The sequence below is a fragment of the Passer domesticus genome, chromosome 4, assembly GCF_036417665.1.
Source record: "Passer domesticus isolate bPasDom1 chromosome 4, bPasDom1.hap1, whole genome shotgun sequence".
NCBI classification, from domain to species: domain Eukaryota; kingdom Metazoa; phylum Chordata; class Aves; order Passeriformes; family Passeridae; genus Passer; species Passer domesticus.
The window spans coordinates 69404275-69476363 of record NC_087477.1 but is presented as its reverse complement, the minus strand read 5'-3'; the positions used below and the strand labels follow the sequence as shown (position 1 = coordinate 69476363).

At 41.2% G+C, this 72089-nt stretch overlaps 3 long non-coding RNA genes across 5 annotated transcripts; 1 reads left to right on the top strand and 2 right to left on the bottom strand.

Annotated features, from left to right (window-relative positions):
- Positions 1-14650: 14650 nt before the first annotated feature.
- On the bottom strand, positions 14651-36586 carry LOC135299489 (uncharacterized). Its single transcript, XR_010361463.1, has 3 exons — positions 36498-36586; positions 21542-21583; positions 14651-14741 (listed from the first exon to the last, which is right to left on the bottom strand). It is a non-coding gene; the product is annotated as an uncharacterized LOC135299489 (long non-coding RNA).
- A 1482-nt stretch (positions 36587-38068) lies between these two features.
- LOC135299487 (uncharacterized) lies at positions 38069-59696 on the bottom strand. 2 transcript variants are annotated; one of them, XR_010361459.1, is made up of 3 exons: positions 58605-59696; positions 39788-39868; positions 38069-38787 (listed from the first exon to the last, which is right to left on the bottom strand). It is a non-coding gene; the product is annotated as an uncharacterized LOC135299487 (long non-coding RNA). The 2 variants fall into 2 exon arrangements; XR_010361460.1 differs by lacking the exons at positions 38069-38787; positions 39788-39868 and adding an exon at positions 54682-57430.
- LOC135299488 (uncharacterized) lies at positions 53552-55136 on the top strand. 2 transcript variants are annotated; one of them, XR_010361462.1, is made up of 3 exons: positions 53552-53625; positions 54051-54199; positions 54953-55136. It is a non-coding gene; the product is annotated as an uncharacterized LOC135299488 (long non-coding RNA). The 2 variants fall into 2 exon arrangements; XR_010361461.1 differs by having other exon boundaries at positions 53601-53918.
- Positions 59697-72089: the final 12393 nt, after the last annotated feature.

The window sequence follows — 72089 nt, the reverse complement described above, 5'->3', positions numbered from 1 at the left end:
TGGAATTGTTATCTGATATGACATAGGCAAAAACCATCTTTCCTTTCCCCTTATAGATCCATAAGTGCCAGTTCAATCACCTCCCTCCTGGAGGCTGCAGCCTTCATCAGAGGGCTGGCAGAGCAGGCTGTCAGAGCACTCTAATTTATTTCAGGAAAAATCAATTAAGATAGCTTAAGTGACTTTAACAGGGAAATTGCTGGTGACAGTAATCACCACTGCAGACAGTGATGAGTACGCCAGAATGGCAACTTCTTCCATCAACATATTTGTACCAAAGTGGGCATCTCTCCATTGGTTCAACATCTGAGTCAAAGCCCTCTCAAGTCAACAAAATTTCTGGAATTAAAAAAAAAGTAGAATTAATGCATATTCAATATTTAGCTAGGAAACAATACTTAAAGTATTCCTTTGCCATGTTTGTATACATATACACACACACACTCATATATATACACATACACACATATATAGTTGCCCAGGCACTCTTGTGAATGAGTAAACTCTATTGAAAGAGAATGTCTCAATAAAGTCAACATTGCGTGTCTGAATCAGTACTATAGAAAACAACAAATGTCACTCTGCTGCTTCTGCCACTTCAGCACCACTTCAAAGGTCACTAATTCCTTGAGAAGCTGCCATAAATAGCCTGCATCTTATACAGAAATGTTCTGCCAAAATATTAACTCAGAGTTGCCTTATATTTTCACCTTCAGTCATCAATACTTTTGACAATCCTTTGCTAGAACATGCTTTCCATCTTAACACCTTATTAATTCTACGGCTACATCTTTCCCCATACTCCCACAGTAATTGCAGGACTCCCACTCAAGTTTCACTGACACCAAGAAGTGGAAAACATTCTTCCCAGATGGGAAACTCTCTATGTAGTGATGTAGCTCCTATGGATAGAGCTGTGCTTCTGCCTATTCCTCCCCAAAAATTAAGCTACACCAGCAAAGCCTTTTTTTTTTTTTTAATGTTAGTTTAAAATGAGTCCACACTAGTGCTATCAACAGTATTAAAATGGTGGAGGGGAAAAAAATTTACAACCAAACCCAGTAGATCAATAGGAAAAGAGGTTTCTCCTGTGAGACACGGCCTTGGTTAAGCAGCAGCTTTGACTGCGCAGATGAGAGACACAAAAAGTGTCTCCTGTGAGCATTACTACAAACAGGGCACCTTGTAGCATATTTGCTACATGAAACAGGCTATGCACATGAGAAATGAAATCTCAGGAGAGACAAGACTGGTGCTTTGGCACATATAGCAGCTGAACTGTGTCTCAACAGGGAGTGCACATACATGTGTACATGCAAGAAGCAGAGGGAGAAAGCAGGGGGGAGAGGATATCATCTCCTCAAGCCTTACTGCAGCCAGTCAGTGAATACTGTTGTGTTGTACTAAATAGTTTATTTAGTTGTTGTTTTGCACCGGGTGATTGGACCATCTCCTCAAGCCTTCCTGCAGTCAGGCAGTGAATACTGCAGATGTTGCAGCACTGGAATCCAGCTGAACTTCCCCCAGCTGCAGAAACCTCCCCCATCTGCTGCCTGGTGGAGCTGCTACACAAACAGAAGGGCTGTCTTCTGCACATCACTGCTTTCTGCTCTCCATGGGTAAAGATGACCTTACTACAACCAGCACAAGCTTCCAAAGATTATGGAGGATGTTTTAAAAAACCAAAATCCTTACAAACACTGGAAAGCGTTACTGGGTGGCACAGCAAACACTGAGCTGGAATAAGTGAAGGGCTTTGCTTCAGGAAAAACATTGTGAGTAAAAGAAAAGTCACAAGAAAGCAGCCATTCAGAAACTGCATTATTAGGTGTAGATATATCTTTAGAATATAATGAAACAAGTACAAGGATATGGGTTCCATACCCTGCCCCTCAGTAGAGCAAATGTGAACCTTGTTGGTTCAGAAATATCAAGCTTAGAAAAAAAATTAGAACTTACTGGATGAACAAGGTATATAACACCAAATAACTGTACTCAAAAAAAGCATTGAAGATGCTTCTTTGAAACATTCCATCCAGTCTTTTCATGCTCACAAAAATTCCTAACACTAGAAATAATCTAGGGGATAAAACTCAAGACATAAAACCCTAAAAAGTATACTACCCAAGGGATGAATACTGTAATTATCTAAAAACCTGTTATGGTACCTAATAATGTGTGGCCTACCTGGAATCAATAGGACTAACTCAGCAGGCAGACAGCAAAATCTGTACCTTAATTTCTTTTCTTAGTTAAATTAAAAGGCTCACTTTCGGTAGGATTTTCAAAGTCCTTGTAATCTTCAGACTTACCCTTGAATTTCTCATTTTCTTCTGCTACTGAACAAAGTCTTGTTTTCAAATTGGCAGTTTTGTACTGCTGCCTCAATGAATGATTGCAGCAACTTAAAGCCTGCAATAAAAACTGCAGCAGTTTAGGCTCAAAGCAAAATATGAGGAACAAGTAAATGTATCATGTAATTTTCACTGTCATACAGCCCCTCCCCTACTAAAGGTCCTTTTCCACATCCTTTGTCCCACAGTTAATGACATATTTTCTTCTTGTTCCCCCTTCTTCCAGGAGTGGAAGAAGGTTCAAGGTACAGCAATATCACAGTGGAAATATTTGCACTCATTTCTCAAAATGATCAAGCTCATATTAAAAATATCTTCACATGCATTTATTCAGCATATGTTTCTATTGTTTTCTGTTCTATTTCCACTGTTGAAGCTGGTTAAGCTACTGGAAAAATTAGCTGAGCAAGTGGAAAATGTTGAAAGCATTTCTTTAGAGCTCATCCCTATATTCAGCTTTGGCATCTGAGTTTTGCTGACTCAGTTTTGCTGAATGAGTGGCTAACTTGAAACTTTTTAGCCAGTGATTAGTCACAGGTAAGACTTTTATATATTGAGTCAGCTCTCACTCACCAAAAGTTTCAGAAAGTTCTGAACATTGACATCTTCTGTTCAGATTAGTCTCAATATCCCTGAGCTAGGCAGCTAAGCCTCTGTGCAACATGGTAAGCATTTTGCACCAGCATCTACAGCTCTACTGCAGATGTCAGCCAGAAGAAAAAAAAAAGTCTTAAATCTCACCTCAAGGTGTTTCTGAGAACACACAGACTTTTTACTAATTTAGAGATTTTTGTGTTTCCTTGTGATAGTCAAGGGTGGGAACACTGTGCCCCCAGACACACCAGAAGAAAACTGGCCACAACCGATGACCTTAGCTAGGTGGGGAAGGGAGAGTGAAGAACTGTGTTCCAGTTTCCTTTTCTATGTTGCATAAAGAAGCCTTGGAGAAGGAAGCAAACCCATGTCTCCCTTTACCCAAGCAAATGCAAGTCTTGTTTGGCAGGAGAATCGCATTGAGGCTTGCTTTCTTTCTGGTTCAATAACTGTTGAATTACTCCTTGAGCTGAGGGGATGGTGCTGGTGCTGCAGAGTTGCTCATAGATCTAATCCTCTTGGGGTGGTAGGAGCTGGAGTCTGAGGAGGAGACCATCAAGACCCTGCAGATATTGCTGATGTTTCCCCAGCTCACATAAGTGCTTCTGAGAACTCTGCACAAGGCCCTGAAAATTGACTCAGAGATCATTAGGGAGCCAGCAAAGTGCCTGGTACATGGATTGATGTTTTCTGAGAACTGCTGCAAAGGAAGCAGGTGGTTGCATCTGCCAGCTGCAGTTTTTCCAGATTCTGCTTTGAAGCCAGGATGAATGTTGTTCCAATAATCGAGTAGGCAGGCTGCAGATATATATGACTGGGATGTGTCCTAACTGGAAATGATGGGCTGCATTGCTTTTGCAGCTTTTGGGTCCAATGTCAGTTGGGCTTATAGACAATTTCATCTCTTGCAGGCTTCTCTGAAGTGCAGTGCAGTTAATATTGCAAATAAACTGGGATTCTGGTTGCACAGCAAGAGGAATGTGTCCAACTGGCAGAGAGAATAAATACTTCTCCAAACAGGCAGTAATCAGTTAACATTACTCTAAAACAAACATTGAGAAAGCACAGCACTTTAGCAATTAAAGGTCCAAATTTGCAAAATTAATTAGTGTTTCCCACAGCATAGCACTCTACTTATGAACAGCCCTATTGTAAATGTATGATGCTCTAATATGAAAAGAGAGCATTCTTATGTTAATTATCTAATTAACTAATCTGGGCACAATTAGCAGCTGAAACAGCACAGCATTACACTCTCTTCCTTCTCTTCCGGATTCAAGATTGCCTTTAATACGTACTTTGGAGAGGCAGGGGACCCTGGTGACAGGGCTTGCTACCACATTAAGCAGCCCTCGGTGCCAGCAGAGGTTCCAGTGAGCAGGCACTGACACAGGAGAGGCAGTAATCTCTGGCACATAATTTAGGAGGGGTAAAGTCATCTATTTAATCTCACCCCTATAGCTAGCCAGCCCTCCAGGGAAGCCATCCTTGTCACTTTGTGGAAAGTCAGCATGAAATGCTCAAGAATACAGTTGTCTGTTTCTCTGTCTGTTTGGAAACCCAACACCACTTCACCAGGCCCCCCTGAGAGCGGTATTTTCCAAAGGGTGGATCAGTGGCTATTTTAGAGCTCTGAAAATAGTCTCTTTCATTTCTACTTTGCTGCCAGAGTAGCTATTGACTTCAATGAAGTTTACTGTGGCATGAAGAGAATTAGCAAACTGTGTGCAGATCTCTGACAAAAACTTAGCAGAGAGAAGAACGTTTGCTGAAAGAGTCTAAATCAGCCTCAGAGGATGGCTTAGACAATGTCTCAAAGTCCTAAATCAGATTACAGCACAATGGCCCTAAACCAGGGGCAGAAATGAAAGAAAATACTAACTTTAATATTTTCACTTTTCTACATTTCTATACCTGCATCACATAGCCTTTTTTATGCAAGAATTTGGCTTTCTTTTCCATAATTAAAAAGGGCAGAAAAAGGAAACATAAACTGAGACTAACAAGTTCTGTGCAGAATTGTACAAAATGTTGATCAATTTAAAACACTTTATCTTTCTTTTGGGATCTTTTTCTCTTTTTCTTTTAGAGTTTCATTTTTCTGCTAGTTTAGGATTTTCCATTAAGAAATTTTGGGTAGATGTACTGCAATGTTCTGCCTGTCCCACTCATTCAATGCTTCTGACAAGGAAAGGAGTGGTAATCACCTTTGCCTATGCAGAGCAGGGCTGGTTTTGAGACAGTGCTGATCTATTATGTATGACAGAAATACCAAAAAAAAAAGTAGAAAGAACTGGAGTAGTTACTCTAATCCAATACCTGCAAGATCTGCTGCACTAAAGCTGCTTACTCTGGACTTGTCTTCTTGAGTTCCGAGCATCTCCAAGGGTGGAGACTCCAGCACTTCTCCAGCCAATCTGCTTCACATTTTCTTGCTATTCCAGTGAAAAAAAATTCTTAATAGCTAACTGGAATTTCCTGTCTTCCAAGCCCTGCTTGTTGCCTTTTGCCCTTTCACTGTGAATCTCTCATAAGATTCTGGACTCATCTTCCCTACAGCTTCCCAATAGGTAGCTGCAGGCAGCCAGGAGACCTCTCTTCAGCTGTTCCTTCTCCAGGCTAAAATAAACCAGCTGCCTCAGCTTCTCCTTCTGCATCACTCACTTCATATCCCCACCACCCTGGTGATCCCTCCCTGGGACTCACTCTGCATGGTTGATCCCTTTCTTGTGCTGAGAAAGACAGAACTGGACTCAGTGGTTCCCAGAGACTTCTGCCCAGTGCCATGTCATGGGGAATGATCATTCCTGCTGGCTGCTGGCTGCACTTCTGTCCAGGCAGCTTCATACAGATGCTCTGGGTTTGGAAGTTTGCAGCACTTTGCTGGAGAGGTTCTGAGAAACCTGAGCTAATACTGAGGTTGGCCTGGCCTTCACAAAGCAGAGGTGTAGTAGGCCAATGCCAGATGTCCCTCCTGCATATGTTTTTATGCAGGTTTGTGCAGCTCCCCAGTGAGCTGCAGTCACAGACACTCTCCTCCAGCACAGGACCCAGTCCCTGTACACAAGAGCCCAAAAAGTAGATCTACATGGACCAACAAAGACTTTGCTCAACGTCTGAGAATTCCAGACTGGTCTCTTCTTCACCCCAGCATAGTTTACAGCATATCCCAAGTGAATAAATCTCACAGGGAGAAAGAATGAATCATCTCAGCAGTAGTTTCACTGATTAAACTCCTGACACCAGCAGCCAAAAGCTGCCTTGCCCACCCTCAGGTCCAAGAAGAGGCACTTGCATTTGTCCATACCCTGAGTAGATATGACCACAGCCTGAGACTATGAACAGCCCATGTGCAATGCAGGGGGAGGGGAAAAGGCTAAACGAGAAAAGAAAATGAAAGAGAGAGGAGATGGTTCCCAGACACCATCACTAGGTCATGTATCCTCCGGCATGTGTTGTGTAAGTCAACTCTTATTTAAAACTCTTTTATTCTTATATATAAGAATTTATAAGTTCTTATGTTAACTTGTTCATAGAGGGTAATCCTGTGAATGATGTGCTTCTGGCATAACAACTAAGCTAGTAAAAGGCTTAAAACATTAAATTTCCTTGTGAAAGGAAAGGGGACTGATTATTCCAAGACCTTAAAATATAGTGCTGAGCACCTATTAATAGCTTTTGTCAAAGTGAATCATCATCCTCTTCTCTTAAACAATGACTCATGAATTAGCCACACAAATAATTGCATCTACTGACCTCTACCAGCAGAAATTAAAAAACAAACACCAAACAAGCAAAAAAAAAACCTGAAAAAAACCCAAAAAAACAAACAAACAAAAAAAAAAAACCACCAAAAACCCCAAATACATGAGACATAAAAAGCCATATAAAGTTCTATCATATCAGTAATTAACCATAATTGACTAATAGGATGACAAAAAAACTGCCTGCCTTTGCTGTGGGATAAATCAGCATCCTTAATATATGTCACCAAATGCCACCACATTTCCATGTGTTTTATTTGAGCCTTGAGTGACTTGTAAAAATCCGTCAGAGCTCTTCTGAAACTCTTCAGCTGCCTCAGAAGGTACCATGAGATGCTCTGGATACCTTTACTACACCGTTTCTAGAGCATGGCTTTGGGGCAGTAGAACCTTTTCTTACAAGCTTCAATGAGGCTTGACACCAACAGTTCTCCAGTCAAATCAAAGTCAAAACCTCAAATCCCAACTCTTTCACAACACACTGGGCTCCAATGTTCATGGTGGCCTCCAAACACCATGAGAGTAATTATCCTACCTACTCATGAGAAATTACTGTACCAAGAATCTTAGGGAATGCTTTATAACATGTCTTCATTTCAGGAAAATTCTCTTCTCTTTTGAGAAACAGACAGTCACAAGTGGTTTAGAGGCACAGCCCCCAAATTCAGTCATATCTACAATACTTTGCCAAACCAAGTTTTCAAGCTAGAGGCACTAGAATGCAGCTGCATGACCTAGCATGGATTTTACCACTGTACAGAGCCTTTGGAGCTCCAATAAGGACACCACAGAGTCCAGTAAGGCATCTGTCTACTGACAGGAAGCCTGTTTTTTGTCTCGAAACAGACATTTCAGAATTTCTTCTTTATCCATGCAATTATGGAAAACATGTAGAAAAAAGCACCCTGTGACTTACATTACAAATTGCTATTAAGCAACAATCTTTGAATTTTGCCATGTGAGTGCAAACTTTTATCATCAATCCAGAGGAAAATATTTGTCATATATACATAAGAGACACTCATGACCTTCTTATGGATATCCCACTATCTGGAAAAAAAAAGACACTATGCAGCGTTAATCAAACATGCAATTTTCTGGTTTATTTATTGGGTACAAGTCTTGATGATATTTTTTTTGGGAAAGATCTTCATGACATAAGTTGTGAGAGTACTGAATTTCATCGTCTTTTGGGACCTCTAAGCAAGTGTTTCCAAATTCCATACGTTAACACATCCATAGAATTTGTTACAAACATTACTAGTTTTGTGCCAGAAAGTTTATAACAAGATGCTGGCTGGCTACCAAACCACTGACTCTCTAGGACTGGCTTAGGGACAATTCAGTGTGCTATTTAATGAGAGAGAGTGTATGGCCTATGAAAGCCAGTAAAAGTCACTTCCCAACGTGGTTTACTCTCTCAGGGATCGTGCCTGGCAGCTCCCTGCTAGCAGGAACCCCACCCAGGGCAGCTATGCTGAGCCCAGACTGTCATCTGAGCCTTTGACTCTCCTTTTTGCCTCAGATGGTCTCAAATTGCATTCAGACTCTCCATTTAGAAATAATGGGTAAATGGTGTTCACACACATCACCCTTTCTATAGGATGGAGTGCTGATGCCCTGCTCTCATTCAGCAAGCAATTATAAAGGCTGCATTTAGTGGTAATGCTCACTGATACTTCATTTTAGGTTTGGGTTTTTCTCCTTTTTCTGAGAGGACTTTCCCCTTCCACAGTGTCTTTCATCTGAAAATACTTTCCAGTTTAAACATATGTTTACAGATTTTATATTCAATATGTTCCTGAGCCATGGGAATAACAGAAGCACTGTGGTGCAATGTGCAAAGCACCACTGCTTTTAAATTGAGGTGGGGAAGCAGTGAATATTGCCTTAACCTGGAACTGCAAGGGTAATTAATGTAACTGGAACATCAGGTTAATTAAAAATACTCTATGAGCTAGGAAGATTGTTACTGAGTCCAAGTGATCACATCCATCTTTTAAGGTTGCTCCTTTAAGGTTGTTGTGGTTTTTTGGTTTGTTTTTTTTTTTTTGGGGGGGGGGGGTGTGGTTTTTGTGTTTTTTGGGGGGGTTTTTTTGGGTTTTTTGGTTTTTTTGGGGTTTTTTTTGGGTTTTTTTTTGTGTAAAATATTAGTGATACTTTTCACATTAAAAAAAAAAAAAAAAAAAAAATTAGCAGATCCAAACAAGGTGCTTCTGGACTCAAAGGAGATATCTGTGCATGCTGATTCTTCATATAAGTTGAGGATTTTTTTTTTTTGGTAGAACTCTTTTTCATTGAACTATTAGTCCTCCTACCCATCCCCCAAGTGTTCTTCTTTGATTTAAGATTACAGCTGAGTTAGTTTCAGGATTATCTTACAACACAGGGCAAAAACTGTGTCAAGGACCAAAGAATGCATAGGAGGCTGTTATTGATGAGTTATCATGTAACCACCATAAAGAGGCTGTGCATTTTGCCTTTTCCTCCTACCTTTGAGTATTGTCTTATCTGGCTTTCCAGAGATTTCATGGAACATTTAAAACTATTCTCTTAATTTTTATTTGACATCTGACACACTGCTTATGCCAAGGACTCTACTGAACTGAAACACCTTTATGTCTAATGAAGATTTTCTACAAATCTTAAGATTTGAGACATAAGTCAGGGATGTCATGTACTGAAATGAGCAAAATAAATACCAAGACCTCAAAATTCCTATCATTCAGCCTGGTAACCTTCAGCAGTCAGAGGGGAGAAAATACAGCAATCCACATTCAGAGTAGTCACCTGCCTCTTTTGTCTCCCCTATTGAGTCAAATTTACTGTTATTCTTGCACTTTAGATACCACTGGAATAACAGTGACTTTAAAGTACACATGTTCTCCAGAGACATCAATCACTAAATCTTTTTTGTTTCTATTTCACTAACATTTGTACAACAGATGAAGTCATCCATGGATTTGTGTTCTGCTTTACTGGTGTTTAAGCCATATGTTGATGTTGATATTGATAGGTTGGAACGTAAATGAGGCAATAATCAAGACAGAATTTATTGTAGCTCATCTTAGAGTAGCAATTCTCAATCCCTAATGATGCAGGGTAATACCTCTTAGAGAAGGAGAGAAACCTTGTAAGTGCTGCTCCCACCTTTATCCCCATCAGTGAATGCTTCCTCCATTCTGACAGTCCTGGGAGGAGACGGGTGTCTATTTTATGGCAGTAGGAATATGGGGATTAGATAGTGCCTTTAAACCATATGGGAAATGGTTTAAAGGCAATATCTACTTGCATGGTGGTGATTATCTGTTTGGATTTATTTGGTTCATTCTCCTCCTTATTCCTGGGAAATGGAGAGCTGAAGCATTGCAACCAGCTGAATTTGTGCAATCATGCCAGAACTGCAGAAAAGTTTGCTCTTTCTCTTTGTGGAGTTGTCCAGGCCCACCAGCTCAGGCAAGGTCACTTTTAGAACTAAATGTGAGAAACTGGGTTGTGAGAGAGAGAAGATTTCTGCAGTTAGAAGTAGCAAGAGATCAGGGTATTCATGCCTGGAGATCAGGGTATTCATGACTGGGAGAGACACGGGTCCTAAATAGAGATATCATAAGCAAGCTTGGCTCAAGGGGTGCTGTAAACTCCCAATAAAAGGTATTTGCAGGATTTAGTATTAAATATGGCCAGCAGTGATGGGGCTTGTTGCCAGGATAACTGGAGAGACAGCAAAGCATACTGTGTTGGGCTCTGTGGGAGCCAAGGAGCTGCAGACAGGGCCAGAGCAAGAGCACCAGCACGGGTGAAGAAAAACAGCAGTACAAAATATTACACCAAAAAAGAATGGGCTGGTGGACATCATGTAAAAGTAGGAAAATCCTAACTTTGAAAGTCACAGTGCATGTCTGGCAGTGGCAGGCACCAGGTTTCAGGGATGTTTTTTAAACCATTTGTACTATGCATTGGATATTCATACCCTATTCAAATTTTCCTTCCTCATTGCCTTCTTAAAATCCATTGTTTTCCCTAATAGACAGGAAGAGTTTGAAAATACCTTCTGGTGTGTATCCAGAAGTCTTGTGCTTTCTCCAGCTATTTCAATAATGAGGAGACAGCAGTAAGGGCAGGCCTGTGACAGCTACTGCCTCAAGTGACATGGGGCACTTGAGGATTGTACAAGATTATAAAAGGCTGTGCCAAGGACATTTTTCTTCCCACTTTTTCTGTTCTGATATCTGGTAAATCTGCATCTGAGATAAATAGCAAAAGCATTTCTATAAAAACAATTCTCTGTAGCAGAGTGATACAGAAATCAGTGGAATATCTATTTTTCTTCATAATTGTTTTTGTCTTTATTTTCAATCCAAAATAAATAAAATTTTAAATATACTCTTGAAATTAATGAAGTCTTTCTTATTCAATTCAGCCTCAAAATAGTTAAATAGATATTTTTGCAATTCATCATGGCTCTGCAGCCTGCCATCACCCAAAGAAAACTTTCCCTTATAGGAGAGGGGAAGTTTATGTAGCTGCAGTCTTGGATTACATTGATTCAGTCCTGAGGCAATACAGATGCCAATTATATGATACACATACCATACATCTTTAAATTCTCTGTAAAACAATCCCCGAGAAATAATTGTTATTATCATTCTAGTCAGGCACTGAAAATACAGCCAGCACTGTTCCTTACCTGTTGATACAAAATTAAACTTTTGATATGTCTGGTAACAGCTTCATTCTTTCTATGTATTAGTTATGATACAGCTGTCATGGATTGGTCTGTAAAAGGACTTTAATTTCCTTACTAAGAATCTGCTAGCCTGAATGCTTCCATATCATATCACTTGAAGTGTTAAAGAAACTTCTTATCTTCCTGTTCTCTTTCTCTTTACATTACAACTTTGTTTGACCCTCAGGGTTTTCACTAATTTTTTGTGATTAGTAAGTGCCAGTTACTCTTATGCAAAGAACTAAACAAATAAAAAAATAATTTAATTTCATTGTAAAGGAAGAGGAGCTTTTAAAAAGTCAAAATAATTCCTTTAAAGGCATAAAAATCTGTGGTCTTCAGACTGTAGAGTCTGATCAGTAGAAAACTTATCAAGACGATTTCAGTTGGTTGAGGCTTCTTTTTATAACATGAGTGAAGAGGTTTTTCAAACCCTGCTACCCAACTCAAATTGACTTACCCAGTTTTAAAAAGCACCATTTTGCCTCACCTACTAATTATGTGACATCTCCACTAACTCACCTTCACATTAATGTCATCCTTGCCACTGTGTTTGCCACCAGTCTGTGCCACTGTACCCGTTCCCAAGGTAGCTTTATAACCTCTCCTACTACGCCCAGAGACTAACCAGTATTTCAGCTTTTCCACCTGATTTAGGTCACAAGAAATTTTAATTAAATAACATTTTCACAGACCTGTCTCTAAACCTTTAAATCTTTATATAACAATCATGATTGATAGTCTACAAACAACCTCCTGTTAGAAAAAGAAAATGTTGATAGAACACTAAACCTATGTGAATGAAATTAACAGACATATAAGGGAAAAAAAATGTGTATAGCCATATTCTCAATGCTCTCCAATCTCACAGGTCCACTTTGAACCTTGCCAAAACATTACTCTGAAGATCTTACTTATCCTCCTAACCTATGACTTATACCAATAACTAGATGTAAGACAATGTTATGCAAGTGAGAATTTCTCAAACTTCCCTTCCTTGCAGCATATCAACATTGTTAAAGTAATCTCAGAGATAAACCTCGAAAAACCAGTAACTTGAGCATGCCTGAGGAATAAATGCAGGACCTGGCAGCATTTCCACACACAGCAGCACGTCTCCACTATCACCAGCATGGGTGCCATGGACACACAGCCTGGGAGGTGCATGACCATGGAACCTTCTTTCCTCATTGAAACCACCCCTGTGAAACCAAGTCATCACTGTTTCCCTGAGCAAACTCAAAAGTAAACAGTACAGGACAGTAATATTCAGGCACCAGTAGGAGAGCACTTTTCACTCCCCAAAATATGACACCATTGGTGTCTCAATCCTGTTACCCAAGAGAGACATCAAACTTCAGCATGAGCCTGGAAATAAAAATCACTAGTTCTACTGGCTATTTGAAAACCATGGATTCACTAGAGCTAGAAGGTTGTACCATATTATTATTTTCCCCACTGCCTAGCACACACTTTATATTGCTTTTTACTATGGACAATGATGACTTTCTATTCCAGCCCTCAACATTTCTTTATTCCAGCACTCAACATTTATTTTTAGTGATTGCTGAAACAATTTCAGCCTCACCTGGAAATTACTGACTACAAGAAGATGGACTGAGATGTTATTTCAGCATACTTTTATGCACATGACTACCTACAAGAGGGGCAAAGGAGACTTTCACATTAAGAAAGCTTCCTCTGCTATGGCTCTGAATAAAAGAATGGGCATCTTATAATGAAAAAAATTGAGAACTTTAAACAAAGAAATTATTTCATTCAAGCCTCATGATATTAATATTTTAGGGATTTTTACTGTATTTAAGGTAACAGAACTAGTATAGTCATTAAAGAGAGGTTTTCTTTCAAAGGAACACCTGACTCTATAATGTCCTTTACCAGCAGAAGATATATTGCCAAGTGTTTATGCAAAAAAGGAAGGTAACAGGAATAAAGTTACACAAAAGGGGTCATCAGCATTAGCAGGCTTTCTAAAAAAGTCTTTCCTAGGGTTACACACAAGATATCTGATCTGAGAACTACTGTAGGATAAAAATTCTAAGGTTAGCCCATGTTAGACAACAGAAGAAATCATACAGAGTGACAAACACCAACATAAAAGGATGCTTTTTGGACCCTATTCCAAAGCACTCTGTTAGAAACTACATAAGCTAATTCACACTTTGAAATCTAATAATTTGGTTCATTCCCTCTGTTCTGTTTCAGGCAGGATATCTGTAAGATGTCTACCCACTGTTAAATTGGTAACCTTCTTGAGCAAAATTGATCATTGTCATGACTACTACTTTTCCTTTATCATCCAGGGAACAAGTAATTCTGAACTGTATTATGGTAGGCTTTCTGATTTGAATTTTTTTTTGTGGTTGTCTTTGCTTTTTATCTGCTGTCATGTCTTTTCCTGGGGATATATTTTGCCACTTGGGAAATTCTGAGAAGATAAAACACTGTGAGATTCAAAATTCTTAACAGTCCAGAGCATGTGTGTTTGCATTTGTGGAGGTTCTGTATTTATTCTCTGTCTCCCTGGAAAACCTCCTAGCTTTTTATTTCTAGCTCATCTGTGGCACTTCATTTGTTACATGCTACAGGCTTCCAAAGACAGACACAACACAAAAAGGGAGAGGGAAAATGCTGAGTTCATCACCATAAATTACTGATGTTTCTTCTACTTAACTTACTCATCAGGATTCATTTTTAATGAGGTGTGGATTTTAGTTTTAAATTTGCCATGAAACCAGATGATTTTTAAGGTTGCTTGCAACCCAAACCATTCTGTGATTCTGTGTAGCACTGCAGGCATTCAATTTGAAGCACTGCATTAAAGAGGATTTCTCCCAGTGTGTGTCTCTGGTTCCATTTTCTGCAGTAGGTCTCTGCAACTGTGACTTGGCAGGCACTGGTGGTATTTATCCAAAGCACAGAATGCAATGGAAAACAGAAAGACAAGAGGAAGTTTTTTATTATGTAACTGATAAAATGCAGAAACAGATGCTGTGTGATTGCTCTGGAATTAGTTGATTTATTTAAAGGGTTAATTGACTCGTTGTATTCCTATGGGGTAAACTGGAATTCAGATGAATTGCAGTGATCCAGTGTCTGGGAACACCAGGAAATCTGCCAACATATACTACTGTTTCCATCTTCCAGTTTGTAACTAATTTAAATGAGGGTCAGCCACTGCTGCTTTTGTTGTTCCTGATGCCAGACTTGCAGTGCCTTTAGCAGAAACAGAAGCTGGCTTGTGGGCTGGGGTCAGCACTGGGATATTCTCAGTTAAACAGCCTGAATGAAAAATGGGAGTGAGCTGGTTTGAGTTTACCCCACAGGAAGTTTCCACCAGAGCATGATAAAAAATAAAATGGAATAAAAATTGATTCGCTTTAGGGTTTTTCCAGAGGGCTTCCAAAGTGAAACCATCTGAACTGAAGCCAGTGGGAGCTTTATCCACACTGTGGGAGGATCAGGCACAAACCAGTGCATCAGCTTTTTGAAAACTCCATTTGGCCCATTGTGTGGGGCTCCACTGGACTGAATGCCATTTTCCATGTGTCACCTACATAACTCCTGATATAGATATCAGTGCTGGACTACTGGGCAGGAAAAACAGTCCAAAAAAGGAGAGGTTGAAGTTCAAAATCCTTGTCCATCACTCACTACCCCGGGACCTTGGGAAACCTGCATTTTCTGACTGTGTCACAGTTCCTTATCTTTGAGTTAATACTTGCAGGTTACTGCCTTAAAGATCTATTGCAGAAAGAAATACATGATAGGTTATACAATGGGTACAAGACCAAATGAGTAGCTAAGACAGACAGCCATGAACATTCTAGGAATTTTTTTCATCCTAACTCAGGCAAACTAGCAATTAAAGTGGTTGGCTCTGATACACAGTAAAAAGGAGTAAGGAAAAAAAGGAAAAAAAAAACCACTTAGAGAACTGTTCCTAAAAATATAAAATGTATTTTAATTATGAAGGAGAATTAATTTTAGATTGACTGAGGAAAATCTCATGGGGCATTCAGCCAACTCATCCATCTCCTATCACCAGAGAATTTCAGCTTTCCAAACAGCCCTGTAACATACCACTTCTTGGGATCTTCTCTGAATACCGAGCTTATTATCTTTTGACTCCTTCATTATCTGTCACTGACATAAAATGCGGCATGTACTCCTAAGGAAATTAAATGCTGAAATAAAAAAATGTATTAAGCTATCTAATCACCCTTCCCCTCCCCTTTCCAGGGTTTCTCCCTACTGTATCATCTTTGCCCTTCAGCCACACACAAAACCTTGTCAGCTTTGCCACTGCTCTTTCCCTTTCTGCTCCTCCATTTCCTGCCACTTTGTTCCTTAAATTAAAAATATGTGGCAATATCTGAATTCAGCTGTCTGGGACAGTGTCAGGTGAGTGAGGACATGTTGCTATTCAGACAATGTATGGTCACTATTAGCCAAAAGGGCTGAGTGCTGTTCATCTTGGTCTCCAGAAGTGTGATTAAAATCATAGTCCAAGCTAACACATGACTCCCCAGTGCCCTGTCCCAATGCTGATGCCAGTGCTCAGGCTCAAGCTCTGTGTCTACAGCAATGGAGAGTTTTTGGGGAGTGAGATGTACCCCGGGTTTTGCCACTGGCCTGAAAGATGCTTTTGAACAACTCTGTCTACCTCAGCACCTTGTTCTGTGTAAGGAGATTCCCTTTGTCAGCATCCACGGCATGAAGTGCTACATGCTGGTAGCAAAACACTTTCTAGTCTAGCCCCAGTAACTTCCTATCTGTTAAATGCTCTTATTCACCTCAGTTTCCTCTTATTTTCTGCAGTACCTATATTTGCATTGCTCATTTCAGTTCAGCCATCTCCCTGTACTGTAAACCATCTCAAACTTGACTACTACCTTCACCTGCACACCCACCTCCCGCTGCTTCTCCAGCTGCTCCATGAGTAGCATGCTCCAACAGCCAGATTAATGGGCAGAAAGTTTGCTTGCTTTTGCTTTTGTATTACACCTGAAAGTTCATCTCTTCCAGTGGCACAGTCCCACAACACTCTGGTGTGTGTGCGCCCCTCTTCACCATATTACACTGTCCCCAGGGAATTCCCCACACTGCTTGAATATTGCAGAGTGCCCTGTGCTGAATGTCACAGTGCTCTCTAATGGAAATTGAACTGTAAACTGTAAACTGTGAGATTTCCTGAACAGCAGTCTGGGAGACTTCCAACTATTTTTAATTCAAATTATTTTTTTAAAACAAGTATGTTAAAAAATTCAGCAGCTGTGATATCAATAGTAATAAGAAAAAGGAAATAAATCAAAAACGTTAGCATAGTTTATAACTGAAAGCAAAGTGTCATTTTAAAATAGTGCTGCAGAGAGAATAAGTATTTTAATTTACTGGTAAAGCAGATTGGATTTTAGAACAGAAAGAACATTTGAAAAAGACAAATAAAATCTAACAAATAAAAATGAAATAATTGGGGGAAAATGCACTAAGAAATAGAACTTTAAATACCTTCCAAAAATTGTGCTATTGAGCTTCCAAAAGTTAAGATAAACTAGATCCACTCCAGCTGTGGGGCAGCTACTGACTCCTGCCAGCTGAGGATCAGGAGCAAAATATCTCAGCTTTCTGATGAAATTATAATCAGAGTAGAAAAAGACAGATTATTCAGTCCTCCTCAATAGCACAAGAAATCTTTCACATGGGTCATAAGAAACTATGTCCAAAAATGTGAAAAGGTGCAAAACAGTGGGTGGGAACCTGTGCTTTTCTGCTTTTCCAACACAAGGGTTCTGAGGTGCCTCACAGCCCATAAAACAAAGCCCCACATTTTCTCACCCCCTGTATAGCAAACTCTCTGCCAGTGTCTGGCTCAAGGCAGGACAAGATCCATTAGCAGAGCCACTGAAAATAAGCCTTGGGCTCTCACATCATACTGATGTGAGTAAGTCAAAAACCATGAGGGATGTTTGGGGATAGTTTTTATAGATATCCCCATCTTGATTAAATGCATTTTTTGTTAATATATTAATTAGTTATATCAAATATTTAAGAACTGCAGATTTAGGGCAGAGTCATGCAGTGATTGATTAGGTTAAAAATAATTGCTGTGGTTGGGATGGCCTTAAGCTCTGTTTGCAGGGATTCTATTCCAAGTAGAGTTACAACTTTGATCATGCATGGCCAACCCTAAATTCCTCTACTTTTAAGTACTTTTTAATTATTTTGTGTTTCTGCTCCATAGTTGTTGCCCAGTCTGCTAAGATCTGTTGATAGTCTTTTGAGAGTATTTTAATTTATGCAAAGATATCTTGTAAATTCACACTTAGTGATTATTAATTTCCCTTCTGCTCTAGACACTTCTGTGTAAGGTGTCTCATTTGAAGATTTTTTAAATCTCTGTTCACCTCATGCTATTAAACTGTTCTCTTCACCATGCAGGCAAATCTTGCTATAAGATTCTTGCTATAAGAGTGCCCAGAGGTTATGCTTGAAGCGGTATTCATGGAACTGACAAGCTTAAACAAAGTTCCCTGGATAGAGAGTACACACCACAAAAAGTACATTGAGCTGTAGGACATTGGCTGATTATCCAAAATGTATAAATATTGACGTAGCATGTTGGGCAATGTGAAGGGAAACTGTGATCAGAAGTTGCAGAAAGCTGCTTTAGAGCCAAAATTCTACTTAGGTAATGAATATTCTGCCATCATACCCTCCTGATCTCACTCCCATTCAGTTGTCCCTGGCTGTCAAACAAAATAAATGGCACATCTCTTGTGAAATCACATCTACATTATCTTTAATATTTTTTCACTATTTTTAAATTGTCTTACACATATTATAGCTCTTTAATTAGACATGCAAACAACATGGCAGGAAATCAAACTGCAGGATGATTTCTGAGATTCCAGAAATCTCAGAAATCATTTTCATTTCAACCTCCTTTTTGCAATTTAATTTTTGAACTAACTTTCTGAGGCTCCCTGCATTCATCCTTAACACAACTCCCCAAGTGAAACAAACCTAAGGTGATATTCCAACCTCTACGCCCTGCTTGCAACCTTGCAATTACAGCTGCTCCCAAAATGTAAAGTATGCTTAAAAATTTTTAGAAGACAGAAAAAGTTCTGTAAAAACATCTTCCATATTAAATTTTTTTATCAGATATATGCATAAAGAGCCACCTAAGTTCTCAAATTCACAAATTATCATTAAAAAATATATTGTCTCCACATTGCCCCAGGAGACGGGTGAGAAGAAGGAAAGTAAGAAATTAAAAATTAAAAATCACTAGCCACTAACACTTCTGTTTTAAACAACAAAGTATTTTTTAAAATATTTCTCAAAAAGATAGCTTCCAAGGAAATAATTTCAAAACACAAATCCAGTCATACCCCATTCTCCTCAAGCCAGCTTTTCCCCTTGGTCACTCTCATCTTTTACTGTTCTGCGTGCACCTTAAATCACAACCTGCCAACAGTAGAAATTCACTTTATCCTGATTGTTCTACAGACACAATGCTGAATATAAAAATGCACAGCAATAACTACTTGCTGGTCACATGTGTTCTGAAATGTCATCTCTTTGACTGAAACAGAGGGACCAGAATTATAAGATTATCATGGAAAGTAAAGCCCTGAGTAGGAAAACAGAAGGGCCAGTGTAGCTTAAAGTCATCAAACAATATGCTATGGGTAGGGTTTGAGCTTTTCAGACTTGTTTGCAAGCCAGAGATAACGACACAGTTTTGCATCACTAAATCAGACCTTTCAAAGCCAAAATAACTCGCAAAGTACTTAAAGGCCACACATTTGTTTGATGAATTCTCATGAAGGAGAACAAAGGTTAAATCCATACAGTTTGCTCTGTTGTTTTTTTTTGCTTTTTTGATGACAGAACTGAAGAGTCCTGTTGAATTTAATGATTGAATGAATACATAAGTCAATGTAATATTACATTCCAATGAAATACTATATGGAGATGAAAACAAAGTAAGTGCCAATGTCAAGTTCATCTCTAGCCTGCCTCCCCTCTGCTTCCTAAGTCATTATCAAGTATTTATTTACAAGGCTGGAGAAAAAAATAACTTGGAAAAATAAAGGCTTTATGCTCAGATTTCAGGCATGAAACGGTGTCCCACTGTGTCATTTTGGACTTGCCATTTAAAAGCTTACAGTGTGTTTGCTTGAACAGTCCTGTTTTTCAGGAAGAGGAATTTACTTCTTTGGAATCTGACAGTCTCAGAAGAGCTGCTCAGATGTTTTTATTAATTAGTTAATATTTGTGCAATGCTTAAAGTATCAGGCGCTGTATAAATGTTAAGCTATGGAATTTGGTCCTACAATTAAATGGCAATTATAAACAACAAAAAATACATATTTATATTTTTGCTAGGAATTTCAATGAATATGATATATTTGATAGCTTAGTAAAAAGCTCCTAATCTATCCAAAGCCATATAAACTTTAGGGATGTGGCTAACAGCCTGTTTAAATAACAGAGCAAAAGTCTTATTTTCCCTAGTGTTTCCATGTTAGCCTTTAAGGCTTCAATTAAAAGCAACAGAACTTTCACATCTGATTTTCACATGCAGTTGCCGTCTACCACTTACACTAGAAAAATAAGAATTTGCCCCTGAAATCACATTAGGTGGGCAAATTAAGAAAAAATAGACTGCACACACTGAAGTTTGGCTTAAAACCTGCAGCCTTGAAAGCTTCCAGCTCATCTGTTGAAATAACAAAAGATACAAGTACCAAAGAAGCAGAAGAAAATGCTGAGTGTCTTGTTACTTTTCCTGGCTTTTTCTTCTACATATGCATGTCAGACTGTTAATGAAAAGACTCTTAATGAATCAACACTCGCACAACAGTGTCACTAATGAACTACTGGTAACTGGAAAAGGAGACTAAAAATACTACATCTCCCTTTTAGTGCAGAGTTATCTTATCAATATGCTGTAGCCAGAACTGTTAGGCTGAAAAAATGCATTTACTTAAGAAAATAACATCATGAAGCAGACCCAGGGTAATGACAATATTTCTGTTGCCAGAACACATTTGTAGTTGGTGGGTGGCTTGTATAACTTGAGTGCTTAATTAAGTGTATTTTTCCAATAAATACATTGGACATTAATTTTTACTGATGGCTAAATATCTTCTAAGTAGCTACCCTGTCTCTTAGGCAACCAGGCTAGATTTTAATAACTTGCAGGACAAAAGAGCAACAGGCCAATAGGGTCTGGTGAGGATGTCAGCATTTCCATTATGAACCCCATTTCAGCACTGGGGAGGGTATTCTAATTTGAACATTAAAACATGCTGGGGATAGCTTTTGTCCTGGAGTGATTTTCTGGTTTCTGTTTTTTCAATAAGAGCCATTTGCATCCATTTAGAAGAATCTGAAATGTATGGAGCTTGCAGGGGGGAGGAAAAAAGTTTAAACAGAGAGTAATAACTAAAAAAAAAAGTGCTAAAACAGAGTGGACTTCAGGGTTAAAATGTAGCATTGAGCCCCCATGTTTGACTCAGAGGGGCTGATGCCAGCAACAGTGAAACTGAACAAGGATGGGCCCAAGGTCAGGTGGGACCTTCAGGACACAGGGCTGTGGTATAAAACCTGGAGGTGCTGATTTACAGTGGTGCCATTGTTGGACTGGGAAACTCGAGGCACAACATGCTGCTTGTGATGGTGGGCTAAGGTGGCCCTTTGGAAGCAGAGAATTAAATCAAATCCCTGGTCAGTCTGTAAATCCTAAAGATACAGGACTCTCTCTTTGGTGGAGTTTGTCTATTAAGGCACTGTTGTAGGCACTTTCTAATTCCAGCTCAACATAAATTTAAAATAGCCTTGACTTCCTTTGCTAAATATATTTTCAGAAGTTTTATATGTGTTCTGGATCTGCTATGAATCACCCATTCCATATAAGAGCATTTCAGGTATAGATGAAAATTGTTCTCATATATTCAGTAGTTTGATATATATTTAAAGCTTGTAAAGTTGTTTGCAACAAAAGCTGTTTTATAACTAAACTACATCATTACTATGAACTCAGCCAATAATATGTGTTTTAAAGCTACCTGGGTACAAGTTTACAGCAGTAGTTCAGCCACCATCCACATCTGTAAAAAATAAAACAATAAAAAATAAATAATGTATGTAGGAGAGGCTGTCAAAATTCATTCAAGCAGTTCCATTTTATACAGATTTCATTTCCTAGATTTTAAATACTGAAATATTGATTTATATTGTCAAGGCATCTTAAATGTACATAGAAAATAGGCTTCAGAGACCTTACAGACTTTCAAATACCCTCAAATAGTACAGATAATGTGGCTTCTATATTGACACTCTTATTTTCAGGTTTTTTCCTTTTTTTTTTAATCTGTACTAAGATTTTCTACACAGCTTTTTTCATGCTGTCTCAAGCACCCTGTACTCTTTCAGGGTCACATCCAAAATTAGAAGACAAGGCAGTTACTTGTCACCCAATATCCCAAGAGGGCATGGAAAAGAACTAGGCACAAAAACCCCCCCACGTAAGTACTTTCTTGCAAGAGACTGTGCTTACAGACCTTGCAGTGGAAAATCAGTCCACTGACACATATAAAAGGTTCAGTCTTTTGTCCATGACTGGAAGAAGCCAGCCCCAACATAAGAGGAACTGAAAAGCAGAATTTTCTAAGTTATTCACATTTTCCTACTATTTCTCAAAAAAGGCAGGAAAATGACTGCACATATATGGAGGGGTAAGTTCATGCAGTCCCCAGCAAGTCCATCCGTTGCCTTCTCCACAAGTTTGCTGCTTCCAAGGGCACTGCCTGCCTTCAGCAGTGCTTCTAGATATGGTGTGCCTCAGCTGCAGAAGGCATGTGGTACTTCAGAAGGCTTTATTTTGTCTTTATTGTCATATGTTGCTGGAAAACAGTCCTGTTACTCTCATTGCAGAGGAGAGGAGGGGAGGCACTGGGATTGAGGACTGGATTCAGACACTGGTGGCAGCAGCCAGGAGGCTGGCAAGTACTCAGCAGGACTGTACCTTGGGAGAGCCCTCCTCTGCCCTCAGCCAGACCTGCCTTGCAGACTAAAAAGCAGAGAAAGCCACTGGGGCTTGACATTCACCTGGTTACAACTTTAATTTTGCCAGCTCCATCTAGAGTCCCAAAGCTCCCTGAAGCTCTGGCACCAAGCAGAGGTTGTGGTGAAGCCTTCACAGCCATCCAAACCTTGCCACGCAGCTGTGAATGGCACTGCTTTCCCCCAGAGCAGGCCTTGACTGTGTGTGCCAGCTGGAGGAACAGTTAGACACTTCCCTGGCTATCTGCTTAGTGATGAGAACTCTCATATTGTTTGGCCACAATTTTTGCTGAGTTTTTGCCTTGTCTATTTTAGTGTCAGAGACTTGATGGCCAATTATATACTTCAACAGTTAATGGGAACACTCTTCACTTGTCTATGTTCCCTATCAGCACTTAGATATTAAATCTTATATATGTATAAAGGAGAAGAGAGTAATGCCCATCAAAAATTACATGCTAGGATTTCAGGATGATCCAACAACTCAAAATGAAACTTGAACAGCTGCTGGATGATATAACCTGAATAAAAGTAATTAAAAGAAAATGAGTTCTGCCCTCTTGTATCCTCCTGACTCATGCCTCATTTTCTACTTCAGGATTTAGGAAAGCAAATGTCTATTTCTGTGTCCATCACCAGAGCGACATCACAGCAAGTTAATTAGAGCACATGACAGAGAGGTGCTATTTTTGCCTTCAAATAAAGATTTCTGTTGCATATGAACATTTTTCTTTCTGAAATAAGGAGAGAAACTTCTTAGCTACCAGCTCTCTCCCAAAGGTGTATAACAATTATGCTTTTTCTACAGCTTGCAAGCTTCACTATTAGAATTGTCAGCTGTGTTATATTAAAGAGGATACAGTCAGACTTGACTGATCAAGCTTAATTTAGCCTTATGTTTGTGTTTCTGAAACATGGTAAACAATTTTTTAGCATGTACATGTTAACATAAAAAACAATTTTTCCTTATTTGAATAAAAATGAAATCTACAAACTCATGACCTGTGTATTAATAATGATTTTATATTCCATACTGCACTGCTTCAAGGACAGGCCTAAACACTAACACTATTTGTATGCCTTGATTAAGAATATCCCAAGCATTTACCACAGATAAACACTGTTGAAGCTAAAAACCATATTTCCCCTTGAGTTTGGTGTCTGTGTTGTCATGTGGAAATAGCAATTTGTATTATGAAGGGATTTCTCTTGACTGCAGGATCCAGAGTGTCCCTCTGAAATGTTTGTTTCCCAGACTGTGTGTCTAAATTCATATTTTATATTCTGAAACCTATGAGTGAAAACATTATTGAAAAGCAGGCACCACTGATCATCATTCTTCACTATCCAAGCTCTTTTTCCCTTGGCCTTTCCTTACCTTCCACCCCATCCTCAGAAATGAGGGCCAGCTGCACCCAATGAAACAGACCTTCCCCATAGCTTAATGAGATGTCTTGGTCCATTAGGGGATTCACAGCAAACAAATATCACCAGTAATTTATAAAAGGAGCTGTGCATAAGCAGTCATGGGTCAGGCAGCTTGTCAATTTTTTTATGGAAATAGTAGCCCACACTATTCCATCAGTTAGCATTCAGAAAGGCTCAGCTCTAGATTTTGTCTTGATGCTTTACCTACAACCTAGCAGAAATACTCAAATGAGGCCTTAGATTATGGCTTCTGTCTGTCTTGATGTCTTAGGGACCCTAGACCAGTTGGTGGTCACAAGCAAGGGCCCACATTTCTCCGGCTGGTGATCCAAAAACCTCCAAAAAGCCATTTCCAACTGGGAGGCCACATTAAAAAACTATAGGGTGAGAGATCCAGTATATGGAGAAATGTTGTTAAAGTACATGACCCGATGAGGAGAAAAAACAGAACCATTGTGATGGTTTTATGGACTTTCTGAATATATTTCTAAGTGTCATGCAATTTTAACATTTCTCTGACAGGTTAATATGTGCAACTTGTCTCAAGGGGCTAAGATTAAATAGCAACAAAACTGAAGGGAAAAGAATTGCCAATAAATGGTGAGAATTTTTTTATAAGCACTCTTTCTCTATGGGAATATTTTATTTAAGTAAAAGGGGGGGAAATTGCAACATGCACATGATTAAAATAAGACTCACAACAGGCAAACTGTAATTATTGTTTTAACAATGTGACATACATCTCCAGTAATTTTCTTCCCAAAAGTAACATAGTTTGAAAAAAAAAAAAAAAAATCCAGCACGTATGCGTTTGTTCTCCCTGTGGCTACCACTCAGCCTGTGGAACTTGTCCTATACCACATACAGGGATAGTCCAGACCAACAAGGCATGGCCATGGCCAGGAGAAAAGGAGTTCAGGGAGCAGGGGATGCAGAAATGTCCCAGTGAAAAGCACAAGGCATAGAAGGAGTGAGAGGCAGGAAATGAGCAATGCCAGAATTGTACAGATCACAGTGGTGGCAGGGATGCCATGAGCCAGGAGTGGGACTGAAAGACAGGAACAACAATAGCCCAGAGTGCTGAGGGTGCAGGGCAGAACCACGGCCACAATCACGGCCACACAGAGACCACTGGGCGTGGCAGCACAGGAGCCATCCAAGAAATTTGCTCCTTTGGTAACCCATCATAATTACTGTTGAACACGTCCTGCTATTCTGAGACACTGGTGTCCTGAACAAACTGCTTTCATCAGCTGAGGAGCCATATTTTCCAGGTTCTCCCAGTCAAACCAGCTCCTCTTAATTTCACTCTTTGATGTGAGGGCAATGTGCTTTTAAGAGACTTTTCTCAAAGGGAAGAACAATCATTTGGCACATGAAAGAGAGTAATGCTGTGAGAATAAGGGACAGCAGAGCACAACATGTAGCAAGACCAGAAGGAACACAAAGGCAGCAAAAATAGAAGGCACCTTGGAGTAGAGAAACAATAAACAGCAGAATCCACAGACAAGGAAGTCAGTAAGGGTCCAGGAGACACACTCAGGACAGTGAAGGAAGTAGTAGAGAAGGACAAGAGCCATAGGGTGGTTACACTGGCTGGCAAAAAAGCACAGCACTGCCAAGAAGAAAGCTGCAGAATGGCCACTGGGCTGGGGAGGGAAAGGTGGGCTCACAGGAGAGGGCACTGCCCCGTGCAGAGCACAGGGCAGCCCTTGTCCTTCACAGGGCTCGGGTGGTGGGTGACAAGTCTGAGCTGAACTGCTGCCAGGAGTGCATTTTTAATGTTGAATTTAGATGGGAAAGTAATGAAAAGCAGGAGGAAAACATTTTAGTACCATTAATTAATTGGTTTCTATATTATATTTAAAGTTCTTGGATGTTTTTTCAAAGACAATTAACTCAGCTTTATGTTTCTAGTAAATAAAACTCTCCATTTTGAAGCAGCACCTTTTAAGCTGTGTGGAAGAGGAAGTCAGACCCCTGATTCTGACCCCTACTCTGCAAATCACCAGTTTTTTCCACAGCAAGATTAAATGCGCTGTTGTTGTTCTGCCAGCCCTTAACACAAATTAATGACTTAAATTACCTTTCATCTCACCTTATAAATTCTACCTTGAAGCAGCAGAAAGCCCAAGGGCTCTTGCATAACCAGATGAAGACAAGTTCACTGCCTCAAATCCTTCCCTTCTTGCTCTACTTTACATCAATTCTTTATAAGAAGAGGTCTCCAGGGCTAACAAAGGAGCTGGCCATGCAGCAGAAGGTGCCGTGGGACTTTCAGAGGTAAAAGCCCGTCTTGCAGTGACTCAGTGCACTCCATTAGTCCTAGGAAACGCAGGGCACATCGAATGCAGCAGATGTGCCCTCACTTGCCAGGCTTCAGACAAATGCAATCAAATCTATTTTAATCATCTATGAAATGCAAATGCGTTCCACTTGCGCACCCGCAAGATCCATTGTCTTCCTCACTGAAGCATGCGATAATGTCAATTAAACGCCGTTGCTAACTTAATAGGTGTTCTGATTGCCTGTGGGAAATTATCTTTACTTTTTTTATTAGTAGCATTAGTGGTAGTATTATTTCACATTGCAAAGATTTTAAAATGTTTTAATAATTGTGTTGGTGTTTGTTTGTGTTCTCCCTTCTATCGGCTCAGTGGCCAGCACCCACCCAGACTGAGCAGTGAAACCTGTGTTTGCACTCGGAGAAACAACACTGTGTAATACCAAGTATTAAAAATACCCTTCTTAACTTCTTCTAAACGGCCCTACACAGAAGCGATGGCTGCATTAGTCTGCTGGCAATTTTGGTCACACACACAGGCTCTCATACATGCACACAGCCCCTTTGTTATTCTGATAGAAATGGCCAGGCAGCTGTAAAGATGTTTATTCTCAGACCCAGAATGAAAAATGTTTGCAGTATGTATGTAGCCTACAAAGTCAAGAATGATAAGCATTTAAATCAGACTGCCCATGCCAAGTCAATATTTCGATATCAGAGGAATTGATTCTTGATCTAGTGCCAGCACTGTGTACTCAATGTACTGCAGAAAAATCCTCGCCCAGTCTTCCTGCCAGCACACTGTTAGGGATGACAAGCATGCAGTTATCTGATAGAGCAGATATTTGTTCCAAAAGACGATTTTCATTTCAAAGACAAAACATGAAAAGAGCTTACTTATGGGGAAACCAAATACTGTATTCTCCTCTTGATAAATCAAGCTCTAGAGAAATAATGCCAAAGAGAGCAGGATTCTGAAAGAACTTCTGTAGCTCTTTTCATGCTTTTTCAGCTACTCAGCTGGCTTAACTCTGCCAACTAATAATCCTGTGTTTTCCTAAGATATGTTGAAAAAGGGTTTATTTGCAAATAATTATTTAGTGATAAGGATGCATGTATGTTTGCTTTTAAACAGTCTCTACAAAGCTAATTAAGGGGTTTATCATAGAACACAGGGTTCTATATGGTTTATACCTCAAGCTGCTAATTATGCGATTTTCAATAACATCTTTCTTTCCTTTGCAGAGAACTATGACAGTATTACTAGACAATAAAAGCCCTGTTTCAGTGAAAAAGGTGAAATTTCTTCATGTCACAGTCTTGTCAGCTCTCCTTATGGCTGAATTTACATAAAAGTAACCAAGTATGAGTAATAAGAGACAGGAGAGGGAAACATCTTCATACCCTCTGAGACCAGGGACTAACACAATAGTCCTTTTATACTCTGCAAAGACATCTTTGCTATTTGGCCACAGACCTCCAGATACACTGCCTAATTACAGTTAGCAAGCAGCATGCCCTTGACACAACACAGAATAAATATAACCTGCCCTTTCAAGTGTGTCACTGTGCTCAACACTTATTTTATGTCTTCACGCTACTAACCAGACCTCATACAAAGAAACTTAACCATGCTTGTACCCACAAAAATTAAATAGTATCACATTGAATGCTGCTTTATTTCTGCAGGACATCAAGAGGGATTGACACCAAATTGCTACCATCCAGCTACATTAACTGAGGGTCTACCTCACTTACAGCTCTTCCTTGGGGCATAATTACCTGCATGCTTTATTTCACTGCCAGTCTTCTATAAAAGTGCAAATATGGAGTGTCCATCCAGTTTCAAAGAAAAGTTAAAGGTAGACTGTAGAGAAAATTAATCATAAGCATATCAGGGCCTTACTGGGATGCAGCCCAATTAAATTCAATACACACATCCACTGTGAAGGCCATTAATAAGTTGCTAACAATTTCTGTATGTCCCTGCTGGGCTTTATACAAAATTTTGCCCCTATAATGAACTCTGCAGGCTTTACAGGTGGGATTTTCAGAAGTGTTCAACACTGATCCAGATCCTCTCTCCTTGAAGTCAGCAGGAATTTTTACCATCAGCGTTAGGGGGGAGGCAGGAAAAGGTCAGCCTTGACTGCTTTTCAAAATCCCACCCCACCAGTCTGCTTAAGCCCCATGCAACCCTGAGGGAAGTTATGCTGTATTTATAGCACAGAGTAAGGAGTCTTTGCATACAATGAGCATCAGATTATGTGCTGCAGAATCACAGAACATTTTTGCATTGTTTATCTGTCAAAAGCACCAACCTTCAAAACGATACATAAACCTACATTAATAAACGAATCATTCCTACCCAGGGAGGATAACCATTTGCACTCACTTGTAGTGAGCCTAGAGACCAAGTACAGCTATTGATCTGGTCCCTTAAGCAGAAAAAGGGTTGTACACAAGACTAAGATGCTGGGGATAAAAAAAATCAAACTTAATAGAAAAAGGCCCTGAAATTTTGAAAACTGCTTGCAAGGATCAAACTCTTTCATAGACTCTGAGAATCCAGAAGTAATAGCAGTTCCTCTATTAGGTTGTTGATTTGGGCTTCAAATTAATTATAAATTCATAATTAATTATGAAGTGCTACCCCTTGCTCTTCTTTCCTGTGGCCTGAGGAAGAGACAGATTCTCAAAAGCTCAGAGCCAATTTCTATTTTATTTTTAGCCAGTCAATCTCACAAAAGGTCTTACCTACAACTTGGGGACTTGCTCTTTTGTATTCCATTCATGTATAGGCTAATCAGCTGGTGCAGTGATCTGTGACACTTAAATAGGAAAGATGCATATAAAAAGCAAATGCAGAGCAGAAGAGACCCAAATACTCTGCCAGGGCCATGGCAAGGGCAAAGCAAGAAGGGTGTCCATGCTCAGCAGCCCTGCTGTTGCTGTGCCCGAATAAAGGGAGCAGTCCATGCCCATGGATGAAGGAGGGTGTGGCAGGAGTCTATGGGGTGGAAAGGCACAGATTGCCAGGGTGTCCTGCAGAGGTGGGTGCTCATGATCCTGTTCCTCCCAGCAGCATCCACCTCCAGCTGGGAAGTGAAGGACTCTTGCTCCATGGTGCAAATCTGATGCACTAAGAGCCAAATCTTCAGAGGATTCTCACAGAATCATAGAATGGTTTTGGGTTGGAAGGGACCTTAAAAATCATGGGCAGGGACACCTTTCACAAGACCACATTGTTCAGAGCCTCATCCAACGTGGCTTTGATGAGCCTTTTGTCCTTGCACCTAAGCCACCACACTAGGAATGGCAAAACTTTTGTTTCTCTTTGCTCAGTTTCTAGCTCGCTGAGTACAAGAGTGTTCCATATTATTGTTGGTTTTCCATGTTTATTTATTTTCTAGCCTTTATATGCATCTCATAAAGTAGCAGTATCTGTGAGGTAAAGGGGTGGTATATGCAGCTCAGCAAATAGAAATCATCTTTTGTTTTGGTCATTAGGTCACTACTACAAAATCAACATACAGTATCTAAATAACCTTTAAAACTTTCAGTATCCAGTAAACATTGATCTCTAATCCATGAAGTTTGTTCACTTCAGGACTGAGCATCTTGAAATAAAATACTGTCCTATGAATCAGCAGCATTTTTGTAGATGAGAGGAACAAAACTTATCCAACCATGTGGTATTTCCAACTCACATGCCATAAATTAGTAGTAATTTTGAAGAGGAATTAAGTGCTTTGAATAAGTAACACCCTGGATGGGTGCTGAGAATGAAGAAATGGGCATTCATTTGCTAGGTCTGCCTCCACTTTCCTGTGTAATCTCAAGCAAATCGCTTGTTTTAATTTTCAAGTTTAAAAAGAATATATGGAGTTTGTCATGCTTGCCTGGTCTCCACAGTAGAAATTGTCTTTAAACATATGTACAGCACTAAACACAACACAGTTCTGCTCCAAATTGGAGCTGGTAGCAGTTACCATAAGAAATATCAGTAAATAAATCATGATGTATGAGAAACCCATGTGGTCTGAACCCAATGGCACGTGACCAGGAGATGGCAATATTCAGGAGGGAGGACTGAGGCGAGCATCCTTATGGGTCACACACACTGCAGCTCCCCCAGTTACCCCCACCCCCTTCTGTCAGCGATCTGAAACCTCCACCACCGGCTGAAATCACCTTCTGAGCCAGGAGTAGGAGTAGGTAATTTAGTTTCCATGGTAATGCAGTTCTGGACCATTCTTAAACAGAAGCTGCCAAGTATGACAAATGGTAGGTGCTGATTTTTTTATGTGAACAGCTATTCACTATGAATTGAAATGAGATTGCCAAATTCACTTTCCTTGGGACTGGAGCTAGGGTCAAAAGCTATTGTTACATTCAAGCCATAGTCCAAAACTAGCACTTTAGCCACCCATCTCTAGCTGCAATACAGAAATTTTTAAATCATAGAATAAAAATGAATGACTCAATATCAGAGTTGTCAAATAGATGAGACAGATTTACATCAAGCAATTCTAAAATGCTCTGTAGCCATGAATTAAAGGAAACATATGACAAATGACTTATTCATTCTCTCATGGGGAAGAAATTCTGTTTTAAGCATTGCTGAATGTTGTGCAGTTGCTATTATATACATGTATATATGGAATCTGCATTAGGATAAACTCATGAAATTATAAGGGTTTGAATTTAACTACTTTTCTTCCATGAGCCACCACTGTATAATATGCCATAGTAGGTTTTGCACTCTGCTAATATCCCTGAACAGTACATAAATGGCCTTGGAAAATTCTGTAATACTGTAATTAGTAAAATGACAAATAAAAGAGGAAAAGGCCTTTTCATTTTAGTCTTGTTTTCCTTCACAATTAAGCAGTAGGAAAACAGGTTGCCAGATCAACTGTTATTTAACACCATCTCTGACATAAAAGCAGCCCAAAAAGCAACTCAGTTTTGCCTGGGCTGGGGAAATGGGGGAAGGATGGTCCTGCCAGTCATCACCCACCTGCAGATGGATTAGCAGAGTGTGCTGGACTGCCTGCACTGGCTGCGTGGCTGGGGCTGGATGGGCTTCCCAAAATTGCCCCAGCAACACCTGCAGCCAGGTGGCATTGAAGAGCCATGAGGATTTACCTACTGGTCCATCAAGAGCTCTCTGTGGCCTGTTTGTGAACCAGCAGGCTCTGGATGTCAAACCTAGGGAAAAGTGACTCCTAGAAATGTTCTTCTCATATTAGCCATTCTTCCCAGTTGCAACATACCTTTGAAAAATACAAAAAAGGGAACAAAACATTGTAAGCATTGGGGGAAGAAAAAAATGAGACATTCCCAGCTCATTCAGTGTTGAAAAGAGAAGAAACAGCTGAGAAGCATAGTGACAAGACAATATTTTCTGCCTTTATAGCACCTTTACAAACCCTGGTACTCAGAGCCTTTTGTAAGCGTTCATTAAGTTGTACATTAAAAGAGTAGCTCTACCTGACATAACCTATCCCCTATTTCTTCTCTGTGAAATGCCTGAAATAGATGGTGCTCACCCACTGCCTGTATTTTAGGCATTTACACAGACACAGTTGATAGCACCTGGAATTGAGACATGGGCAGGTGAATGGGCTTGTTTGGGGTGACACTGGGAGTGGCTTTCAGAGGCAGGGAGAGAAAATCTGGGCACAAAAGGGGCACAGTGGCTCTTCTGACCCACCCCAGAGCAGACATGGACTCAGCACACCCATGTGAGCCTGCCAACTCACCCCAGCAGAGCCTGACCCTGCAACACAATCCCCCCAGCCTGCCAAGACCAGCAGCCTGCTGCCCATGCCCTGCAGTACCTGCCCTGGAGGTGCACTGCAGACACTTCAGTGCTCATTTATGATTCCCAGAAAGCAATGGCAGACCTCACAGGAGACTGGAATCCTACTGCAGAGGAGTGATGCACTTGCTATGAGCTGCAATGAGTAGTGATTCCCCAAAAACTGGCTGTCAGTCTCAGCTGAGCAGTCTAGCAGATAGCAAGAGCTGAAAGGGAAGTTGCTTCATCCTTGCAGTGCTAAGGAAATGGGTGGTGGCTTTGGATCTCAACCCAACAACTTCCTCAGGGATCATCCTTACCTGGGGTGGCCAAAATTTAAAGGTCATAATATTATTTTAGAGCAGGTTGTTACTGCTATTTAGCAACTAATCTGTGCAAGGAATAGCAAGTTTTTGGCTGGCTGTCTCAGCACCAGACAGTCATGAATTCTGCATCTAGGAGGCAAGAAAAAATGTGGGTTACACCACTGCCAGGGAGCTTAACTAGCACATGTGAATGAACAACAGCTATTAAGAGACAGGACTTCCTAAAATTGCACTGGGGCCACTGCTGGTCTTCTGCAAACAATGCCAAAACCTGTTGTCACTGGCATACCAGGCTAGTATTAGGCAAGCCCTCTTCAGATAACTCACATTGATGCAAAATGTTGAACAATCTTTAATTTTTCTCTTTTCAGAAATAGGATGATGAATAAGATCATCCTAATGTTATTGTTAAAAATGGGATGCCTGTGCCCCTGTGTGCCACAGCCACTTGAGAAATGCAGAACTGGAGAAAGCACTTAGAGCCCACCATGTAATTCCTTCCCTGTGCACAAAGAGGGAATATTTGTGGCCTGCTGACACATAGCACTTCAGAAAGTCATGAAAATTTGTAGGACAGTGAGTAGATGCTAGAAATCTTTGCTGAGGAACGTTATTGACTATCATGAGTTTGTCCTCTATGAACATTCTTACAACTTCATTCACTGCCTCTCGCCTGCCTCATCTAGACATTTCTGCAAGGAAAAGGGAGCAGTGGGAAGCTGCACACTGCTTTTCTTAGTGGTCTTTTTCATTTAACTTAGCCACTGGGCTTTATAATGCAGCCTGCCTGGGACAATGCATTAATAGTCTCGTTCTACCAGTGTGACAGAACAACAAAGAGCCCAGTATGTGCTGAAATATGCAGTCCCCTTGCTAAGCCTGTAATCCCAGCTTTGATATCTTTTTGTTTAAGCCATCAGCACAAACCTAGTGAGAATGAATCGGAAATTGCACGCCTAATTTTGTCTTCTGCTTGACTTCCATCTTTGATCAGAGACCGAACAGAATGGGCTGAGAGAAACTCATGGCTTCCTCCACAGATGTTAAAGGATAGTTTGTCATACAGAGTAGCCTCCATTTTCTTAGTCATAACGACAGAATACCTCCTGTCTTTCCTGTAATTTCCTCAAGAAGGACATCAAAAGTGCAGATATATTTCCCAAATTTGGGCTGCTGCTGTCATTCTTCTCTAGAGCTGCTCTGTCACCTGCTGTCACCTTCCTCCAGCTGCAAACAAATCTGAGCTCTGGCCCCAAAATGGGTGATCCAGATGAGAGACTCAGTGCAGAGAAGTTTCAGTGCCCTTGCTCACAGCACCACCACCAGGGATCTCTTCTGCCACCATCCTCCAGCCTAGGAGTCAGTGTGCCCTTGCTCCTTTGCCTGATATTCACCTTGGGGATGCTGCCACTGATGCAGCTGAGAGCACCCATCAAGATCTCCCATTGCTTCGATAGAGCTTCAAGGAGTTGCCAGAGCTGCCATTTTCCATTCTTTGCTGTTTAGAAGCTGGTTGCTAACTTTTTAATGAATTTCTCATTCTCTGACTCTGCAGGATACCAGAAGATGGACAGAGGGTCATAGTCCTGGAGGTGGTTAATCAGCACCTTTGTGAGACCCTCTGGCCAGCTCACAGCACCCTGATTGAGTGAGTTGAGCCTGAGGTGAACCAATTACTGCAAAAATGAGAGAGATCATGTGGAAAGAAGGGTTAAAGGCTGAACAGTGCACAGCTTTACTGCAGAGGGAAGCAGAAAGGGTGAAAAACACTGACACAGAGGACGGAGAGGCTGTAAAATCTGATCACTCTTCTGCTTCAAGGACATTCGTGTTGCAAGGTAGGGAACTGCAACCCACACCAATCTGGGCAAGTGAGCTTACCTTCAAAGTGTGTGTGAGCTTATCTCCCTGCTAAGGTCAACAGAAAATTCCCATTGATCTCATGAGGGGCTTGGATTTTCAATTAATGCAAGACTACTGGACTTGATGTGCAGTTATGAAGCATTTGTAATTATTAATTTATCTCTTCTCTGACTTCCAGTTGACTTCTGAAGGGAGATAATATTTCATAGCTGAAGACTGAATGTATATTTGTACTTTAAAACACCATTCTCAGTGATAAAAGCCCATGAACTGACATACCATACTCTTCTGGGACAGTTTAAGAAGCAGCATGAAAATAATCTTACTGGACACATAAAAATGAACTGTGAGTCTGCATGCTTGAATCTAGCTTGAATCTGTACCATTTTACTTATTGTTAACTCAAAGCCTTTTTCTGGTGTTAATACATAATTGTAATACACTTTCCAAGGACAAAACTCTAGGAGTTGGTTTTTTTTTCCAATTTTTAAAAAATTTTGTTTTGCAAACAAGATTCAAATAGTCTGCAACTGCTCTTTCTAGGACCCTGAAAATTTGCAAAACTCACTGTGTCTCAACAAGTTGCTTTTTACAGCACTGTTGTGTATTCAGAAATTAGTTTTTCGTCTCTTCCTCCAATACTTTTTAAAATCCTTAAGTATTAAACTTCTGTGAACATTTGTGCTTATGCATTCAGAGTTACACAGGTCACTGGGTGCTATGATGAAGAACCAACTGTTTAGCACAGAAAGTTCCACACAGAGCTACAAATGAAGAGCAGTTTTCTTCCCCTTTGTAACATATCACTCGATGCCAAATACAAAAACAACAAAGGTACAGAGTGGAAATCAGTGTGACCCCAGAAGCAGGATTACTAGAAAATTACTAGAATATGCAATAGTTTCAAAGCTGAACCATGAATAGGGCCAAAGGCCAAAGAGATACCTAAGGAAGGAGCTAAGCACAAAGACATTCCACGGTACCAGTCATGGAGGCTGGAGGTAGCCAAGGAGGGAGGTGCAGGCTCAAGGCAGGAGAAGTCAGAGGGAAAGGCAAGTGCTGGACATAGGCCAACCAATAAGCCATGCTGGCAGCAGATTTGGCACTGCTGATCCGTTGAGCCAAGGAGAGATGGAGATCAGAAAACTCCAGGAGGCTGAGAGGTGATATTCAGATATGAGTCTGTCAGCTGTGTCACAGGGTGAACATAGGTAAGGGTTTGGCAGCAGCCTTTTGGATCACTTCAAGGAAAAACAGTGAGAAATTAGGAAGGCCAAGTATAAAATAGTCTGCAGTCAATAGGAGCAGATCTTGGAGCAGAGCAGCTGTATCTTGATCACAAGAAAGAGAAGAGGAACAACTCTCTGAGACCAGTTGGTGAATGCCCCATCAGCTTTAAGTAGTTGCCCAAGTGTCCAGGGAAGGAAGAGAAGGTGTTGGAGAATGAAAAACTGAAAAGGAGATGGTCATTTATTCTATTTCAAACCTGCTCTTTTTCTGCAGCACTCCTCACACAAGTACGAAGCACTAGAGAAATAGAAACTATTACCTCGTTTTTATAGCTGGGACTTCTGCACACAGGAAGATGAAACAATTTCCCTAAAGTTACTGAGCAGCTCAGTGCCAGAGCCAATGAATGAACTCAAGGATCACAAATCCCTGTCCAGTACAGATTTTTAACCTTATTCTACATTTGCATCTAATTTAACAAAAGGAAAAACTGTGCAAGTTGCTTGTAATTGAACCAAAATAATCTATACAATCATCTTTAACTGATTAAGTATTTCCTACCCTTTGTTTATTCTGGTTATTCACTAGTGATCATTTGTTGTGTGAGAAGTCAATCTTACAGCATTATTTTTCTTGATACCCGGACTGCGTATCAATTTTCTTGAAAAGCTGGTAGCTAAAATGAATATTCGTTCCCCAGATACATCAGGGTGAAATTGGTATTCTGCACAGGTGCTTTCAACCAGTCATCAGGCAGCACGTATAGTTGTGAGCTAAACACTCAAAATCCAACAATTATTTGCAGCGTCTATTTTGCCATATTTAGACTATTGGGATGAAAGATGAAGACAAAAGAAGAGACTGTTCATGTGCTGTAATGGGGGAAATGGAAAGCAGCTGGCAATCACTGAAATACACAGAGGTTTTTTTGATATTGTGCTGGAGAATGTAGGCTCTTCAGCAATGGCCCTACTCTGTAAAAATCCACTTTAAAAGGATGTATCTTGGCTCTAATGCATTACCTATGCTGTGCAAGAAAGCAGTTATTTAGGAAAGAAATAAAAGAACACATCAGGACATCAGACAGTAAAATGAAAGGGCATGCTTGGGAGCCCATTCTGCCACCTAAATGCTCTACCTTGTGCCATGTGCATGCCCCACAGTATCCTCCATGACATCACAGCCACCTCTCCAGAAAGGCATAGCTCCTCTCATGGGTGGTGTGCTCTCTGTGTATACAGTGCCTCGCATCACATCTGGGCCTTCAAAGGCCTGATTCAAAGTCCATTGATTTAATCTCAATGTCCTGGATCAAGGCTGGAACAAACACATTCAAACATTTCTTCTTTGCTTCACCTTGAATTTCATGCATGCTCTGTCCACCACCCAGCCTAAAAATCACAAACTGTTGCCTGTAACACAAATATTTTGTCCACAGAACAAATGCTATCAGTCCTCATTGTCTCCACAGAAAAAGTTTTGATTTTTCCATTTCTTCTACAAACAAAATGAACATATAATTTATGTTTGTGAGCAAAGTGATTTTATGATATTTCTTTTTGTTGACAGAATGATTGGAATAAAATTACATTCTGTTGACAAAAAATGTGATGAAATGTCGTTTGCGCATGTTAGGAACAAAAGAGTTTGACAAAAACGCAGTTTGCCAATGGGACATAGTAAACATTTTAACAAAATTAATTCTGACTGTCTTCTATTTGTCCTAGAAATGTCATGAGAAGTTTTTCCAAATCCATTATGTCAAAATAAACGGTAAAAATTTTACCTATAAAAAGACCAAATACGACTGTTATTGAAGCCATTCCTTCTAGTGCTTTAAGACACATTGCCCTAGATCACATCTCTTTTTTCCAAAATTCAGTAATTTCTGAATTTCAGTAATTTCAGTATTCAGTAATAGAGCTATGTGGGATCCACATGTTTTGTATATATCCATCCTACACACCACTATTAATAAACAGTTGTAGACTTTCACATTTTTTCCGTGTTTTTGATAAATTAAACAATAAAGTAGAACTTTGTGATTTTCAGAAATACTAGGTATGTTTAAAGATAACAGTGTTTGTTCTTGGAAGTCATCAGGCCTCTGACAGCAACATGAGTACTCACATAATTTAATTCTTTCAGAGCCTAAGCAACAGTCTGACAGCATCTGGGAAATGTGTGCCAAGCTATTTTCTCTTTGAACTTTGATGCCTGACATCTTTACATGGACATGAGCTCATGTGAGGATGGACAGAGAGGGAGGGGAATCTCTCTTTGGTGGGCTCAAGTGAATGAGCTTAGACAAGGCTGATTTACCTTTGGTAGCAGAAGGCCTTTAGGTTAAAAGAAATTTGATGGCTCTACGGGGAGTGGGATATAAAAGCACAAGGCTCAGAACAAAGGGAATAGACTTAAGTCACCATCATGAAATGGTTGAGCACAAAGCAAAAAAAAGGAGCCGCTATGAAAGGTTAAAGTGCAAAAGAACAAAAGCAAAGTTCAAACAAAATTATGTAAGCATCAACGCATTATGAACAAATAAAACAAAAAATAAAACTTACAGCATAAACAGAGCCAGCTGCATTGATTCTTCCTTTCTTGCTGATCTTTATTAGGCCCAAAGACTATAAATCAGTCCAGAACAAGTGACTGCTCCTGGCCAGGGTGATGGTGAGGAGCATGAGCTTCTTTACAGAGCTGGTGTGTAGGACAAGCTCGAGGGACAGACTTGGCTAGTTTGGTCCCTGGGCTCAGCATAAAAGGTTGCCAGTGCTTCCAGGGCTCAGGCAGGCAGTGAAAGAAGTCGACTTTCCTTCCAGACAGATAAAAATGAAAGAAAAACATTATAATCCAATTAGCACTGGTGGATTTCAGTCTGATCTTCCATCGGGCAGAGGAATACCATTCCCACTGAAAGCACTGGGATTTTGGCCATACCCCACAGCATATCAGCTAGCTAGGGCATGAAGCCTCCTTAAATCCATGAAATTCCCCTGTGGCTAAGTGAGGAGATACAAAAAGGACACAGAAAGAGTCTGGTGAGATCCTACAGTGCAGACATGCTTCCAAACGTTCACAAGTTTGAACTTTTCAAGTCACTGGGGCTTCACACAGTCAGAAGGACTGCAGACATGAGTTCTGGACTTCAACTTCATGGCCTGAAGAAACTGTGAGCTTGGGGCCACCAAAGATCTTGTCAGACTTGCTTCTGGCATTCCAAGCTCATGGTAAGGTAAATGATGTTTGGTTCAACTGTGTATGGGTTAAAGATCCAAAGGAGACCCATCGCTCTATGGATTGGCCAGTCTGTGCAAATATTAACATAAAAGCAGTGATAGTCATTTACATTTGTCAGCAAATGTCTCTTAGAGCTAAAAATGCAATTAATTGCACTGCTTGCACTAAAGCTTTTGTTCTTTTCTTCCCTCCTCTCTCCTCCAGCCGCCCCCCCCCCCCCCGACAGTGAGAAGGAGGGAGCTAATGTGGTAAATGTTTTTTCCCTTGATTTTTCCCTTACAAAAGAATAAATGGTATTAAAAGCTAAGAAATGTTCAAACACAATCCACACACACATACATTCTAAAGAAAATAGCAAATTAAATGCAAAGCCTGTGCTAATGCATCACCCAGGTTGAGATTTTAATTGCAAAAAGTCAGGAAATGCAGAGTTATGGTTCTCGCAGTAATCATCACTCAGCCCCTCGAACACAGCCAGGATTTGTATTCCAGGCAGTGTGCAGCATTCACTCCAACACCAGCGTATATATGCGTTCTCTGCCTTCATTACAGTTGCTGGGGGAACCATAATTCTGCATTTGATGACTTTTGCTCAATTAATTTTTTTCCTTATTGCTGTGCTACAAGACTCTTGCATTTAATTTCACTGTATTAAAAATAAAACCACAAACACATAAAAGAATGAAAAGGAACTGGAAATTTCCATCACATTCTTAAGTCAGGAGATAATCCCTTCTGTCTGCATCCTAAAGGCTCAGGTAGGACATGCAGTCATTTTAGAGCACAGGTACATAAATAATAATAACAATAGTAATAATAGTTAATAATAATTACAGTAAATGTGGATACATGGAGCTTCACCTCATTGTGAAGTGAGTGCCAAAAAATCAGAGAACTTGCATGCTCTGGGCAATGTCTTTTTTCAGCCTACTGTGGTAACTACTTATATTACACTTCTGCATAAAGAAGGCAATGCTGAGGTCCCATGTTCCCACTAAGGCTATCTGAGGTGTGCTTCACCAAAAAAGCAAATTCTGTGCCCCCCCAAACCCACTCACTATTTCAGTACCTCTGAGGATAATTTTGTCCGTAATCCTCCAACTACATGCTGGTGTTGGGATATACCTTCCTGGAAATCTGCCTGGTCGATCTGCAGGAGCGGCCATAAAAGTAATTAATTCTAATGGTCTGAGAAATCAGTTGGAAAACACCTACCTTTTTTCCTTCCTACTTTCTCCTTATTAATTTTTTTATTAAATTTATAAAAATTAATAGTTTTTAAATTAAATTATTAAATTATAAATAAATATGAAAAATTAAAAAATCTTTCATTCCTAAAATACCAAAGAAGGTATTTTCCTACTTTGTAACAAAAAGGAGTCATCAATCTCACTTCTCCTCTGATACAGATTTGAAGGCACACCTGCAGACACACTCAGTAAGCCTCACTAGCATTATTGACATGGTCCCTCTGTACCAGCAGAGGCCCCACACCATTGTGACTTCTCCTTACCCACCTCTCATCCTCCTCTGGGCTCCTGAAATGTGCCCACGAGGATGTATTGGATGTTTCAAGGTCAGATTTCCAAAGTGGCTGAACAATATGAAGATGAATACAAACCCACTCAGAGTTTAAATAACTGAGCACTCGGGTAAATCCCACTAATCCCACCTTTCTTTTAAAGCTCATATGCATATAAAGCCTGTTCTTAGGAAAAGCCATCCCCAGAAGTCACCATTCTCATGCACACTGTCATGCCAGGGGTTCTCTTTTTCTCATAGTGAGTCTGCTACTCAGACAAATCCATTAGCCCTAGTTAAAACAGCCCTCTCCCAAAAGATGCAAAAATAAACATCTCCTGAGGCAATATATCAGTATTGTCTCTCCTTGATTAATCTTGGCATTTTCTTCTAAAGTTATTCCATATTTTACAGCTTTATGTTATCTAATGTTCAAATGGGAAACTCCTGTCCTCTGTAACGTCTCTTATAAACTCTCATGATTGAAAGAGTGGGATTTGTGCTGTTAGACCAGGTGAGCACTGGCCTCTAATTTATTAAGAGCTATCAGACATCCATGATGTGTTCATGTTCTGTGTTTGTTGCTGAAAAATACAGGAGTTTTTACCTTGCAGATACATGAAACATTTTCTAAATATAGCTCTTAGTAGTACTTGTTAAAAATGAGGGAAGTCACAAATTTCTCACTGAAAAATTGCACTTATCAAAAATATAAGCAAATCTTGGCAGAAACTTCATGTAGGTTTCCCAGCATCTCTTTCCCCTCCCCTCACAAAAAGAATTAAAAACTACCACTTTATGTTATTCAAATCTTTCCTCCTTCCTCTTTAACTTTTTTCCATTGTAAATAGAATGGAAATATAATTTTTAAGAAGGAAGAGAAAGAATTATGGAGAAAAGTTCTCACAGACTTTTTAAAAATCCAAGTTTGGAGCTTTTCTGCTCCTTCCTTGAAATACATTAATTTGGTTGAACTGGAAGCCTCTAGGCCAGCCTGTTCTTTGGACTTTGAATGTAAAGAGCACATCCAGCCAGAGGTAAGAATCCAAGGTTTCTGGCAGAAAACAGCATCAGACAGAACAGATGGCAGCTCCTGATCATGCCAGAGAGAGGAAATGGTGTTGCCAAAAGTGCAAAGAGTTCATTCAGCTCTATTTAATGCTCTTTGCCAAATTTCCAAATCGTTGTCAAAAGAGTCCAAATTCTCTGTGAAGTCGTGTCAAACCTATGGTTGATCCACAGCATGGTACGACTCCTTTCACTCATTTCAAATAGAAGCATCATGGTAACACAGGAAAAAAATTTACAGAGGTCCTCTGATCTAAAAGATGCATCAATCTTTGCTTCCAGGGGTATGCAACATGCAAATAGGACAGTGAGCCAGGGAAATAGGTCTAAAATCAGTCATGAAGAGAAACACTGGTTAGCAGTCATGCAGACTTTAGACCTAGTGCCATGAAAGGCTCATTTCATGGGCCCAACAGAGGATCCAGGGCAGCTCCACCACAGCGAGTAAGAAGTGTCACCTTCTTGCTCTCCCTACTGAGGTAAAAAGCAGAATTGGCTGAAATAGTTAACAAATAGAAAATCTAGACCAGATGTGGAGTTGAGCAAGCAGGATTTGGGGAAGTCCTGCAGGAATCGCCTCTTTTTCTTCTCCATGGCCATTTGAGAGGACCACTAGCAGCCTTAGGACTATTAAAGAGGAGATTATGGAAATCAGTATTAGGGGCTACCTGGAATATGGACTTTTCCTAGTGCTTTGTAGCTCAAAAGAAGGAGGAAGCCAAAAAAGAAATAAAGAGTCCAGAGGTGTAAGATGAGTGAGAAGAGGAGGCTGTAGGCAAGGGGGTCACTCAGGCTGGGTGACCTCCAGGAGGACACAAACACCAGGGGGGCACAAGGAATGTGCAATAAATTGATAGGTGAGGCCAGCAAACAATTTTCTTTTATAGTCTGGGGACAGCACAAGATTTTCATCAAAAGCAAATGAAAGTCACTAATCACTAGTAATGATACTGTAGACAACTTACCACAGCTGGTGCATAGAAAGGTTCACAAAAAGGTAATATGGGTAGTATAGATTTACATGTTAAGAGGGGCAAAGATATAGGAGACACCAGCCAGCTCCTTCAGCAACCCCCTTATGAATAAATTGTTTCTCTTACTACTGGTTGTACCTGTTTTTATTTAAAATAGACTGTACAAGGACAGGCAGTGCATACCTGTGGCGAAGTTATTTGGAAACTTTCCTATCCAATTTCTGCTTCAGATTTCACTTTGAAAATCTAGCAATTCAAAAACAAACAAAAGCATCCCACAGAATGATACCAAAGGACAAAGTTATTTTGGGAATACAATTTTAATCAGTGCAGTACCAGCATTTAAATTTGCTGCTGTACTGACATGAGTGGGGAAAATATAATTAAAAACAAGGAGTCCAGAGGGACTAGCAGTTTTGGAAATGAATCTACACCTGTGTCACTTTAACGTGGGATTACTGCAATTCACTCTTGATGCAGAAAGTGTGGGGGGAACAAGCACTGCCAGCTCACTTATCAGGATGAGTTTCACTGTGAGTGACACCTCTGCTCTGTGATGTACAATGGCTAACAGCTGATTTCCATCTGACTCCCTGAATTAGGGACTCAGCAAATTAGACACCTCACTTTTTATTTTCACGTGAGTCCATGGTGTCCAGATTACTGTGGTGAGAAGACAAACGAAATCAATAGAATCTCTGCACCAAAGAGATTTCCTATTAAAACAGAGTGGCAAGGGGACAGAAAGGGTACAGCAAATGAGGGTGGCCACTCACCAGACATGGGTGACATGGGCTGAGTACACTTTATTGTCACCCGGGGACAGGAAACCAATTCCTCTGAAGCACATTACCTTACCTGTGTGTCCCCAGTGTTTCCCTTCCCCAGGGACAGGCAACCCCAGGCTATGGCTCCACATGGAGCAAGAGCCAAGGGCAGATGTTACTGGGACCATCCCCTGGCACTACAGGCAGGGCCATATCCCTTCAAAAGCATGTCCCATCCCACACCAGCCCCCTGTTTCCCACCACCTCCCAGGGAGTGAGCAGCCACCCTTCCAGCCAGGCCAGAGGGATCCACAAGAATCACTTGGACACTGAACCTGTAAAAGTAGTACCACACTGCAGTGTAGATAGATCAGGGACTGACAATCACAGCCTTTGCTACCATGTGGGCTGATGCTTCTTAATCAGCTATGCAAATCAGGACAGTGTTTGAGTAAACTTTATTTGCCTAAAACACTGGTTTTCCAGAAGACAAAAATCCCTCTGAAAGCATGAGAACACTCATACTTGTCAGAATACTCACTACTAATTGCTGCAAGTTGTAAGGAAAGGATTTCTTTATCCTTCTCCCTTTATGTTTTGTTCCTTTATCCTCATCCCATAACTTTGAAGTAAAATCTTGGTGATGTTTTCCAACCTAAATCTGCTGTTCATTGTTATTTCAAATAAATTGGATTTCAAACTGAGCCCTAGAATTTCCTAAAATTTTCAGATCTTTTCTGTGACACTTCAAAATGAGGAATTTTGCTAAAAACTCCTTCTAAAACATCTATACAACTCTGAAAAGCTTGAATGAGCCACAAGTGAAATAAAAAGCTGCACTTTGAATAATAAAAAGAAATATAATAATATTGCAACAAAGCAAATTTTTCCATCCAGTTTTTCAGCAGAGTTATCACTCAACACTGGGATATGGCTATATTTTCTTTAGGGCATAAAAGAGCTGATCTGTATCTGCTAGAAGCAAGGTGACAAAGTATCACCACCTCTGCGAGTGAAATGAGCCGTGTCACTAGAAGTGCAGTCTGAGCCTTAAAAACTCCTTACAGGAGAGCTGCAGCACTTTGGGTCCCCATGGCAGACTGGATGCACTCAGGGCATCCCCAGCACAGGCAGATGATGCCCTGAGCACACCCCACTGTGTGAGCAGGCAGGTGATGGGGTGCACTGAGCACACATCTCTGTGTGAGCAGGCAGGGGATGGGGTGCACTGAGCACACCCCACTGTGTGAGCAGGCAGGGGATGGGGTGCACTGAGCACACATCTCTGTGTGAGCAGGCAGGGGATGGGGTGCACTGAGCACACCCCACTGTGTGAGCAGGCAGGGGATGGGGTGCACTGAGCACACATCTCTGTGTGAGCAGGCAGGGGATGGGGTGCACTGAGCACACCCCACTGTGTGAGCAGGCAGGGGATGGGGTGCACTGAGCACACATTTCTGTGTGAGCAGGCAGGGGATGGGGTGCACTGAGCACACCTCTCTGTGTGAGCAGGCAGGGGATGGGGTGCACTGAGCACACATCTCTGTGTGAGCAGGCAGGGGATGGGGTGCACTGAGCACACATTTCTGTGTGAGCAGGCAGGTGATGGGCTGCACTGAGCACACATTTCTGTGTGAGCAGGCAGGTGAGCCAGCACTGCAGCTGATGGGAGCAGCACTGTGTGCACAGGCCTCTGTTTCAGTGCTCTTCTGGCCCTGAAGGGCTCTGCTGCCCAGGCAGAGAGTAGTACTCAAGCTCACCAGTAGGTTTTCTTCTTGGAGAAACCCAACCCAACCTCCACTGACAAAATGTTCTTGCACAGATCAGCTCACAGTCCCCTTTCCCTCGTGGGAGAATTGGAGGCATTCATGTGTCTGCAGGATCCTTGGAGATATAATTGTAAGAGGCCACCTTGCTGCCAAGTACAATATTGCTGCAGCCAATAATCATACTCAGGCAGTTTTTCACTGAGCTCATGATCATTCTAAGCATAAACCTGTCTTCACAACCCCTCTGGATGATAAGGGAAAGGTGGAGACACAAAGCTGGAGGAGCTGGTGGAGATCACTGAACAACCTGCAAGCAGGACTGCCATCAAGGGCTCCAAGCTCCCAGCCCTGCTGCTGGCCAGGCTGCCCTGAGCCCTGGGTGAGTGGTGGGAGAGCAAAGCCACTGAACACCTACATGTTATCTATAACTTGTCACACAGATACTTTTGTGAAACAAGGAAGATCTCCACTACCCTGATTCATTCTAGGGATATGAATCAGGTTTCAGGTGATGGACAGGCTTTTAAACTGAATTTTGTTCAAGCTAAAAGCTTTTTCAGAGGGTGTTTGAGTATACAACCATCTTTTATCTAGTGCTTTCACACAAATATATAAACCTAAGATTGGCAGAAAATGGCAATTGTTTGAAGCCTTTGGCTTAAAGTGTATATGGAGAAGCCAAAGAGGAGAGCCAGTGGTTATCCATCACCTACCCACCCTCCATCCAGGCTGAACTCCCCAGTCCCTGATGCTTGGCACTGCCACAGCAGCTGCCAGGGGACAGACTCCGAAGCTACAAACCACAGACACATACAGACATGTGCAAACAACAGGACTGGCAAAAATCAGACAGGTACCCTTTCTGCACAAACACCTGACACGACTGAAAGTTGACAGAGAAGAAGTCCTGAACTCTTGCCAGCATTACTTATAATTCACAGTCACCTGGGTAGCTGTTACCAAACTGTCTGACTTTATGTGAACTTCTGCTAAATAACCCCATCGGTGCCAGCTAGCACCAGAGATTTCACATGCCATTTGAACAGAAGAGGCTCAATAGTAAGCCAGCAGAGCTGATGAAAAGCAAATCACCGAGTCAGTTTACTACCAATGAGCTCTATTAAGTGACTCTAATGTAGTTCATCGCCCTGGAGTAGTCACTGTCCCTCACTAATCTAATGGCAGTATTGACAAGGATCATTTACACAGCTCTCCTTAAAAGGTTAGCACTATTTGTCAGGACTCTCTGTGCTCGGGATGTGCGTGTGGGCCCCGTTCACATCCCAGGCTTGCCCATGCTCACGGCAGAGCTGCCATCCCAAGCAGCAGCAGCTCCTCTCCGCACAAGGTCACAGCCAGGCTCCAGTGTGCCATCCTCCAAACATCTGCTAGGGATTAACAGAGACAGCACAAACCTATCCTGAGGGCTGAAATAAGGCAGAGAAATCAGTTGTTTGACAGCTGTACCTTGCCACCAGGTATCAGTTAATCTGCATTAAGCCTACCCAGCTGTTTCTCGTGGTCAGTGTACATGCTCCCCTAATGCTAGGCCATATCACACAGTTGTGGTTTTATGTCCTTGATCATTAAGTGCAGCCGCAGCTTAGTTTTACGTCTTCTATGTAAAAATGAAAAATAAAAATCACTAGTCCCTCAAGCATCATCTCTGAGATTTAACTAGCAAGAACTAGTCCCTGGATTCTGAATACACAGATCTTTCTGACTAAAATGTCTGCTTTTCAGCCCAATTCCTTTTCTGTTTTATGATGACGATCTGAATTGTTCAAACATCACTGCTCTATTTTGATAAATTCTCATCTCTTCAACATGCAGCTCTGTCTAGAAAATGAAAGAAAACCACAGCAACAAAGCCCTCCGGATGCAGATGAGAGGAAAGACAAGAAGAGCTAATGTGGACAATGGGCACTTTAAACCCTCTCTATACTTATGCTGTAAATAGATAAATCAGAGAAGCACTACTTGAAGTATAAAATTATCTTGGTCTTTTAAAAATAGCTTAAACTTCTTTAAAAAAGAAAAAGAAAAAAAAGAAGGAAAAAAAAAAAGCTTGAAAGTTGAAATTCTACTTAGCTTTCCACCTAGGTTCACAGATACAGACAGATGCTCCAAAGGTGCTGGAGGCCACTTTTTGAGATAGTCTCAAAAGAGACTTTGAGAGAGGATCAAAGGATCAGGGCAATCCTTGGGATGTAATCCCTGGCAAAGAGGGACAAGATTAGGAGAAAGGCAGTGAGGGAAGGTCTCAGACCTTTGGCTCTATCCAGCCTCTCAACATTGCTCCATGCTCTCCAGTGGACATACTGTTTGAGACACTTGTGTCCTTGAGCAGAAACAGGCCAGACTTACCCCGTGTTTGGAGGTGTTTGCTGGAGGACCTCTAAAGCCTCAGTGTCACTTGCTTATTCCTTCCCAAGCAGCTGTCATGTACCTGCTCCTGCTCAGCTCTAGGGCCACCAGCTGCTTCTGCAGCTCCAGGTCCACAGGTGACCTCGTGGTGGAGCTAAACCAGGATCCTTTTTGTGTTTGAGAGCAAAAAATATAAAGCGGACATGAAGTTTCAAGCTGAGTAGAGGAACTTGTCTGCCTGCCCAGGGCTGTGCATGGTGGGAATCCCTCCCTATAACAGAGGGGTCTAAACCTCTCCACATCTTCTGCATAACCTTGGGGAAGAGACCAGGTGCTAACACCACACCACACCACTTGCACAGGAGCCCAACAATGCATTATCCCTCCTTCCCAATGTGTGCAGGACAGTTATTTTCCCATTATTTTCACTTTTTTTTCTCCCATGCCACGAGTAGCTTGCAGGGTCACACCAAGGAGACAAAGCACAGCAAGCTGAGGAAATCCACGCAGACAGGTTTACTCTAGTGGGAGGCAGTCAGTGCTGATTCTGCTCCTACTGAGCAGCACATAAGAATAGTCATTAAGTTCAATAGACCAAGGCCACACAATAGAAGAAGAAAAGATTACCTTCCTCTTCCATTTTCTTCTGTTAACAGAAAAAAAGATAATAAAAATAATTTCTCAATAGTCCCAGAATTTGCATAAATCTGCTCTAATGATCAAAATATGAATCTATGACACAAAACATTTTAGGCCAAATCCAACAACTAATCAAATCTTCACAGCCCAGATGAGGATTCCCACCAGAAGAAAATAAAGTCATCTGGTCTTAAAAAGTGGGACAGCTGCTGCAATGGTATCCCAGCCTCCCTCCACAGAGAAAAGTTCACTGACAGCAAAACCTCTGCTCTGTGGCAAGCAACTGAGAATCTTTGGATACCTGGCTGCTCCAGGACTGGGGAACTGCCTGTAGGTCTTTTAGTACTGAAAACACGAGTTGAGCACAACTGAGAAAGCAGGTATTGGCTTCCAGTCACTCTAACAACCCATACCCTTTTCTTCCTCTCTAAAAAGAGGGTACCTGCCTTCTGACATCATCTACTGTTTGGGCTGTTAGTCTCAGGAATATAAACACATCCACATCCCTCTCCAAATACCCTCTACCTAATCCACCAGTACATTTATAAATTATTGCACAACAGTGATGTTGAGATTGCCAAGTCAAAGCCTCCAAAGAGAGGAAATGCAGAATTAAAGCTGCTCAGTCACTCACATGCTGTTTATCTTCAAATACAATGGGTCCTTCAATTGGTACACCTGGAAAGAGCTGGGTTATGCAGTGAATTCAAGTGTTGTCCATGGCAGGCTTTCCACATTTGTCACAAAAACCATGAGGAGAAATTAGAGATGGAAGAAAAATACTTTAATTGCTTAAAAAGGAATGTTGCCTAGAGATAGGACTCTCTCAGAGCGTATGCCAGAAGGAGCCCTTCTGACAACAGGCAGTGTTTTCAGACCAAGCTGCATGAGAATGGCCAGTAACTCATGTCACCTTCCTAGTTTTCCAGAGGTCAGACACGGGTGGATAGTCAGCAGTGGCTGTGGAGTGGACACACAGCAGTGAGGAGGAATGCTCTTGGCTGTGGGTGAAAATGCCTGGACTTAATTCTGTGTTCTGTGGCCCAGGGCTTCAGTGCCTCAGAAAATACAATAAACAACAGAAGGTACTTTCAATGAGCTTCTGCTTAGTTTCTCAGCAGCCAAATAGGAATTACAAGATCACTCAAAACTCACAGCAAAGCTGTGAAGATAGTAGATTAATGCCTATAATGTTTTTGGTGACGTCAAAAAAAAAGTCTAAATAACAAAAAAATTCCCAGCTCTTCACTGAGTGAAACAATAGTCCTGTGGAAACTGCAGTGTGAGGTCAAGCATTCCAGCCTGAAAAGCCAGAGCATCCAGGACTGGAACTGGAGGCTCCCCAGCATGGGCCCAGAATGGGTGTGCACCAGCTGGATGAGCTCCCCCTGCTCCCAGCTGCTGCTCCCTGCCAGGATGGCCATCCTGGGCATCCAGCAGCAGTGCCTGATCCCTGATCCACCCTGCCAAACATTCCCCGGGCCTGATTCAGGCTGTGGGCCAGACCTTAGGGCTGCACCGAGCTACACAAGGCTGCTAAATGTGGAAGCGGCTCTGTATTTGAGTGACTGCAAATAGCCATTAAGCACCAGCAAGCTTACTGCTCGAGGCTAATGCACCTCTGCAAAGTGCTCTGAAGATGAAAAACATGAGGGTGTTATTTTGGCAGACACCAGGATCCTAAATGCAACTCTATTTTTTCCTACTTCATGCTGAAGTTGTTAAAATTCTTTGAATATTAAATGTCCAGCCCCACTTTCAGGGTTGACTTAAATGCGGTTTCCAAAAAATGTGCTGAATATTATTCATTTCTCAAGGAATCAAAAAGCAGGAGGCCCTTTGATGGGGTTGCTTGCATTTTTAAATCACATGCACAAGCACTAGTTAGAAGACTTTGGCAATTATGGTTATATACGCTGATATCTCAGACAAGAATACACAATGCAAAAGTTTAGAACGTTTCTCTGCTATATTTCTTGTGTCTTTAACCTGAATCTATACCACATTACACAGCACAATACCAGTGTCTGAAGAAATTTAAAAATGAAGCCCAGAATAACCAAAAAGTGTGGAGAACTGCAGTCTGCTACCTTCCAAAAACCAAATTCCTTTACACTCACTAATGAACACAAGGAAATAATTTTTCCCCAAAGCTAAAAATGGATCTTATCTTGTATCTGGGTCTCAGAAAAAGGATTCTGCAACTTCTTTGGGGAATGTTTATGCTACAATATTTACCACCTGTATTGATGTTAGTGAACTAAACTTGTAGGAGCTGATATTGAGTCAGAACACTTGCTCCTGGAAACAACATACTTGAAGACAAAAGACAAATTTGAACAAAATTTGTAATACAGGTTTCTGTGCTGGAATATTTATCCACCATTCAGGAGAGAGTCAGGCTTCCCACAGACAAAACCAGATTGCTAGTGACCCCAGACCACAGCATCCAGAGCAGGAGACTTCCCATGCTCTGCCCGATGCAATTTCTAGACCAGCTCTCCAACCTGGCTCTCCTGCTCAACCAGAAGTTAAACATGAAAAAGTACAGCACCAAACACTACAGGGACTAAAATTTTGGCACTCGGACTCCTTAGAGCAAGTGAAGGTTTTAGCACTAACTTATACCAGGCTTACACAAGTGGGCATGGGCTCCTCTGGCTGACATGGCCAGGTGTGGTTCAGAAGTGTTGAATATAGTGATCGAACATACCAATGTCACATACACAGCTGAGGGATCACAGCTGGCTCTCATCTGGCCAGCTCAGGCCACAGGCAGAACACACTTTGTCTTTAGAGGCATCTCTAGTTTGCATGGTATACAGAGAGCCACCCAGACAAGTCAAGGAAAGATGCAAAGTTTAGGTGCTTAAGAGAGTCTAGGTGATTCCATGCCAGAGGACATCATCATCTGCTAACAGTGCTCTTGATCACACATTTTCTTTTGTATTCAACACCCAAGACAGGCTTTTCCCACAAAATACAGCAAAAATATAATGCTTCCTCCTCCCCTACACTGCCTTTAATCTATATTTTTGTGATTAAAGACTTCATGTGAGAGATAAAAGAGCACTTTTTTTGCCTAAGTCCTTTAACCAAGCTTCTAGCATTCAGCGTAGCAGTCTAGTCATGAAAGTATGCAGTGGGTTTTGGAGGGCCTGCTCTGTCCCTCCTCTTAAAATTACTCCTTTTTTCTTGAAGCCATTACATATTTACTGGGGCAAAGCAAAAGTGGTTTAGCTAGGTTAAGTGGACTCACACTCAGCTGAGGGTAGGGGCAACTTAACAAAACAAGTACTCGGCCAAAGTTGAAAAATGTAAATTATTTTGAGAACATTTTTCCCAAAACACCCTGAGGTGGAGTAATTAGGCTTTCCTGGGAGAGAGACAAGCAAGCCAGACAACAAGGAAGGGATTTAAATGTGAGTTTCTCATATCTCTATGGTATTGGTGTCACTAATGTGACAGTCTCCCAGTGAAGGAAGGCGTGGGTATTCTTTAGCACTCTCCTGCTCATGGGCAGAGGAAGACTCGGAAAGTGTCTTGAGAGCAGGGCTCCCAGCCTGGAAAGAAGCCAAGCCTTGCTTGTCATCCCAGCAAAGTCTCAGCATGCACTGGGATTCAGATCTGCAAAAATGTTAGCTCACCTCTGAGTTTACTGCTGCCACCCATGTGCCAGCCCTGCCACCACCCAGCAAAGACCCAGCAGTGCAGAATTACCTGAATTCTCTCCCTCAGTGCTTGCTTCCTCACTGCCCTGATACTGCCCTGATACTGCCTGTCTATCCTGAAAATAAGCAACATCAGCTTATAAACTTGGGCTCTACCTGGTAGGGAGGGACCACAGCAACTTCCAGATACAACTCATCCTGCTGGGATAGCCTTGCTTTTAGTAGGGCAAGGAGGGCAATCATTCTCCTGTGTCAGGGACCTGTGTATGTGTGGCTGCCTGCCCCATGGAGATCATAATCCAGCACCCCACTTCCTCACAGCCATGTGTTTTGGGGTACAGGTAGTCTCCAGCCTTCTCTGCAATGCTGGGCACATTTGGCCTGAGCACAGATACAAGGGAGAATGTTGTTCCAGGCCAGCACTGCAGACAATCCCTTGAGGTTCAAAAGTCTGCGTACATGTTTACATTAAAAAACATCATCAGATAAATTGTGCTGCTTCTCCTCTCTCCTGTGTTCTCTCTCTTACTCTGTGGACCACGATTTTTGTACCCCTTCTGCTCAGTGTCTGTCTGAACAGTAACAGGAGGAACCAAGAATAGCCCTCTAATCTCTACTCACTCCTTATCCCTCTGATACTTTCAGAGGGAATGGAGGATGCCTTTGCATTCCTTTCATCCTCTGCCTGGGCATGCTCATTTGAGGCTATATCTCTTTTCTGCAGCAGAAAGTGTTAACAGCTTTTTTGTTTTGTTTTCCCACAGTGACAGAGTTTTGTCATCTGATGGTGTATGTCATATTCTTCATTTTTGGTACCATCTTCTATTCAGGTCCACAGGGTCACTCATTGTGCTGGTTGGTTCAAATTTTTAAGATATTTCTTCTGCAACTTTTGTAGTTTTCATTTTAAGGTGTTTGATTCCAGGGATTTGAATAATTTGCCAGGGAACAAAAGAAACAGCCAGGAACATGGAATTTGGCATTGACCCAGCCCTTCATTCATAATAAAACTTAAAAAAAAATCAGCAATGACTCAGCACTGGCATAATTCATAAACCAGAAAGACCTGCTTCCTTACCTTACAATTGCATTAGTAGGTACTTAATCACAGCAAATAACATAGTGGATATTTTATTTTTGAAACCATATGCTGTTGTGTTCATCTCCTGAAATTGCTGTAACACTTGGCCTCTCATTTAAAATATCCTTGTCAGATATAATTGACAGAAGTCATCAGATGAGGCTCACGTCATATAATTAGATGTATTATATTAGGCTGAATGCAGTACTTTAATAGTAATGCCACAACATATGCTAACAAGATGTTTTAAAATACAAACAACTTCCATGACCTTCTTGAGGCAATAACTCTGATTCTCTGTCATTTTGTTTTGGCAATAATCTACTGAAAATATGTTGGGCAACTTGTTTGGGCCTTTCTAAGCCTCCTCATCCAAACACACCTGTTGTTGCAGATCCCCACACCCACACAGCTCAGCTCAGCCCTCTGCTCAAGCACCTCCACTGGCACGTGATGAGGAGGGGCTGGAGATGAGGGGCTGGGGCACTGCTGCCCACCCACCTCCAGCATCACACTGGGCCTGTGCACTATCACACAGCCAAGCCACTGCACAGACCTGCTGTTCTTAGAAGCTCCACAGAAGATCCTGTTCTTACAGGCCAAGGATCCAGTCCCCAGTCCTCTGGATGCTCATCCATCACATTAAAAACAAGTTATTTTCCTCCTGGCTGTTATGCACAGTACTATTGCTAATAAACATAAAACGGCTTTTGCTTACCTAGTGATACAAGGTACTTCATCTAAAGGGAAAAGGAAGCCTAAGTTTTACATTTGGGAAACACCTTAACGAAAGAAAGGCAATGGCCACATGGTGACTCACTGCTTCCTGATGATATTCTGGTTTTTGAAAAACAGTGTGGGTGTGGATGTCTGGGTTTTGGGTGGGTTTTTTTTAAGTTAACGATCTGAAGACGCCCCTTGGTTTACCCTGTGATGCTCCTGGCTTCCTGCCTGTGTCACAGTAGAGATGAGTTCATGATGCCTTACATGCCTCAGTTTCTCTAGCACCTCTATTGCAACATCAGTACTAGGAACTGAATTGAAATACTGGTAGGAAAAATACAGCCATCTATTTCCAGAGTTATACATTGCTGGGCTGTATCCACATACAGGATTTTTAGCTCTAAAAAGGTCCACACCATATCCTTTACCAGAGTAAAGCTGTTATTAGCCTGCTAGTTTGTTTCCCAAGAAAGACATGCCTATTTGCAAGGCTAATTATTATTAATCACACTCCTCACCGACCCACTTAGGCTGTTGGAGAAGCTGGGGACAATTTCTCACACACACAAGTGGCCCTGCACATGCAGCAGCCCTGCTCTCTGTGTCCCCACGAGGTGCTGGTACGAGCATGTTGGGAGTCAACCCACAGCTGCCCGCAGGATATTTCTGGGGTGCACCCAGAGATGATACTGTATTATATGCACACAGTAAAGTAGGGGAAGAATTCAAAGCTTTGTCCCATTCCTTTGAAGCTGAATGTATTCAACAAGGATGGTGAAGGGCCTTGAGAGGAAGCCATGTGAGGAGCAGCTGTGGTCACTTGGTGTGTTCAGCCTGGAGAAGAGGAGACTGAGAGGAGACCTCATTGCAGTCCAGAATTTCCTCATGAGGAGAAGTGGAGGTGCAGTGCTCTCTTCCCTGTGGTGACAGTGACAGGATGTGAGGGAATGGCTTGAAGTTGTGTCAGAGGAGGCTTTGGTTGGATATTAGAAAAAGGCTCTTCACCAAGAGGGTGTTGGACACCAGAAAGAGCCCCCCCAGGGCAGTGGTCACAACACCAATCCTGACAGAGTTCAGGAAGTGTTTGGACAATGCTCTGGTGTATGACTCCTGGGATGGTGCTGTGCAGGGCCGGGAGGTGGGCTCAATGATCCCTGTAGGTCCCTTCCAACTCAGCTTATTCTGTGATTCTGTGATTCTGTATTGCCAAGGTCTGCTTATTGCTTAGGTCTTCACAGTTAGACACATATTCAGGTGTCAAATTACTGCCTGCAGCTTGTATTCAGGTGAGGAATAACATCACGTAGGGAAAAAAATATTACACATAACCTTGTCTGACTTAGGAGAAAAAATTATTTACTTCTAAAGACAAACCTCTTCCTTAAAAAAAGCACAGATTAATTTTAAAAACAGCCTGGCTCCCTCATCCATGCAAGATAGAGTGATTCATATCAGATATAAGAATTACACAAAATTAGGATGGTTTGTCCCACAGGAAATTCTAATTCATCTTGATCTTATTTTATCAAATCAGTAAGCAAACCTGAATTTCCAAAATGAAAGAATAAACACAGAAGTGTGGCAGTGGCAGATCCCAGAATGGGCAAGCTGGAAGGTCCAGTGCACTGTACTAGCCAGCCTCTGTGCCCTGCAGTGGCTGCTGATGCGTGCAGAGGATACACTGAACACAAGGACTCTCCGTCTTCCCCTGGTCCAGCCATCTGTGACTTAGACTTCAACACCTGAGGGATGCAATGTGTTTATTTGCTACAGAGAGACTGACCTTTCCTTTTACATTTAATACCTTTGAGACCATTTATATTCTTCATCTCCATGTCATTCAGTAACAATAAATTCTACATAATTACAAACAGTGTGGAACAGATTTTCCTTGTGTTTATACTGCATTCTATTTAATAATTTCAGTGGGTGCCTCTGAATCTGTTAAACAAAGAGAACAGCATGCAATCTGCATAAATTTCTCTCTAATATCTCTAAGGTTTTATAAAACAATGCATTATTCCATTCACGGTACTTTGTCTTTTCCAAGCCAAAGAGTGCCAAACTACTGTGAATGTCTTACAGTTTTTGTTTCAAGTTGGGTTTTTTGTTTGTTTTGGACTTTTTTCCTTGATTTTTCTGTATCATTTCTTGAATTGGACCAACCAGAACTACTGCTAGTATATGAGATGGTTTCATGAATTTAAATAGTGACATTGTTATATTCCTATATTGTTTGTTTCATCATATATAAGGCGCTACTTACCTTTATAATTCTTCCAAATAATAATGCTAATACTATGTGAAAATTATCCACAACATTTCCAAGGACTTTTTTGTCTAACTGAAAGTGACCTCCTCATTATACAGTTAAAATTAAGGGTGCTTTATTTAAGTTCTGTTTTCCTCTATCCTCAACAACTGTGTATTAACTGCAAAGGCCATCCTTTGTTATTCATCTGCTCTTTCTTGATTATTTTTGATTGTGTCTAACATAAATCCTAGGATAAGTGGTGTGAAAATTAAATTAATGTTAATTTCAAAAAAGCTTGTCTTCAGGATACTGAAACATTTCACAGTCACATCTTCAATGGTAATCATTGCTTTGTGATTTTTGATTTTCTCAAATTATATTTAATGTTTGTGAAATTTAGCCAACCCAAACCCTTGCCTTGTTGCCATCAGTGTCCAGCTCTCTGTGTAGCACAGTGCCCTGTTGCTCTGTGGTACACCTGTCTTAGCAGCCTGGCCCTTCCCAAACACAGCCATATGTCCAGTGATACCAGGGGCTTTGTTAAAGGTTTGCTGTTTCATGACATTTGTGTTGTGAGTCAAGTCCAATCCTGAGGTTATCACTCTGGGGCATACTAAATGCAAAAAGCTAAAGTGAAACTAAAAGGACATGTAAGGATATAAACCTATGTAAGACAAAACAGAAAAAAAATTAAAAAAAATTCAGGGTCTTGTACATACAGAAACTTTTAAACTCTCATGTGCTATGAGATTCTTACTCATTAATCTCAGTCCCTTCTTAAACAATCTGCCTATGTGGAAAAAAAAGACACCTTTTCCAATACCTTCCAAAACAAGGAAACTGTTATTTCATGTGTGCTTATTTGAAGCTAGCATTGCTTCCTGAATTCATGGTGAATGGTTTTATTTTCCAGCAATGTGAATGAGCACAAGTCACAAGAAAAGCCCATGACCCCGTGGCAGTGACAAGGCACTTCTGAGCCCTGTTAGCCAGGGATGTGATCAGCAGTTCCCTCACTGCCAGAAATGGAGCCTTGCCCTGCATAAAAAAACCTCCAGAAACCCAGCCAACATCCATCAGAGAGTTAACCATTCCCTCACCCCAGCTCTCTTCATTGCTCTCCTCAGCTCTGCTCCCAAGTCAACATGTAAACTCCAAATTTCTAATGCTGGTGCAGGTATTGGAACTGGAACTCTCTGCTCACACTGAGTGCAGTGAAAAAGGTATTAATTACTTACTTTTTTGATTATGATGTAGTGGGGAGTTTTCTGGCAAGTTAACAGCTCAGCAGCTATGGAAGGAGAACTGAAATGTAATGGGCCATAAGTACAGAAACATTTGGCTATGCAGAGCCTTTCAATACATTACATCAGCCAGTGGTTTGGATAGTTATTATTCTATTTTTCTTCAATAAAACTTAAGTTTAACTTAATGTGCAAGGGATTGTTTTGCAGTAATAATAATGTATGTATCACTGTAAAAGGTAGTTAATTTATTCCCAGACACCTTTCCTCCCTACAGTCAATGTTACTCCTTCAAGAATAGTGACATCCTGGCCTGGCTGAAATGAATGCAAGAACTCCCTGTGGTTTCAACAGGAATGAACTTCACCTTGTCGAGGATCTGGGGAAGAGTTGGCATCAGCCTTCAGATTAAAATTCCTGGCTCTCCTTTAAAGTGCACATTATTACCATGCTCCCCTGCTCACAGCCATCCATCAGCTCTGCCTATCCCACAAGTGCTTTGTAAAGGCCTCATTTTTTAGAAGCAAACTTCTGTCTTCTCATCCAGTTTCCACGTTTGGAGAATTTGAGCATCTTTAGCAGGTTTCTGTCCAACTTTGGCAGCCTCTCTTGGAAGCCACAGATAATTAATCACCTGCCAAGGAGAAATTAATCACTTTGTTGCTGCCTCCCCCATGCGTGCTGGCAGGAATCCAAGCCTTTGGCTCCACCAGCAGCAGCCACATGCCTGTTTCAGACCTCTTCAACCCTCCTGCGTCACCTCTCCCACCTTCTCTCTGCTTGCAGCTAAGCTCAGACTATTATTAGCTGGTTTTAGTGATGGAATATGCTTGCTTTCCCCCCTGCCCTTTCTGCCAACAAGGATGCACTGTGACTAATACAATCTCCAGCTCCAGGCTGAATTACTGTGATTGAACTGCATAGGGAGGCTCTGCCAAGGCTTTGGCTTCATGGCCATGGGATAGCTCCATCTCAAGCAGAAGGGAGTGCCCTGGGGGTCTACTCACTTCTTCCCCTCTTATTCCCAGTCCATTTCAAAACCTAGGAACTTATCAAAAAAGTTCAGCTGTAGCACAGACCATATCTCCAGCTGCAACTCAGCTGGCAAAGGATGCTCCACTGGCAGACAAAGATAAAGTATGCTTAACTTGTGAGTTCAGTTGCAAAATAGGAAACTGAACAACATTAGAAAAATCCAGAATTTTTACTAAAAAATATTGTATCTGTTTTCTAGAAAATAACTGAATACCATAACTGTATGAGTCCCTATTTTATGCCATGTTTTTCTGTCTGGTAGTTCATATTTTCCACATCATTTTAGGATGTCTGTTGTTTTGCTGTTTTGTTGGGTTTTTTTTTTTTGTTTGTTTTGTTTTTTGTCCAAGGGGTCTATGAGAGTGTCTGGGAAAAGTTTAAGCTAAAAAGGTGCATACCTCAGCAAGAAAATTTATAAGGCTATATAAAACTGAAAGGTTTGAAACTCCTTAATATATATGTTATGTATACACAAATCAATGTAAGCACATTATATATTCAGCATTCAAAAAACATAATGTACTGGGACAGATGTTGCCTGTGTCATCTTAATTCAGTCTCCCTGTGTGCTTCATACAAATTTAAATTATATAATCACTTTCCTGCACAAACCTGTTGTTTAAGTTTATATAAAATTAATCAACTCTGAAGTTAAATTAAAGGTGTGTAAGCATGCTGGCTATCACCCACAGGACAATTCCTGATTTTTGTTGAAGAAATCAGGAGTTACATAGTGAGTGAAATGTAACTGGGTTTGTTGAACTTAATCTTACCTTGAACAGAAAGAAGGATTGGTAGAGTTCAGGCCACCCCTACCCTATCTCAGTAGAAGTGACTTTCCAGGTTCCTTGCTGACTAGACCAAAGAACAGGATGTTAACACAAAGGAGGAAATTGAAGGAGGAATAAAAGAATATTTTCAGTTCAAAATAAAGGTGCTTGGAACAAAATGGAGTACATCACTTTGACACTTGGAGAAGAATTAAATAGCCTCTGCTCCAGTCATATGAGCATTGGCCACTCACAAAAGGGACTGAGACCCTCATAGGAGCAAAAATTCACTCCAGTTTATCTTGTTGAAACTAAATCCTTATAATAAGAACTTGAAAATCCTGGTTAACCTCCAGTTTGGGAAGGTTTCAGTGAGCACAAATTTGAGAAAGTGGTGCTCTGTCATTCTCCATTGCTATCTCACAGGCTGCTGAGAAGCGGATGCCTTGAATGTCCCAACTGCACAAGCACAACAAGCCCAGCCTGAGCGATCACAACAGCGTGCAGGGTGCTCACTTCCTCAAGCATCTCCCCAGCTGTATGTGCTGGGTTTAGATTTAGCTTTCTTCACAGTGGCTGGTGTGGGGCTTTGTGTGGATTCTGCCAAGGGTTGATAATACAGAGATGTTTTTTGTAATTGCTGAGCAGGCCTTACACAGAGCCAAGGCCTTCCCTGCCTTTTGCACTGCCACACTGGCGAGGAAGCTGGGGGTGTAGGGGAGGAGACACAGCCAGGACAGGAGACACAAACTGACCAAAGGGGTGTTCCAGACCATGTGACAACGTGCTCAGTGTATAAAACTGGGGATAAGAAGGAGGAAGGGGGGACATTTGGAGTGAAGGTGTTTGTCTTCCCAAGTCATTGCCATGTGCGATGCGGCCCTGCTCTACAGGGGATGGCTGAACACCTGACGCCCCATGGGGAGCAGTGAAGTGTTTTTCTTCGTTTGTGTGTGTGGCTTTTGCTTTCCCTATTGAACTGTCTTTATCTCAACCCACGAGTTTCCCAGGTTTTACCCTTCTGATTCTTTCCCGGGTGCTGCTGGTGAGGCCGTGAGCGAGCGGCTGTGTGGGGTTTGGCCGCTGAGCCCACGACAGCACAAGGCCTGCACCCACAGACTGCAGAGGGAATGTGCTGGGCGCCTCTTGGTCCGACACCAAACTGTCCTGAAGACACTCTAGGCGTCACTTTTCATGCTCAGAACAAATTGTATCCACGTGAAAGGAATTCTGCCTTGCATCTCAGTCTGCCACAGAAAAACTGATCAGAGAATAGAAATTGACTGTTGCTTAGGCCATTTGACAGATGTAATTATGTGCAAACAGAATTATATGCTTGGATCTTTGGAAGTTGCAGGTTTACAAAGCTTGGAATTGTTATGCACAAAATCACCTGGAAGAGGAAATTTAAATTTAAAAAAAATTAATTATAGCTAGGAAATATTCAAGAAAAGAGATGAAAAAGATCATAATAAATAGATTTTATTACATACATATATATAATAAATAATCCAATGAACAAAATAGGGTGATTAACATGTCAACCTGCTTAAATAAAGAGATAAAACAACCTTATGAATATGGGTAATAATTTGAAAGTGCTGAAAGCTGAGAGCAGCAAATATATATCAGTTAACTGCTAAGAACTGTAGAAAGGCTAGCAGCAGAGGCAGGAATACTCAAGAAGTGAGATCAAGGTACAAAAGGTTAAACATATGGAAATTAACTGGTCCAGCTAACTTGTAGTCTCAAAGTGTTAAAAGCTGGTGGAGAAGGTCATCAGACCTTCAATATTGGTTTAAAGTACTGCAGCCATGAAGTTGCAGCTACCTGGCAGAGTAACTGCCAGAACAAATGGGCCGTCCTCCTGCTCTGACAGAGCCCCAGAAGCACCACAGAAGAGCAGATAAAAGACCTGAGTTTAAGGCTAATAGTAGAGATAATAACAAACAGGTTTATGGAAAGCATATAGTAGCAAACAATATGGATAACTTTCAAAAATTCAAGTTTTGTTGATAAAGCCTCCACCACTGAAAAAAAATCCTGAATTGTTCTAAGATATCAGCATTGAGTCACATAAGAAGCAAGAGGGAAATCAAACCCAGGTTCACATGATTAAGTGAGAAATGAAATTAGTTCTTTGATAGTTTCAAAAGTTATTCAGAAACAGAGAGACAGCAATGTTTCTAGTGAGTTTTCTCTGGGGCTAGGTGATATCTCTGTGCCATTTAATATTGAAATGAAAAAAACCTCAAACATTTAAAGGGCAATGACAGAAATATTAGAAGAATATTGTGTAATAGAGTAACTGTTCCTCAGTAAAGGACTATGCAGATAAAGGTACAGATAAATAACCATTTTTTAAAGGAAAAGGAAATACCAGTGGGATAAAAATGAGAGGGAGCATAGGTGATGAGAACTGATGAGAAGGAGATCAAAAGTATCTTCCCAGGACAAGGACTTCAGTTCTCAACAGAGCTGGAAAAGCAGTTCACCCTTGGAAGGCTTCTCTTTCTTCCAGGCCAAAGTAATTGTAGGTGCTAAACAGATGAAGGCAAGAGAAAAGAAACAAGCTTGAAAAGCAAGTTCATGTTCACAGCTGAACATGAACTGTGTACATGTTCAACACTCCCATGGGAGACCCTGTCTCTGCAAACTCTTACTTAGCAAACAAGTATTTCACTTGAAAAATGCAAGAAATTTGGACAGTATAAGGAGATGCATGATTTCGGGAAGAGAGGGAAGCTAAGAGAGTCTAAGCAGCATTGAAAAATACTGGGCCCAAACTAAAAAAGGTAATTTAACAGAAATAGTATCTCTTGGAGAAAAAAAGAAAAAGTGTACAGACTGATCACATCAATGATCCAGCCATCTGTAACATACCTTCTCCAACACAGATGAGACAAGTACAAGAACACCTTGAGATCCTGGACTACAAAAAATCACCATCCATAATTCAACTGTCTAAACAACAAGCTTGTGAAGTGTCCAGTGGACATAATAAATACCTTTTAGAGTCTGAACAACAGAATACAGAGCTCTAAAACTGAGTGACTTGAACAGCAGGTGGAAAACACAGTCACTCACAGACATTCTGAAGGATGGTATTGGCAGAGTTGTTTTACAATCGCGTGGCCAAAACTAGAAACCAGAGAGTTCTCCACTGCTCTGCAGGTGTTATTAAAAAAAAAAAAAAAAAAAAAAAAAAAAAACAAACCAAGAAAAACCCCACCAAAAAAACCCCAAAACCTTTGCTTCTATCTACTCATCTGAGAAAGGCAGCTGTTCACACAGCAAGGGCACCAAAAGGTTCACGCGCTGCGTGCAGCCCATGTTAACTGAAACAAACCACAAAACTGCCGTCGCTTCTGAAGGGCCTGGCAAACCTCATTTTACCACAGAAATACAGGGCTTATTTTTCTGCTTCAGATGTACAATTTTCAAATTGAATGCAAACCTCAGAAAGACTCAGTTGTTGCAGATACACTCTAAAGAATTAGAAATACACTGTGAAGAACAAACAAGACATCAAACTAGATATCAATCAGATAAAAGAGAAAAACCAAAACAACTGCTGCAAGTCAGGTTTCATGAGAATTCTGATTTTGAAAGCTACTGCTAAGGTACAACCTTGTAGACTTTTGGCCCTATTTTCAGCTCAAAGAAATAATCTCATAATCTGAAAAGAAACAAAAAAGAATATACTTGAAGACATGAAGGTAGCTAACTTTGAGGTACCATGGTATTCTAAAAGTACAAATGAAGCTTTTTTGGAGTTTAAGAAATCTAAGACAAACAGTTACCAGGATGAAGATGGTAAGGTTTGTTGCATCCAACAAGAAAATCAAAAGAGTAATTTACTGATAGTGCTCTTTTTGTTGATTTTTTTTTCTGGTGTAGTGTCCACATCCCCAGATCCAAATCCTGCTCTTCTTCAGTCTTCCTAAGAAGCTGCTCCCAGTCTGAGAGTCTGAAATTAATGGAGAGGGGACATGAGGTAGGCAGGGTGGACCCTCTGGGCTCAGTTCAGGTGCCTCACTGGACGTACACAGAGCACGTGCAGATTTACACATTAGCCTTGCAGAAATCTCCACCAGGCCTGTTAGGTTTTCCAAAGTGTTGTAACCCAGAGTCTTCAAAAGATGTCTCTTCAAATACTCCTTTTTCATTAGCAGCAAAAATTTACTTTCTATTCTTTTTTATCTTCCCTCATCCTGAGAAGAGTTTGGACTGAAGTACATCTGCTGGAAAGCACCTGATGAGAACGGCAAGCCCAAAGCACACCAGCAGCAAGAAGAAGGTCAACCCAAACTGCTGTACCTCAGCACAGTTCCTTCCAGCCAAAACCACCCTAGAGAATAAAATGTCCAGCCTGCTTGCAAAAAACATTTCTCTTTACAAGCAGTTGCAATGCAAAACAGTGTGGTGTAGAGGGAAGGAAACCTTTTATAAAAAAAAGATTGACTTCTGGAATTTATTTAGGTCAACACCAGTGGGACTTTCTCAGAGGGAAGGAAACTTTTTGTGAGCTAAATGTTTACCTTCTTTGTGGGAGCAGCAAATTAGGTGTTTACTCCTTCAAGCAGCAACAGAAGCCAATACACCTGTTCCTTCCAGATTGTCCCTGCTTTTTTTGGCATGCAGTACCCTGAAAATGGCTCCAGTGATTGCCACAGGAGGGCCAGGCAGTTTGATAAAACAGGTTGAACCGTTTGTTTCTTAAGTACTAAAAAACACCAGAATAGTCAATGGTTGTGCTGGCTAAGAGAATATAATGCTTATTGCTGCATTTTATTATTTCTGGCACCAGTCCCACAGAATATTGAAATTAGACTAAAATAAAACCTGATGAAATGTGTGTAAAAACAAACATGCCACATATATTTATGAAAAAGCCTTAAATCCTATATGGCTGTGCCTTTCCTCATGGGGTGAGGGATGGGATCAGAGAGATGTTATCCATGCCCTGTGAACCACCCAGCCCCAGTTCCTACCCCTGGGAAGGACAGGGTGACTGGAAGGGCATCTAAAATCCCATCCCTCATCTGCCAAGTGCAAACTTGTGCCCCATTCCCACAAAAAACAACAGGGAAGGACTGAGGGGTGGAGACAGTGTAAGTGTGAAACCCCAATTGAGCATTTGCATTTCTCTGGTAGCACCTTGCATCAGCTGCCACCAAGTCACCACAGCCTGGTAGGTGACATTCAGTATATTTATGTATATGGAAAGCCACAGCTGGATTCAAACAAATTTTTCTACAAAAGTGATAGGCTGAGAGCAGAGAACATTAAAACTTAGGGGTTAGTTCAGAGTCCTGTGAAAAAAATCATTGTTTTTCTCAGTATCAGTCCAAAAATGTCTTCAGTGTCAGAAATGGTGCTGGGTTATACAGGCAACCCAGCTCAGCCCTGGCCAACAAATCTGCAGAGTAAAGACACAGATTTAAAAATATAAAGGGTTTATGTAAAGGCGCCAGACTGAAAGGTGAATTGAAATTCCCTTTTGACCCTACACCCATCACACACCTTCTAATCCCTTTGGAGTGCCAAGTGCCTCAGCCCTGGGAGGTGCAAAATGGTGCCTCATCCTCTGGGCACATCAGCACTTGATGGAGGTACAGCACTGGCCCTGCCACAGCCAACACCCTGCACAGAGAAACAGCTTATACCAGCAAAAAAAAGTTGTTTTGCTGGTAGGAATTAAACCACTTTGCCGAACAGATTACATTATAACAACAAAAAGGCCTTTTGATGGTAGGACTGAACTCACAGTAGGGATTTTACAGTTGTAATTATGCTCTTGCCATGACAGCAAAACTTTTTTAAGCATAGACCAACTCCCTACATTTTTATCTTTTCAGTTTAAAAGGTTACACAGAGGCAGAAGTTATGAAATTGTTTGGTACCTGGCATGGGGAACTGTGCTAGCCCCCTAGAAAGCAATTCATCTTGCAAAGGAGAAGGCTCCTGAGAGCAACTTCCCAAAGGAACCACAGTGATACAACAGCTCTGGAGGTGTGCCAGGGGACTTGAACTTGTGGTCCTAGGGGTTTGCAGGTGTACTCTGCTTGCAAATATTTTTTTTTTTTTAAATAAGACTTTGGTTGGTACTCTTTTTTTACCGCACCTCTTTGAAATGTTTGCATCTACTGTGTGTATAAATCTCAGGGGGTGGGGGGTATTAATTCTAGGGAAGAGATTCTGCAGTGATGAAATGGTGTGCATATGCAGATCAAATCAAATTATAATCCTTTGAGAAAATCTGATGTGCAAGTGCTCTCTATTCTGGATGTGCCAATTCAATGGCATACACGCTTTTTATATATAATGTAATGCAAGAATAAGAAACTTAAGACACATTTAAAGAGGGAAAAAAGGGTGGAGCTCCTTGGCAGCAGCTCTAATCCCTTTGAAGGCTCTGGCATCTGCTGAGTCAGGCACTCCCTCCCTATGTTTTAGTTTACAATCAGCCACTGAGTCACAGCAAGTTCCTGACTTCCCTGTTGGAACTACACTGTCATGAACTACAGTTGCATATTTTTAGGGATTGGATCCTTTTATTTAATATCTTTGTTTTTGTTGTTGTTGCTCAATTCTAAATAAACAAATATTGAATAAATAAATTTTTAAAAAAGAGATCTGAGTTCTGAGCTCTCAGCTCTGAGTACAGCTGCAAGAGACTTGTTCTCATAAATGCTGTCCTCGAGCCACAAAGCACACTGCATTCTTTGGGAAGTCCTTGGAGCTGGAGAAGCATTTTGGAGAGCAGCCATCGGATCCTCACATGAAGCATCTGGAGGTAGGATTGCACTAGCAGAGCTCTCTGCCCTGCTGGATAGACCATGCTCCTCAGCAGCAGACTAATTAGCCAGGGTGGAGACCCATTCTGATATAAATCCGTGCTAGCCTGGATGTCTTTCTACAGTGCTTCCCAGCGCCACGCAGACACGGGGATGTGGCCTGGAGCCAGCCACCAATCCTGCCTTATTTCCTCATACAAAAATTGAAGATGCAGTCTGCCTGCCAGCAGAAACTCCCATTGTGAAACTGAGTTTGCTGATATTTGCAAAGCATTTAAAGGTGTGTCTTAGTGGGAAAAAGTGTCTGAACTCCAGGTAGGTCATAGGAGTAAACCTGTTTCTGATTTTAGCAGACAAAACAGCAGTGAGCAGCATTTCACATGCATAGAGTTGAGCTAGGATTCCTCTTTAATCAAGTTAAGTCAGGTTTCATTCCTGCCCCTGCCAATTATTTAAATCCCATCTACCCACAAAAGCCTCCAACCCTGCTGTGGTGGAGCTGTTGACTCACATTGTCTCTCAGTCGGGGTTACAATACACTGACCTGCAGTCATCACCGGCATGGATAGGGAGTAGCTCCATGGGAATGTCAGTGTATCCTCTGGCACACCCCTGGGCTGCCAGGGCACGTGCCAAGCCCCCAGAGAGATCCCAGAGAAGTTTCCTGGGAAGAATTAACATAGTGGGTCAGGCAGGAACTTCTCCAGCCATCAGTGGACGTGCCACTAGAAACCTCAGGAGAGCGTGATGCAGGTAAAGCCCCTGGAGCACCTGGGTTACCCAAGAGGCATCATGATGAACCTTCAGCTTGTCCAGTGCCAGGAGATTAGCTGTAGGCAATTCTGCATCAAAATATGCTCTGCATTAACCCATGCAAGGGAACTGAAACCATGACCCTGTCTCTGTGCTTCGTGAGAACATTAGAGGGGAAATGCTGAGAAAATGCAATGTGACTGTTCATGGAAGAATGATTTCTGTCTTTTCTTCAAAATGTTTCTTGAGTTTAATAGAAGCATCAACAAACTTATCTATTAAGATCTCCTTTGCTCATCAGCAGTGCTTCTATCTCTAGGCAAAACTTGATATCTGCTTAACAGTGCAGAGCAAATTTATAGGACAGCTTAAGGTAGGAAATAATGAATTCCACTTCAGCAACTGATAGCACATAATTGTGTGTAGCTACAGTTTGTCACACTGAAATTCATGATAATATGTAAGCTCTGGGGTTCAGTTCTTATTTGCCTCTTATTGTTTAAAGAAATAGAAAAATTAGAATTATTAAAAAATGGATATAAGTTACATTAATTAGGTCACTTCCAGTTCACTGAGATTTTCCTTTACTTTTTAAAATGTACTCTTGACCTGTATTTTTTTTAAAGTAATTTTGTCTGCTTCATTCCCATTTTTCTCCCACGCTCTTTCTGGTTTATTTTATTTCCATGTACATTACATGAAAACTATCCATTTCTTTCATCACATTATTTTCTACAACTTTTCAACGTTTCTTCAGCTTTAGAAACATTACAGAATGTCTAAAGAAAATGAAAAATATGTATGTTTAAAAGTCTCTAAATTTTAAACTTGTAAGTAATGCCTTTTAATGATAGAAAAGCTTAAAGGAAGAGAGTGAAATTTATAAAAGCTAATATTTTACCACCAGTTTTATATTTCAATTATAATCCCTTAAATATTAAAAAGCCCAGCATTTCATTTAAGGTTTTGAAGTATAAAACCACATACTTTCATTGGAAAAAAAAATCTGAAGGAAAGAATAGAACCTAGTCTGAAAACAGTGACTTTTATTGCTGAAGGAATAGAAATTAAAAGCAGTCATGTTTACCGAGGAGCTGACTGTAAGGGGGCAAGGTCATAATTTGCACGTAATTACAGGTTTGCACTATCGTTTAACCACTACTGAGATGAATATGTTTTTCTTCCTTCCCTCTTCCTGTGCAGAAGTAGTGTTCAGCACACTTCTTATGCATTAGATGTTCTTGTGCAAATCACTGCTTTCTGTGGCTTGTGATTCAATAGCAAACACTGCTGTCACAAACAAGGTCTGCATCTAGAGATAGCTCCGTATTTTTGATAATATTTTCAGTTAGTAAGAATGTACCATCAGCACACAAGACATGCATGCTATGACAAACAAACATGAGAATATTGTTGACTAGAGTAAACCAGGAATATTTTACATATGGGGTGTGTCTGCCTTAGAATAGTACATACAGTCACACCAGACTCCTTTGCATCAATTCACACAGAAAGTATCCACCCAAGTATTCTGGGTGAGCCTATAAATAATACTGTTTCCCAAGGCTGAGAAATATATGCTTCTTGGATAACTTTTAAGGAATTTGATTTTCAGAACTGGCCGAGGTTTTGCTTCCTTTTGTAAGTGCCCACTTTGAAAATGTAGAGTGTCCAGGAAGAGGTGAGCATCCCCACTATGGGAACCAGTCCTCAGCAGAGGAAGACATCAGGTGCCAAGAAACAAAGGGGCCCAAAGTCACTGCACATGTAGTTTGACCTTTATATCAAAGCTATTTTAAAAACAACAAGATTTGTTTCAGCATTTGATGGTGGTATACCAGACACTGCAGCTAGAATAAAGCCATACGCACTGATACCAGTGATTGTGTGCCCAAGGGAGAGCTACTGCCAGCCACCTAATTCAGTGGCAGCCCTTCCTGCCATCTTATCCATGATGGTCTGTTGACAATTATTTCATGGATGATCCATTGTGCTGCAACAAGCTTGAAAAATAATGACAGAATGCTTGCTCCCTCCCTGATATCTTCAACCTTTGTTGCAAACTCTTATTTTCAAGGGAAGTGCAAGATTTGGAAATGGACATGGGACTGTATCTGCTCCTCTTTGGCAGTCTGTGTGGTAGTCCTGATATGACACCAAAGTCTGAGCTCCATATTCTAAGCTTCATATTCTAAAATACACAGGAAAGGTAGTTTGCCTGGGCAATGGTCAATTGGTTAACCCAATCTTCTTGGCTTAACAGTCAAAATTTTAATCACTCCTCCAACTTGCCTTTACACAGAATTTCTAGAGACAGGATGAGTTCCAAGCTGGGACGGAATAAATTTCCAATTTTTCCACAAGACAGAACACTATTCTCTCCCTGGCTCTGAGAAGCTGATTGTGGGTGAGCGGGTGCAACCCTCCCATTCTTCTCCAGCTGCCTGTGCCAAGGGCAGAGTACTGTGGGGGTTATTCACACAGTGCACTCCAGAGCATCTCCCTGCACACAGGCTGGTGAGATAGGAGGGTGGGTGACTATTCATAGAATCACAGAGTTATTGAGGTTGAAAAGGACCTCTAAGATCCTCAAGTCCAACTGCTAACCCAGCACTGCCAAGTCCTCCATTAAACCATGTCCCTGAGCACCACAGCTGTACCTCTTTCAAATACCTCCAGGGATGGTGACTCCACCACTTCCCTGGGCAGTCTGTTCCAATGCTTGACAACCCTCTCAGTGAAGACATTTCCCCAAATATCTAATCAGATGGTCCTGTTGTTCAGCTTGAGGACCTATCACTTTTTATCTGAGAGGAGATCAAGCCCCACCTCACTACAGCTTCCTCTCAGGTACTTGTAGAGAGCAATAAGGTCCCACCCTGAGCCTCCTTTTCCCAAGGTTAAAAAAACCCAGATGCCCCAGCTGCTCCCTGTAGGAACTGTGCTCCAGACCCTTCACCCACTCCACTGCACTTCTCTGGACTCCCTCCAGCACTGCAGTGTCTAAGTAGGTCCCCTTGTCATAGAAGGAGATCAGGTTGGTCCAGCAGGACCTGCCTTTTGTTAACACACACTGGCTGGGCCTGATTCCCTGGTTGTCCAGATCCTTAATGCTGGAAAGGCATAAGGAAAGGCTTGTGCAACCTTAATTCAGCCCTCTTCTAATCTTCAATTACAAAATCACATACTGTATTTTCCATGGGGCCCTGCCTCATTCCGTTCACGGAATAGCTAGTGTTCACTTAATGAGCAACTATTCAATATTTTATTTTCTTCTCACTCAGTGTGTTGCCCTAGGCATGATTTACTAGATGTAATTCAAACCTAGCTGTGCAGCCAAAATTATTAATTTCAGAGCAGCTTTTTTTTTTCTTTGATACTCATCCTCACAGCACTCCTGAGTGCTACACAAACAGTAAATAGTATATTTTCATAATACCACAGTGAAGGTGTTTTCATAATACCCCAGTGTGATTAAATGGGGAGGAGAGCTGGTGCATAGAAAAGGCAGAGAAATACAGAGGAGACATTACAATCCAAAGAATCAAAAATTTGTAACACTCTCTTGACAATTTGAGTTCTGACTTTTGAAAATTCTTAATATAATTCCAGTTGAGTCAACCTGTATCCATCAGTGCTCAGAGATGGAGGAGACCTTCTAAGCCATAGACTGGTTCCCTCTTATCACAGGCAGCTTTTTAATAATCTTATCAAATTGGACTGAATAAGAATTGGGTTTCTTGGATTCCTATTAAAAAGCTGAGAACTCACTCCTCTGATAGTTAGAAACCCTTTTCTAATTTCCAGCCTAAATTTATTCATAGCCAGATTGCACTCATTTGTTCTTAGGCCAACATTGTCCTTCACCTTAAATAGTTCCTCTCCCTCTCTGGCATTTGCCTCTGCTGATAAATTTAGAGTGAGCAATCACATCTTCTTCTCTCTCGGCATTTGTCTTGAGGAGCTAAATGAGCTACACTCCCTAAGCTGTCTCTCTCAAATTAAGCTGCCAGGTCCCCTGCTCATCCAGGGAAGTGTTTTCCATACTTGCTTCAGCTTGCACTTATCTGCTCTGGGCATGGCTGACCAGGCTTGTAGGCAGCACCAGACCTGCCTGTATTCACCCAGAGGAGGGTCAAGAGGCAAAAGGGTAACTGCTGGTAACCAAATGAGTTAAAAGGAGTTCTGTGTCTGGCCTGGAAATGGTGTGTCTCAGAATCAGCCTGGGATTTCCACAGCTACAGCACATCAGGAGCACCACAATGACTGAGGTCTACCAGCATGTCCCAGTTATGATCCTTTTTACTTTCCAACAAAAAGTCTCAGCACTGGTTGAAAGAATGCATGTATTTTGTACCACTGAATTTCATCTTGCTGCTTTCCAGCCAGTGCTCTGGACCATCACTGCACGCCTCTGCTCCAGTATCCCAGTCCCAGCCCAGATGCTGATGAAATGTCAGTGTCTGACTCCATTGACAGATTAGTGAATGTAGTACACTAAACCTGTACACACAGGTATATACAAAGTTGTTTTTTGAATCTGTCTGCTGTTGAGATAAATTTTAAAGAACTAACCAGGAAAAAAAAAAAAATCAGAGCAACTATTAGAAAACCACACAGGTTGGCTATGAAAACTCAGAGCATTAGACACCCCGATTTGATACCTTTTGAAAAATTCTTCTACTCAGTGGCTGTCAAATGTTGGTCACCTATTTGACATGAAATGAATTATATTTTGATTTCTGAGAAGATTATACTCCATTAAATCTAAATCTGCTTCAATTATGACATATATGCACCTTTTGGGGATTCATGTGTTTTTCTTTAAGGTGTGAATTGATTTATGCAAGGCCATTTGTAGTAATTTTTTTCAGGCAAACATCTATCTAATAATCACATACTAAAACACCTGGTAAATAATGACCAGACCAATTGAACACAACTGGAGAAACATAATACAAATTTGACAGCAAAAAAAAGAATGTATAGGAAAGAAATCCAAGGAGAATAAAAGCAATGTAGTAAGCGTGTGACACGTCAACTTAGCTGAAATAAATCACTTCCAGTTGCACAGACTGCTTGTTTTTCTGGCTAAAAAATCTGCATATTTCAAGCAGAATACAGCAAGGAGGAGTAGGCTCCCTACCCACCAGACCACAACCCAAACCTGGGGGAGTGGCCACAGCAGGTGATGGTAGAAGTCACTGGGCAGCTGATAACAGAAGACTGACAACCGTGAGACCATGTCAGACTTTGTGTCACCGTCCTCTCCACAGATAATAGCTCTGGACAAGCTGAGGGGACCCAGAGGCATATGCTGTCAGATTTAAGCCACTTTATGGATGCTCTTGGGTGTATACTGCCTGCAAAATGCTCCAGAGACTGGTGTAGGCAAGAAAAAATTTCCAAGCCAACAAATTATGGTGATTTCAGGATAACTTAGATAACCTCCAAGGTGTAGGAAGAATCAGATTTGAGCTGGAATGATCCAGAGGCATTGAATAAACACTATGCCTCTCTGACCTCAGGAGGGCTCAGCCCAGATACATAGAAAAAGTTGCAAAATACCCTTTGGAAAGTCATAACCTAAATTCATGGAGACATAAAACAAGGAAGAGGTAATACATTAAGATTTCTGTGAAAAGGGTGCATTGTCACATGTACTTGGGGAAAGAGAGAAGACTTTCTAGCATGCAGGAGAAGAGAAGCAATAGCCATAAGAAAGGCTTGGGCAGAGCAGAGGGCAGGTACAAGCATGTAGGCACTGGTGAGAGAAGAGGTGCAGGAAGGAGCAATGTTGATGCAGGCACTGCAGGTGGGAGGAGGCAAGACATGCACTGGAGCAGGGCATTGGAGAGGGGGGACCCTCTCCTTATGGCTCCTGCACTGCTCCCTGGGAGTGGCCCAGTCTTCATTACCCAGTGGAGTTAATTTT